Genomic DNA, 66640 nt, shown 5'->3' with positions numbered 1-66640 from the left:
AGATGTACTCATCATGTGATAAATAATCAGGTTAAATAAGTTAAACAAGAATTGTCTATCAAAGACTGCTAAATAAAAGATTGAATCCAAAATATTGATGGCTAGTTATATCATAGTAAGGGAGCTGTTTAGAGACACCAAATATAGAGTGGGGGTAAACGCACAGTTTTTTTGAATGGAGAAAAGTAGATTTTGGGTTCTCCCAGTGGTCAGAAGAACACAAGATTTTCAGACAAGATCAGGCACGTTCAGGGTGGTATGGCCATAGACAGAAGAACACAAGATTTTCAGAATATAATCTTTCTCCTCTGATGGAGCTAGCAAAAGATGCATTGGGGAAGTCATGGCACAGAAGGCACTGGTGTCATGTCAGCTGTTCATCACAAGTGAAGTAAGGAGTTCAAAACAGAAGAAAAATCTTGAAAAAATTTGTATGTTACAAAGTGTTCAATAAGCCTTTAAATGGAGAAATATAAAAGTGGTAAAATTAGGAAAAAATAGTGAAAACTATTGCTAATACTAGACATCCTAAAAATGATATTTGAAGTTCTACTAATAAAAATTGAAGAACAGAAAACTTTACATTAAAAGAAAAATTCTCCCAGAGCTAATTATACACAGACAAGATTATAGCCATAATCTATACAATCATAAAATTTTAGAGTTGGAGGAATGCAGAGGTTCACTGGTTATATTCAAAATGACCAGCCACATAAAAGGGAAATGAATAGATTTCAGATTTATTATAGCTGACTTTCTGAAAATGCTTGATTTTATGTTGCTGCAGCTGAAACAGTGCCAGGAATCATTAGGAATACCACAACTTGAAAGCCAAATAATAAACATAGTTCTATTCTTGGGCAAACCCTGCTTAAACAGATCAGGGGATGACAGAGCCAGGGAGAGAAGGAAAGCAGGATCTGCATTTAAGATTATAACTTTTCAGTCTGTGAAGAGGGATACTAAGAAAAGTTGGGACTCAAGTGATTAAAGTTTAAGACCAAGAAGAATCCCAGCTTGAGATATTTTTTAAAAAGGTTTTTATTTTGTTTTAGGGTATGTTTGCTCAGTTGCTCAGTTGTGTCTGACTCTGCAGCCCCATGGACTGTAGCCCACAAGCTCCTCTGCCCATGGAATTTTCTAGGCAAGGATACTGGAGTGGGGTGTCATTTCCTACTCTATTATTGGGGTAGAGCCTATGAACAATGTTGTGATAGTTTCAGGTGAACGGGGAAGGGGCTCAGCCATACATGTCCATGTATCCGTTCTCCTCCAAACTACCATCCAGGCTGCCACAAGATTGAGCAGAGTAAGTCTGGGGCATTTTTAAAATAACTTGAGAAAGAAAAAGGACCCCGAAGGAGGCAGTGTTACTTTAAATAGAAATGAGTCATTAAATAAGTCAATAGAGAGTCACAAGGAACTTTCTAGAATCCTCAGGGATTTTTCTCAGGATGGGGGACAGGCTGATGTATTCCTTCCTTTAATAGCCCCATGGTGCAGCCATCCAGCCTACTTTTCTTGTGCTGATTACTGTGTCTCTGATTACTATTATATATATATATATATAACTACCAAATATACTAGTATATCCCATGACCATTTTTTCCCAGGAAGTCTGGCTCCCAAATGGGTAAGATTAATGCAATTTCTCCGTTTCTTTCTACTCCAAGAGACAACAGTGAGCCTTCTAGTTTTTTATTTCCATGAGTTTATTCCTATTCATTACAAGGACCTATGGGAAAGTTACGAAGAATCCAGAATCTTACAAAGATCTTATAGTCATGACTTCTATGCTTTTTTATTTTATTCTTTTATAACAAAGTATAGGTATGTGGCAAACTGGTAGCAATGGGACAGTTAGGCAACAGGGACAATGCTTAATTTATAGGAATGTTGTAAGGATCCATATGAAAAGTGCATGTAAAGAATTTAATATAATCCTGGCCCCCAAATACTAACAATTGTAGTTTATATATAATAAGATCTACCTATGGGATTTCCCAGGCAAGAATACTAGTGTGGGTCATCATTTCCTTCTCCAGGAGATCTTCCCAACCCAGGGATCAAACCCATACCACCTGCACTGGCAAGTGGATTCTTTACCACTGACCCACCAGGAAAGCCCCATTACTCCATTATGGTTCCTTTTCTTGACACCTAGTCTTTTCTGCAGATGACTTTCAAACTTTTGCCTGGGATTCTCACTAAAAAAAGTTTTGCATCTTGTCCTAGTACAAATTATTTCATAAGACAAGATTTACTTTTGCTATTTTTGATTCACTCTGATAGTTTCTGTTTTATATATATATATATATATATATATATATATATATATATATATATATATATATACACACCCCACTCTAGTCTATTTCATTAAAACAGAAATGCTTGTAGTGACTCAATTAATTTCACAGGTTTTAATGAACTTTTCATTCTAGCTTGCAAAACATGGTTTTAGAGGAAATCTGGGAAGAGCAAACAAATATTTGCCCTCTGAATTCTTGCAGACTGGATGAGAAGCATGTGATAGCAATTGACTCATCCAGGCAACTCCTTTCATATTACCACTGAAAACAAAATATGTCTACATACCTAGTAGAATGGCCAAAATCTGGAACACTGATAGCACCAGGTGCTGGCCAGTATATGGAACAGGAGATATCCTCGTTCATTGCTGGTGGGAATGCAAAATGGCATAGCCACTTTGGAGGACAGTTTGGCAGTTCTTTTCAAAATTAGACATACTCTTACCCTATGATCCAGCAGCTGTGCTCCTTGAAATTTACCCAAAGGAGCTAAAAACATATGCCCACACAAAACCCTGCACACAGATCATTATGGCAGCTTTATTTGTAATTGCCAAAGCTTGAAAACAATAAAGATGTCCTTCAGTAGGTGAATGGATATGTAAACTGTGGTACATCCAGATGGTGGAATATTATATAGCATGAAAAAGAAATGGGTTATCAAGCCATGAAAAGACTTGGCTTAAATGCACATTGCTAAGTGAAGGAAGCCAATTTGGAAAGGTTACCTGCTGTGTGATTCCAATTATGTGACATTCTGAAAAGGCAAAATTAAGCAGACATTAAAAAGATCAGTGATTACTAGGGGTTGGAAGTGGGGGGAGGGAGGAATAGGCAAAGCACAAAAGAGTTTTAGAAAATACTCTGTATGATAACATAATGATGTATTCATGCCTCTATACATTTGTACAAATCCGTAGACTGTGTAACAACAGGAGTAACCCCAAGGTAAACTATGGACTTTGAGCTATAATGATGTGTCAGAGCAGTTTCATCAGTTGTAAGAAATCTATCACTCTTATGGGGGATGTTGATAATGGCTATGCATGTGTGGGGGGTAGTAGGTTATCAGAAATCACTTTACTTTTCTCTCAGTTTTGCTTTAAACCTAAAACCACTCTAAAAGAATAAAGTATTATAACACAAAAAGAAAAGTGTGTTGGGTTCACAGTTGGCATTTTTGAAAGAGAAGACTTGAATTCACAAGACTAGTTTGGGAGCCTCCTAGGTAGACAGTGTTTGTGTGATGAGAGCTATAAAAGGGGCACACACACGAGTCTACAGGAAAAGCAACTGTCCGTTAGCTGAGACTGAGGGGGTGAGAGGTGGTGGTGAGAGGCATTTCTGAATTAAACATTAGAATTGGTGGATGATTTGGAATTACCTGGAATGGGTCTGCCCATGTTGAGGGAGGGAGTGTGTTACTACAAGAAATTGGATGAAGACTCAACTAAAAGATACCAAGTATCTACTATGTGCAGAAATGTAAACACTTTATCTAATCTCCAACATAAACTCACATAAGATACTCCCTTCACAAATGAGGAACCTGAGGCTCAGAGATGTTAAATGACTTTCCCACAAGATGGAGAAGTTGGATTTTGACTCTTTAGACTTCCTTAGTTCTCTGTGTTTCTGTTTTTAAAAGTGATCTGTGCTGTGCTCAGTGGCTCAGTGGCGTTTGACTCTTTGTGACCCCGTTGGACTGTAGCCAGCCAGGCTCCTGGTCAGTGAGGATTCTCCAGGCAAGAACACTGGAGTGAGTTACCATGCCCTCCTCCAGGGAATCTTCCAAACCCAGGGATGCAACCCAGGTCTCCCGCATTGCAGGTGAATTCTTTACGAGTTGAGCTCCCAAGGAAGCCCAAAGGTGATATAGGGAAAGCTAATCAGATCTTGCTGCCTAATTTCTCTTAGTGTCATTACACAACATGGGCTGAAAAGCACATTAATGAATGCAGGGATATCCGGCCTTGCTCTGAATGCACAAACCACTTCAAGCATAGCAGTGGATAAGACAAAGGAGTCACTTCATCCACCTCTGGTCAAGACTGAATTCTTGAGTAGTTAAGAACCTGACTCTGGGCTCAAATCCCATCTGTGCTATCTCAAACTGTACAACTTTTAGCAAGTTACTCTGCACTTCTAACTGTACAAGGTGATTAAAAAAGAGTAACTAATTTATCAGGCTGTTGTGAAATTCAAAAGAGAAAAAAAAAAAAACACATAAAATGCTTACTGTAGTGATGGTGTGTAGAAACTGCTCAAGAAATATTTGCAGTTAAAGCATTAGGAAGAGGCTACTTCACTTCCCTAAACTGGTTTCACTCATTGCTTTGAACTTTGGTTGACATGTCACCTTCCCTAACGCCTACGCTGAATAAAACAGAAACTGACCAAAAGGGTTATGGCCAGAGCAGTCGTGGCAAAAGCACAAAAAGCTTTTTAAAAAATGCTCCTGGATAGTGCTCTGAATCCCTAGAATATTACAGGCACATTTACATTTGGAATGTGGGAGAATAACTGTCTCAGGAGCTGAAGTGCAAGGGAGGGATGAAATGATGGATAGGAAAGAGGAAGGGAGAAGGAAGTAGGAAAGGAAGGAGATGATTCTGCTGTGTGTGGGTGAAGATGCACAGCAGCCAGAAAGAGAGAAGGGGGGGAAGGTGGGGGAAGGAGAAAGATGGGGTGGGGGAGAAGGAAATGAGAATAATGGAAGATTCAAGAGATACTGGCAACATGTATTAAAAGAAATAACTGATGCCAGTTGTAGCGATGTGTCTGTTACATCATGCTTACTTTTCAAAGGCATCTGCTTTGTGAATTGTGAGTCAGGGAGGAACCATGAGAAAAGAATAGTTGCTCCTTTGAAGTCAAAGTCCAGAACTGTGAGAAAGCAGCCATTAACTCACTGTTGACCAGTGGATTGTTGCAGAAACTAATGTCTGCAATTTATGGATATTTATATTGTCCAGCCAAAAATTAATTCTGTTATTTCACTTCCCTAAATTCATTTCATTCATTGCTTTGAACCTTGGTTGACATGTCACCTTCCCTAAAGCACTTTGCAGGTTATTACATTCAATAGTTTTACCTGACATAACTGTAAAGTCATCTAATTTTTGTGAAATGTTTTCTTCAATCCACTCTTCTATAAAAGCAAGGAGCATTTTCCAGCACCATTTCATTTTCACTTTCTGTGTCAGAATTTATCACTAAGATTTTTCTTTTTTTGTCTTTTTGTTGGTCTGAATCAGACCAACATATTGTCTGAATCAGAACTATATTTTGAAGAACTATCACCTTCTGGGACACTAGTGTATATATCTCTCGAATGATCAAAGAAAGTATCTGCATAATATTCACTGAAAAATTCTTCTTCACTCAAAATTTCATGATGCATCATTTTCAAAAATTTTGTGTTTATAATATGCACAAGGTTGAAACAAAAGCCTAATGGAACAAAATATGAGTGATAATGACAACCATAAATTTCTTAATGAACCCTCAATCAATTTTAAGCTCTAACAACTCTCACGGTGATGTTAATTGCATCACTCTCTAAAAACGTGTTTGTATGTCTCCCAGTCAATAACGTTTGGGTAACAAAAGACATATTAATAGCTCTCTGGTCAATAGTATGTTTTAAGATATCTTCTGGTACTCTATGAGCCTTGTTCAATTTTACTGGTGGTTAATGACTTCTTAATATGTCTAAGCTATAAGCTTAGATATCCAGGCTAATTGAATCACAGACAATGAAAATTGAGGTCACAGGATTAGAATTTTGTCACAAAACCAAAGGACCTTGTAATTACAAGACCCCATGCTCACAAAAGTGTTCCCCGGTGGCTCAGACAGTAAAGAATCTGTCAGCAATGCTGGAGACTCAGGTTCAATCCCTAGGTCAGGAAGATCTCTTGGAGAAAGAAATGACTATCCACTTCAATATTCTTGCCTGGAGAATCCCATGGACAGATGAACACTTCTTATTCATTGACTATGCCAAGTCCTTTGACTGCGTGGATCAGAACAAACTGGAAAATTCTTAAAGAGATGGGAATACCAGACCACCTTTCCTGCCTCCTGAGAAACCTGTATGCAGGTCAAGAAGCAACAGATAGAACAGGGCATGGAACAATGGACTGATTTCAAATTGAGAAAGAAATACCTCAAGCCTGTCTGTATATTGTCACCCTATTTATTTAACTTCTATTCAGAGTACATCATGTGAAATGCTGGGCTGGATGAAGCACAAGATGGAATCAAGATTGCCAGGAGAAATATCAATAACCTCAGATATGCAGATGACACTACCCTTATGGCAGAAATAGAAGAGGAACAAAAGAGCCTCTTGATGAAGGTGAAAGAGGAGAGTGAAAAAGCTGGCTTAAAACTCAGCATTCAAAAAACAAGGGTCATAGCCTCCAGTCCCATCACTTCATGGCAAATAGATGGGGAAACAGTGGAAACAGCAACAGACTTTACTTTGGGGGACTCCAAAATCACTGAAGATGGTGACTGCAGCCATGAAATTAAAAGATGCTTGCTCCTTAGAAGAAAAGCTATGACCAACCTAGACAGCGTATTAAAAAGAAGAGACATTACTTTGCTGACTAAGGTCTGCCTAGTCAAAGCTATGATTTTTCCAATAGTCCTGTATGGATGTGAGTGAAATTTGCTCAGTCTTGTGTGACTCTTTGCGATCCCATGGACTATACAGCCCATGGAATTATCCAGGCCAGAATACTGGAGTGGGTAGTGTTCTGCCCGTAGTCCGAGTCCCCGGTCGGGAAAGAAGACTCCTCGAAACAATGCAACTCGCAATAGGGGAATTTATTACTGACTCGAGCCAGGGCCTCCCGCCCTCACCAGGTGTGTGAGGACGAAAGGCCCCAAGCCCCAGTTCTCTCGGGTATTTATTAGGTCAAAATAAGCAGCAGGTAGTTGGCGCAATCGGATTGGTTACACAGTGGGTAGTTGGCGCAAGCAGATTGGTTACACAGTTGCAAGGTAATTTTTGTTGGCCCAACGTGGGGCTTTCAGCTTTCCCCTGATAGGTTCCCTTTTCTCTGGCTAGGCATATGTTGATTGGCTGGCTCTAGGAGGCCTGATTATTATGTTACCCTGGGAAACCAGGCCTACTCCTAATCTAGGCTGCCTGCCATGGCGTTAGCCGTGACAGCCTCACAGGTAGACTTTCTCTTCTCCAGAGGATCTTCCCAACCCAGGGATTGAACCCAGGCCTCCCTCATTGCAGGCAGATTCTTTACCAGCTGAGCCACAAGGAAAGCCCAATGGATATGAGAGTTGGACCATAAAGAATGCTGAGTGCCAAAGAATTGATGCTTTTGAACTGTGATGTTGGAGAAGACTCTTGAGAGTCCCTTGGACTGCAAGGAGATCAAACCAGTCAATTCTAAAGGAACCCTGAATATTCACAGGAAGGACGAATGCTGAAGCTGAAGTTCCAATACTTTGGCCCCCTGATGCAAAGAACTGACTCATTGGAAAAGACCCAGATGCTGGGAAAGATTGAAATCAGGAGAAGGGGATGACAGAGGGTGAGATGGTTGGATGATATCACTGACTCAATGGACATGAGTTTGAGCAAGCTCTGGGAGATGGTGAAGGACAGGGACACCTGATGTGCTGCAGCCCATGGGATCACAAAGAGATGGACCTGACTGAGAGACTGGAAAACAAAATGCTCAAAATATCTTCAACATATTCAGTGTATTTGGCAGATGGCCAGCAAAGTCCAGTACGAACATCTTTATTGGCAGAATTCATCTAAAAAAAAAAAAACAAAAACAAAAACCCAAAACCCAGATTATTCTTAATTTATTAATATGCAGTTTTCAGTCCTCCAGCAAAAATAAAATCTAGACTGTATATTTATGGCAAAAGCAAATTCAAAATGACACTATCCTTATTGGATGATTTTAACAACTATGAAATTTGCTCATTCTTACATTGATCTAAATTTTTTCTTCTGGTAACTTTCATACACTGGACCTAATGCCACCCCCAAGGCAACTGAGAACTGAGTGAATTTTCATTTTCTTATGATAAATCTTTAAACATTGGCTAGAGATCCACAGTCCCCTAGATTGTTTTTCATTTTGATAATTTCAGACCCTTCCCATTTTGAATGACCTCTTCAGGACAAGATGCAATCGTAAAAACTCCTCTCTTGTCAGGGTGTGCCGGGGTCCAGCCTCGGCAGGATCCAGGGGGTACCCTCAGGATGAACGGCGTTGGTGAGAGAAGACACGTGAGACCAGCCTTGACAGGGCGAAGTCTGTATTTTACTTTTTGACAACAGTTTTTATACCCTCACTCAGAACGTTTCCAAGGTACAAGATGCTTACTCATGCTTCCACATGATTAGTATTACATCAGTTTGTTTTTTAGGAAGAGCAGGATGTTTTCTGCTTTCTAATTCTATAGTAAATCTTAGCACATTATCTTCTGGCCTTGGGGCCCATTAACATTTTATGCAGGTCAGGTGAATGTAAACCTATTTTCCGTTTCTGTGGTGACCTTAACTGAAAGGTAGCAGTCTCATAGGGCAACAGTACAGAGTAGAAGTATATCCTTGTTAACACAAAAGTTAATCCTTCTGCAGAAGTTGTCAGTTGAGTTTATCTAAGGAGTTTACCCCACACTTATTCTGCGACTTTGTTGAGGCAGCACCTGCCTAGCACTCCTGGCTAATAATTAACAACCATTTCATTGTTACCACACTAGGGCTAAGCTCTTATTTTTCTAGATCTTTAACTATATTAACAATGGTTTCTATAACACAACCTTAGCACATTGAAAGCAAAAACACAGCAAGCAAAACACAGCAAGCAAACATCAACCCAACAACCACCTTTAGAATAATTTTTCTTATGTTTTCTAATAGGACTCCTTCACCCCTCAAAAAGGCTCTATGTCTACTAGGGCTTTTATATAATCAGGTTCTTTATGTTATTTTATGATTAGGGTATTATAAGCAATCATGCATATTAGTACCAAGGGCATAAATGCATTTGCCAAACAAACTAAAATACCAGCAAAGGAGTTTAAATTAAAACACTCCTTTCACCCTGGATAATCTCATAAAATACAACCACCCCAGAAGCTTATTGATTAAAGTTCTAAATTGATTCTTATTTGGGAAGAGATCGAGGAAGGCCTTCTGCCTGTGTCACAGAAATTAGGGAGTAGTCTATTGAAGCAAGCATCAGAAAAACAGAGATCATCTTTAAGGTGAGCGCTGGGGGCAGCTTTTCGGAATCCCTGAAAACCTGATCCGCCTTGCCTTTCAGGCTTTCTCCCTCATGACCTTGTCACGGCTGGGATCTCGTGTGCTGGCTCCCAGCAAGCGTGCTCAGAGTAATATCAAACATCATAGTGGGCCATTTCTGGTAACAAGGCAGAGTAAAGTAAGAGACTGCTCACTCATCTCAACATACTTCAAAGACTTTAAATGCTGAGTGAAATGTAACCTAAAGATTATAGACTATGTAGTCAAGCTCAAGCCTGCCTGTAACAAAGAGAAATGTTAAATCCGTAATAGTAAGAGTGAAGTGACAGGGTGGCAGCTCATCTGTGTCCTGGCCATGGCAAATAGATGGGGAAACAGTGGAAACAGTGAGAGACTTTATTTTGGGTGGCTTCAAAATCACTGCAGATGGTGATTGCAGCCATGAAATTAAAAGACGCTTACTCCTTGGAAGGAAAGTTACGACCAACCTAGTTAGCATATTAAAAAGCAGAGACATTACTTTGCCAACAAAGGTCCGTCTAGTCAAGGCTATGATTTTTCCAGTGGTCATGTATGGATGTGAGAGTTGGACTATAAAGAAAGCTGAGCACCGAAGAATTGATGCTTTTGAACTGTGGTGTTGGAGAAGGCTCCTGAGAGTCCCTTGGACTGCAAGAAAATCCAACCAGTCCATCCAAAGGATATCGGTCCTGAGTGTTCATTGGTGGGACTGATGTTGAAGCTGAAACTCCAATCCTTTGGCCAGTTGATGCAAAGAGCTGACTCACTTGAAAAGACCCTGATGCTGGGAAAGATTGAGGGCAGGAAGAGAAGGGAACGACAGAGGATGAGATGGATGGATGGCATCACCGACTTAATGGACATGAGTTTGGGTGGGCTCTGGGACAGGGAGGCCTGGCGTGCTGCAGTTCATGGGGTTGCAAAGAGTTGGACACGACTGAGCAATTTAACTGAACTGCTTATTCCTAGGTGCTGGGGGCTGGGTTTCTTTTGCCCGTATGGGGATCAAACACTTTGCCTTTGGACCAGTGGGAGGTGGGGCTCTGCAAAAGAGGTCCCGTGAATAAAGCTGTATCCTTTAACAGATGAAAAGCTTATGACTAATGGGCAAGAAAACCCTGCCCACTGGTCCTGAGAAGTGATGAAAAAACTTACTAGGTCTGTGGATATAATAAGAAAAAAAAAAAAATATCCTGGAGAAATTAAAACCCCAAGCTTGTGTTATGCACTGGTTTGAGGCCTTGATATTTTGTTGTTTGCATAGAGTGTGAACTATATGCTAAGAATTAACACAAGAACTGACCTGGGACCATTAACATTCCTGGGACCTTGACAGAGCAAATGCAAAATAGTTCTATATGGATTTTTTCCTTTAATCTAGGTCAGATAGAACTTCTGTGGGGAAAAATATATAAAACATTACTTTAAAAAAACCCTCCATGGCAATGAGGACACAATAAATACAAATCACATTAGTAAAAGAATCAGTAGACATAAAAGAAAACTCACATCCCAATAATTAAAGATAATAAAATAATGTACAAGATAATAAAATAAGTATGCTCAAAATGTTTAATAAGCTAAAAGAAGGAACAGAAACCATAATAAAAAGAAGATAGCACAATGAAAAGAACAGGATTAAAATAAATCAAGTAAATCTCTGAGAACTGAGAAATTAGTCTCCAATATTAACAAGTCAATGTACAAATTAAATAGCAGAACAGAGATGATTGAAGGTAAAGTTAGTGAAATAGAAGGTAGCTCTAAAGAAATTACCCAGAATGCACTAAGAGAAATTAAAAGGGAGAAAAGCATAAAAATGAGCCATAGAGATATAGAGGTGAGAATAAGAAACTCCAACACATAGCCATTTGAAAGTCTAGAAGAAAACAGCAAGATAATGGAGAAGGATCCATCAAAAAGATTATTCCAAAATAAAGAAAAATGTAAAGGTTCCATCTAAAGAAGTACATCCACTCTGTGTCAATACTTTAACACATTTTCAGTTTGGGGTCATTACAAAGGGCTTCCCAGGTGGTGCAGTGGTAAAGAATCCGCCTGCCAAGCAGGAGACCGGGGTTCGATCCCATGGTAGGGAAGATCCTTTGGAGAAGGAAATGGCAACCGGCTCTAATATTCTTGCCTGGAGAATCTCATGGACAGAGGAGCCTGGCAGGCTATGGTCCATGTAAAGAAGTGTAAATGCACTTGAGTTGTTCAACGAACACATTTTCAGTTTGGGATCATTACAAACAATACTGCTATTGTTGCAGGAAGGGGGACCCCTTCCAGGGCCCAAAACTGGGCTCTTGTCTAACACTCGGAAATGAATTGTCTGAGGAGACACATGTGCTGACAAAGCAAGAGATTTTATTGAGAAAGGGTGCCCGGGTGGAGAACAGGAGGGTAAGAGAACCAGGAGAACTGCTCTGTCACATGGCTCTCAGTCTTGGGTTTTATGGTGATGGGATTAGTTTTCAGGTTGTCTTTAGTCAATCATTCTGACTCAGAGTCCTTCCTGGTGGTGCAGGCCTTGTTCAGCCAAGATGGATGCCAGAGAGAAGGATTCTGGGAGGTGGTCGGACAGGTGGTGTCTCCTTTTGACCTTTCCCGAACTCTTCTGGTTGGTGGAGGCTTATTAGTTCCCTGTTCCTTACCAGGACCTCCCGTGGTAAAACAACTCATGCAAATGGTTACTATGGCGCCTGGCCAAGGGTGGGCGGTTTCAATCAGCGTGCTTCCCCTAACAGCTTCCCCCTGAGAGACTTCATACTCAAGATACTTTTTGGGAATTGGGGCGGAGGTCTCTTTCTTCTGTAACTTCTTCCTGCTGTGCATGGGCTTAGGCGTGCCTGGCAGAGCAGAAGTCTCTCTCTACCTGATCTAAGTCAAGGTATTTTTTTTTGCCTGAAATCAGCATTCACCCTTGTAATAACAGCAATTTAGTTTGAAACTGTTGGCTCCTTTCAGAGATGAAATAGAAAGGGGCCAAACAGGAAACCTAACAGGATGGTCATCACTGGTTCCCAGAAACAGGAGGCAACATTTGGGGTGAGGGCTGCAGGGTTTGTGACTTTTTTTTTTGATTGGTTGGTGGTGAAGCAACAGAGCTGTGCTCCAGGAATCTTGTGTTTAGTCTGAAGTTACCATCCTCCACCTGTGTGGGGGCTCCAGTTCTGTAGAACTCAAAGACATTGTTATGCATATTTCTTTGAGTAGGAACTAGGACCCTATCTCAAGGCTGTACCACCATTTTATTGTTTCTCCTCTGTTTCTGTATCCCCTCCCTTCCCTGATTAGCATTTGTTTGAATCCACCCTTTGGAACTCAGGGAAGGTCAAGGAGGCTGAATGAAGCCTATATCCTACAGATAAAAAATGGAGAACACACAACAGATTGGTACTCCAGGCCCCACAGAGTCCTGCTCAGTTTTAATTTAAGGAACAAGGCAACTATGACTGTGATAACTTCCAGTCAAAATGGGGCAAAGGACTGACTCAGCTTTGAGAATAGACACTGAATTGGAAGTATTCCTGAGTTCCAAGTCCTAGCTCTGAGCCTTGTATGATTAAAATCTCAATCTCTTGGTCTGCCATTTTGTTGTAACAGACCCAATTAGTAGCTGGAGGAGGGATAACTGAAATTTTAATAGACAAAATAAATCTCATTTCTTTTTAGAAGGATAGGCCTGAAACCCAGTCTGGACCTGGCAATTCGGGGAGACTTTTAGCCAGGTAGTCAGTTGACTAGTTTTATAAAAAGTAAGATTGCAGTTACTAGCTTCCAGCAGACATTGTTTTGAGAATGGTGGCATTTAAACCTGACACGACTCAGAAAACTCAAGTGTTTAGCAATATAACGTCTACTCTGAAATTACACCCATAGTATCACCTAGTTATTTCCCAGGATGTCTGAATCATAGTTACTCTATTTTGACATTTAATTGTAAAATTTTCCTTAATAGCCAAAGCAGATGTCACCATTAATGACGTCAGTGTTTTTCTAGATATGAGAAGATGCAAGAATTGGAACTCATAAAATCTTCTCCTGAAAAGATCTAACTGTCTGAAGGCCTGTTCTGCCAGTTTTGCCCAGAGCATAGACTGCCTCATTCCTGATTTTCACCCTGAACTCCTTTCAGGGGCGTTGAAAGTCAGCAATTGCAGTGGTCATGATTTAATCTCTGTAGATGTAGATGGCAAGTGTCAGTCTTCAGTTGCCAGAGCCCGTTTTTGCTCATAAACTTGACCATGATTTTGAGGGGGGCATTTCATGACCACTTCATCCCATGGTGCTGAGGATATCCATTCTCAGGTTTGGCAAAGATTTTGTTGACAGGCCACTCAATGTGCTATTACTGGACTAGGCCATAAAACAATATCCAAAATTCACTGGACCACCTGTCTTACTAGCCTCTTGGTCCAGGAAAGTATTCCCTCTTGTTGCTTCTTCCCATATCTGGAGTTACACTGTTACCATCATTGATCTCTATTAGAGGCCTCAGACACACATTTGGCAGTGTAAGAAACAGCAGTTTTGTAAAACAGGTGAAATACAAATGACATAGCCAGCAGTATTAGTAAAGTCACAAGTAAGACTTAAGAGCTTCCATTAGATGTAGCCCAGTATATCTCAGGTCATCTGACTTAGTCTACATCTGTAGAATCTTTATCTTCCAGGGAAATTATACATTGGCACTACCATCTATAAGGCACATAGCCCAGTTTTCTAGTGTTACTAGACTGATTATCCTTAGTATGATTTAATTGTTTCCAACACAGAGGAGACTTTAAACCTAAATTACCACAGCCTGGTGTTATCTATATAAATCCATCCCATAATTGTGGGAGATTTTTTTCTCCTTTGCTGAAACTTTCCTTGTTGCTCTGATTGAGCTTGAGTAATAGAAAAAGGCTCAAATTTATGGGCAGAGTCAGAGCAGGCATTATTAATTGGCCTGGTGAGGGGATCCCATATAGTAATACCACAATGACCTGAATATGACTATATATATATATATATTTTTTTTTTTTTTTGAAGTAAATTTTCTCAGGGCCAACCAGTTAGAGTCTTGTAGTAGAGAAATTTACCAAGGTAACCCAGAGCTAGACACAGGTAATTGGCCACAAATCCAACAATTTGAATCAGTTCTAATGAGATGGATGAAACTGGAGCCCATTATACAGCGTGAAGTAAGCCAAAAAGATAAACACCAATACAGTATACTAATGCATATATATGGAATTAAAAAAGATAGCAATGATAACCCTATACACAAAACAGAAAAAGAGACACAGATGTATAGAACAAACTTTTGGACTCTGTGGGAGAAGGCGAGGGTGGGATGTCATGAGAGAATAGCATTGAAACAAGTATACTATCAAGGGTGAAACAGATCGCCAGCCCAGGTTGGATGGATTGATTTCTAAACCTAGCATAGGATCAGGCCTATGATAGAAAAACATTTGATTTATATGCAAAGATCCAAGAAGTCAAGAAAACATAAATGATCATACAAATCAGGTCCAGCATCTTGGGCAAGCTGTCTACCTCTGATGTCATTGTCTTCTCATCCTGGTGTAGTGTAGTTTCTCCTGTTTGAGCATCATTTTAAGGTGAGATCAGGTCATCTGTCTTCTGTATAGACCAGTCCAGTGTAGGGGCCTTTGGAAGTGGGGATTATCTAAGAGTTAATTTCCCTTCAGTTTCATTGTGCATGAGCTAGTTAAGAGTACCTGATAAAAAAGTCCTTCCATCCAGGCTGGAGACAGTCCCTTAAATTATGTCTTTTTCCAGTCCTGGTTGCAGGTCATGAGGCATCTGATCTTTATCCAAAGATAGATTACTGAGATAAGCTTCAGAAACAAACTTAGGGTGTTCTTTAAGAATTCAATTAAATTTTACATTAATATCACATAACAGCAAAGAACTATCCAAGAAATGAGTCTTACTACCTCCATTGGTAGACCTCCACTAACAAACAGGGATTTAACATTTATTGAAACATCTTTTCCTTCCTAAAATTACTCTCATTTTTATCAAATATAACCTAATTAAGGCTAGCTTGTTTGCAAAATAGGTCTGTTCTCACTAATTTTGGTCTGATGATTTATATAACCATAATTGATCATAGATTTTTTTATTTTGCTGAAACATTTATAGACTCTCAGACTGAACTTTTAAAATAAAACAGGGCTGGGAAACTCACACCAAAGGCTTATCACAGATTTTGCCTAAAAAATCTAGGTGAATTCTCCCCTTTTTAAAGTCTCAAAAATCCCTTGAGATTTTTGTACCTGTTAGTGAGATAACCTTCCTAGCTTATGTGAAAAACTTACTGGAAACCTAAGAGTTGAAAATTTCTGGAGGAGTCAGATAGAAAATAAAATTGTTTTGTTTATAAGGTATAATTTTATCAAATTATTTTCATAATTAGTTTGAGAGGAAGGTTTTCCCTACTCCCAGAAAACACAAGATTCAAACCTATAATTTTTCATATAGAAACTGTTAGGTAGTTAGAATAGGGAAAAGGAGTCCAAAATGGCGGTGGCTAAAAGACAGAAAGGGAAAAGCCCGCGAAAATAGAACAGAGGAAGGACAAAGGAAGGCCCGAGGACCGGAGTGAGGACTTCAGGTAGAACAGCGCTCCTGCCTAAGCCCAATTTGCATAGGATAGGCCCAGGGGGAAGAAAAAAAAACATATAAAAAGAGGAGCCAAAGGGCTCTCTCTCTCTCTCCCACACGATGGGGTGCTCTTCTCTTTGTGTGTTTTGATCGACGTGACCTCACGGCTCCAAGATGGATTTTCCTGCTATCTTCTAAATAAAGTAGAGCTGTAACAGTGAGCTGTAACACTGATTTCTCTAAAAGCTATAACACGGTCCGTTCGAGACCTGAGAGCTATAACACGATCTGCCCAAGACCCGAGAGCTGTGACCTGCCGAAGGGGTTTTAATGTTCATCACTACCAATCTTTGTTGTGACGAGACAAAGAACCAAGGAGCATACACTCGCCTGACATCTATGGTGCCGTGACTCGGATTTAACCTGGCTGAAACAACCTCCACACAGAAGAGGCGAAGCGCAGCAGGAGCCCAACTCAGCAAAGCTCCTGCAGTAGAAGCGGAACGTGAAGAAAACCCAGTGCAGGGGAAGGCCCATCGTGCTGGAAATCAGGACACTGAAAAATGAACTCAGCAGAAAGCTCACGCGGCTCAGCCACAGATTCCAGAAGACCTCCGGTTAAGGTAGGAGGTCCTCACTCTTATGGCGGGAGGGACATGCCTACCAAAATCTTAATTCCTTTACAGTCTCTCATTTCTTGTTTCCTTGAACCCCCCCGCAAACAGGCAGGTGGCAGTGGGCGCAACTGAGGGACTCTGGAGAGGCTACCCTTTGGTATGTCCCAAAGGCACTATGGGCTGGGCCCCAGTAGCGGTTACCCAAGCCGGTGGGGGTTCTTCTGTCCTTACTCTTCTCTGTGCCAAGAATCAGGCCAATGAAAACTGTGAGCACAGGTCAGGAATTTAGCAAGTTTTCTGGCAGACTATGAAGGGGATTCCTTGGCACCTTTTTACCACTGCTTTTTCCTCCTGTCCTTCAGCTGTATCCCAGGACTCAAGCCTGGCCAAAAAGTAAGGTGGATTTGTTAGGATACAGAGAGAAGCCTTGCTTCAGAGTGTGGGCCTTTGCCGAGGGCAAGGGCTCGGGCCATGGAATGTGGCCTGACTAAGTTTTGCCAGGGGGTTAATTCATATGTTAATGAGTGAGAGGATCATCCCAGCCATTGGGGAACCACCCACTCCTCTATTTTTTGACAGTGCCTTAAGAGCTGTTCTGCCACCTCTGGGTGTGTCTTTTGGCTTACAGATTGGGGATTAAGGTTTACTTGAATTTGACTGGTCATGTTGGACCCAATTGATTTTAATCGGTTTATGTTATGCCCTTGTGCTATGTCATTCTTTCAAAGGTTGTGCTCTTGCCCCCCCTTCCTTCCTGTTTCATGCTCCTTTCCTCAGCCCCATCTGGGCCCACAATGTTGCCTCTACAATCTTCTAGAGGGACAACCAGAAAATAGCTGGCCTTGGGAGGGAAGTACTGTATAATATCCAACCTCTTAATCCTACCTAGCACTGGTCACACTGGAGATCTTGGGGACGCCCAAACTCCAGGCCGGGGTTCCCAGGAGGTCATCACGCCTTGACCTGCCTGGGGATCTGGTCCTCGAAAGGTTGTCATGCCTCAACCTGCTCGGGGATCCGCTAGTCCCAAGGATCCCAGGAGGTTGTCATGCCTCGACCTGCCCAGGGGCCCAATTCTCGGGAGGCCGTCATGCCTCGACCTGCCCAGGGATTCGATCTCAGGAGGCTGTCACGCCTCAGCCTGCCTGGGGATCTGCACCCTGACCCGTGGATGCCTGGCTCTCAGGTTGCTACAGTTCTGGGTAGAATAAGCTTCAGAAAGACTCACCCCTAAGGAAGTCCACCCATGGAAACAGAAGGAAGCCTATGATTTGTGGGACTGTGCCCAGTCTCAGCAATAACTCAGGAGCCTAATGAGAACCCCATTGCCTTTCTGGAAAGGCTAAAAGAGGCCCTCCAAAAGTTTACCAATCTGGACTTAGGCTCTTATGAGGGACAGGTGATTTTAAAGGACAAATTCCTGTCCCAATGTGCATCAGATATCAGAATTAAGTTTCAACAGCTACTGCAGCAGGACCCTGTTGCTTTTTTAGATGAGATGATCCAGAAAGCCACCAAACAGGAGAAGGAGGCCAAGGCCCAGGAGAGAGAGAGAAAGAAAGAGACAAGGCATGTCCAGATGCTGTGTGCCCTCCAGGGAAGCCCCATGGCACACCCTGATTCCTTGAATGACAAGGCACGAGGCAAATATCTAATCTGTAGACAGGCGGGGCATTGGGCCAAAGAGTGTCCTAACCGTGACAAGTCTCCTAGAATGGCTTGCCACAAATGCCATCAACTGGGACATTGGGCGGCACTCTGCCCTTGGGACCCGAGAGCCTCAAGGTCAAGTGCCAAGACTTGCCTCACGATGGTTCAAGAGGACTGAAGCGGCCTGCTCCAGCCAGCCCGCCTGTCACAGATAACCATCACGGGGCTGGAGTCAAGGGTGAAACTGGATGTGGCAGGTAGGTCCGAGAATTTCTTGGTTGACACAGGGGCTACCTACTCTGTCTTGATCTCCTACTCCGGAGCCTTCTCTTCCCAAACCTGTACCATTTTGGGTGCTACAGGAAAAGCAACTACTAGAAGATTCACCCAAGCACTTCTTTGTTGCTGGGATGGACAAATATTTTCCCACCAGTTCCTGGTGATCTCTGAGTGTCCTACTCCCTTAATGGGAAGAGACAAACTCACTAAACTGGGGACCACCCTTGTGATGGGAAGCTTTTCAGCCCCTAGAGCTCTACAGCTCCTGGTTACTACTGAAGAACCCATTACACCTTCTCCAATAGAGAGGGACCAAACACTATGGGAAGACCAAATTAACTCCCAGGTGTGGGACCAGGGAATTCCTGGACGAGCCCACCAAGCTGAACCGGTCATCATTTTCCTCCGAGATCCCACTCGGTTTCCTAACTGGAAACAATATCCCCTCAGAAGAGAGGCTCAGGAGGGACTACAGCCTTTAATAAATAAATTCCTTGCTTGTGGGCTACTGGTCCCCACCAGTTCACCATGTAACACCCCAATCCTCTCAGTAAAGAAAAAGGACGGAACCTGGCGAATGGTTCAAGATCTCCGGATCATAAATGAAGCTGTAGTCCCTCTCTATCCCACAGTACCCAATCTCTATGTAATCTTGGGAGAAATCCCACCCAGTGCGAAGTGGTTTACAGTATTGGATCTCAAAGATGCATTTTTTTGCGTACCACTGGCTAAGGAATCCTAATATCTTTTTGCCTTTGAGTGGGAGGCCGCAGGAGAAAAACACCAACAGATGACTTGGACAGTATTACCTCAGGGGTTCAGAGATAGCCCCCACTTGTTTGGACAGGCCCTTAGCCGGGATCTCCTAGATCTGGACCTGGGACCTAATGGGAAAATATTACAATATGTAGATGACCTACTAATCTGTTCTCCAGATGAGGAAAATGCCCAACAACATGCAATTCAGGTTCTAAACTTTTTGGCAGAAAGGGGATATAAGGTCTCCCGTGCTAAGGCACAGATGGTCGAGACAAAAGTCACTTACCTGGGAGTTCAGATTACACACAGGTCTAGGAGGCTGTCTTCTGATCGGGTACAAGGAATCCTCCAGTTGCCCTCCCCCACGACTCGAAAACAATTGTGAGCTTTCCTGGGGCTAACTGGGTATTGTAGAATCTGTATAACCAACTATGGTCTAATTGCCCAGCCCTTATATGAAAGCTTAAAGGGATGAGATGATTCAATCCCACTGACGTGGGGGAACTCCTCAAAAGAAGGCAGAGGCTACACTAAAACAGGCCTTAGCTCAGGTACCTGCCTTGAGGCTGCCAGACCCAGAAAAAGCATTCCAATTTTATGTCCATGAAAGAGAGGGAATAGCCGTGGGAGTGTTAACTCAAAGGTTGGGATCTGAGCCCCAGCCTGTAGTTTACTTATCCAAGAGACTCGGTTCAACCACCCAAGGCTGCCCGCCCCTTGCCTTCGAAATCTTGCAGCTATTGCAATCATGATAGAAGATGCTTTAAAACTCTTCTTTGGGGGCAAACTAACTATTTTTACCAGCCACCAAGTAAAACAACTCCTAAATGGGAAAGGCCATTTATGGATGTCTGATCAAAGAATCCTCAGATATCAAGTGATGCTGATGGAAAATCCAGGCCTCACTATATCCCCTTGTGAGGTTCTTAACCCAGCCACCCTCCTGCCTACTCCCAAGGGCTCTCTCCCCTTTCACTCTGGTCTAGAAACCTTGGACCACTGGACAAAACCCCGAGAGGAACTGTCAGAAGATCCTCTGACCAACCCTGAGGAAATCTGGTACACTGATGGAAGCAGCTTTCTTCTTGGAAAAAGAAGAGCTGGATATGCAGTAGTCTCCAATTTTGAGACCATAGAGGCTAAGCCTCTGTCACTAGGTACTTCAGCCCAATTAGCTGAGGTCACAGCCCTGACTCAAGCTTTAGAGCTGGGAAAAGGAAAAAGAATAGCCATTTACACTGACTCCAAGTATGCCTTTCTGGTGCTACATGCACAAGCAGTTATTTGGAAAGAAAGGGGCCACTTGACTACCCGAGAGTCCCCAATCAAATATGGTGATCAAATCCTTAGACTCCTAGAGGCAGTCCATCTGCCCACTGAGGTTTCAGTCTCCCACTGTAAAGGACACCAAAAAGGGAGCACTGAAGTGGCATGAGGGAACCAAGCAGTTGATCAGGCAGCTAAGAGAGAAGCATTACAGAACCATGACCTAATAGGGGTTGCCACCCTAGTTACACAGACTAATTTGCCAGAAACTCCGTCATATACTGAAGGTGAGACTCTTAAAACTAAGAGTGAGAGCTTTCAAGAAGATCATATGGAGTGGTTCCAAAAGGAGGGACTCCTTTTTCTGCCTGGGAACCTCCAATGGAAGTTGGTTAACTCCATACATGCCACCACTCATTTAGGAGAAAAGGCCCTCCAAAAGTCACTACAAAGATTCTTCAGAGTAACAGGCCTTCCAACAACTATAAGACAAGTGGTCTCCTCTTGTCCCACTTGTCAGTTAAACAACCCCCAAGGAGCTCGAAGACCCCAGCTGGCCCAGCGCATCCAATGACGTGGGACCTATCCAGGAGAGGACTGGCAGATGGACTTCACCCAGATGCCAATTTCTCAAGGGTATAAATATCTATTAGTCATGATAGATACATTCACAGGATGGATTGAAGGCTTTCCCACCCAGACTGAGAAGGCTGAGGAGGCAGTAAAAAAACTATTCCATGAAATCATTCCAAGATTTGGTCTGCCCAGGTCATTACAAAGTGACAATGGGACATCATTTACTTCTAAGGTCACCCAAAGGGTCTCTAAAGCATTGGGCATTACTTATTATCTTCATTGTGCCTGGAGGCCTCAGTCTTCAGAAAAAGTAGAAAGAGCCAACCAATTCTTAAAATCAGCAATAAAAAAAATAACCCAGGAGACCTCCCTGGGATGGAAGGAGGCTTTACCAATAGCTTTCCTCCGCACCCATATTGCCCCTAAGGAACAGGTTGGTTTTAGTCCTTATGAGATGCTACTATATGGGAGACCTTTTGTTTATGTCAATGACCTCTTCTTAGATCCAGAGGTTCAGACCCTTCAGTCTTATACCATGGCCATTGGGCAATTCCAACAGGATATACACTTGTGGGGTATGAACCAGGGCCCAAAAGACTCTAAGGACTCACCACTATATGCTCCAGGGACTCAAGTCCTAGTTAAAGTCTGGAAAGATGGGTCCTCAAAGGGTCAACTCCAGCCCACATGGAAGGGCCCCTACCCTGTAATACTTTCTACTCCCACAGCAGTCAAGGTACCAGGACATGACTCCTGGATTCACTACTCATGAATCCAGCCATGGAAGAAAACAGAAGAGGACACTCAATACACCTGTGAGCCCCTGGGAGCTCTCAGATACCTATTCAGAACTACAAATGAGTGCCATTCTAATGAACACTCCCAAAATCTGGTTTTGGGGGATAAGATTTCTCAGAATAGCTCTGAAGAGCCAACACAGGTTGACAGAGATTGTACTCCAAAACAGACAGGAGATAGATCTTCTGATCCCTGAACAAGGAGGGACTTGAGCCATCCTGGCAATGTGAATTTAGAATTGGCTAATGCCCCTACTAGTCCTTGTTACACCATACTGATGCTGTTTATGATTGTTTCATGCATTATCAATTGTCTAACCTGTTTTGTCTCTGCTCAGGTCAACAAGCTACAACATGCAGTGCCAGTTCAACAAAGATACAAAACTACAGCCGACTATGGAAAATATCACTCACCCTTAAAATGGACACCGCTATGAGAACTCTGAGGCCTGAGACTAGCAAGAGGGGGAGGCCCAATACCCCTCACATCCCAGTTCAGCAGGAAGTAGCCAGAAAGACCTCGATGCCCCTATCCCCAAAGAATTGGGCCTCCCATCTCTTGAGGGGGGAATGCTAGGTAGTTAGAATAGGGAAAAGGAGTCCAAAATGGCGGAGGCTAAAAGACAAGGAAGGGAAAAGCCTGTGAAAATAGAACAGAGGAAGGTCAAAGGAAGGTCCGAGAACCAAAGTGAGGACTTCAGGTAGAACAGCGCTCCTGCCTAAGCCCAATTTGCATAGGACAGGCCCAGGGGGAAGAAAAAAACATAAAAAGAGGAGCCAAAGGGCTCTCTCTCTCTCTCCCGCATGATGGGGTGCTCTTGTCTTCATGTCTTTGGACCGACGTGCCCTCACGGTTCGAAGATGGATTTTCCTGCTATCTTCTAAATAAAGTAGAGCTGTAACAGTGAGCTGTAACACTGATTTCTCTAAGAGTTATAACATGGTCCGTTGGAGACCTGAGAGCTATAACATGGTCTGTCCAAGACCTGAGAGCTGTGACCTGCCGAAGGGGCTTTAATGTTCGTCACTCCCAATCTTTGTTGTGATGAGACAAAGAACCGAGGAGCATACACTCGCCTGACAGAAACCATAAAAGTTATAGGCATATTCGCTGGTTTATGCAGTCCTTTGTTAACTTTTGTGAAGTCATCAGGTTTTTCATTAGAATACCAGGAGATATGAAAATGTTAGAACTCTATATAATTTCTAGGATATCTGTATTAGTAATTTTACCATACATTATAACATGAGTGAATTTATTACTCATTTGGTAATATTTTTCATCCAATTTAATGAACCAAATAAACGCAGTTTAATATGTCTCTTTGGGGATGTTTCAGGGGTCCTCTCAAGCATCCCATAGTTAGCTAGAGGTCAAAGGAACTTCAAAAGAATTTGATTTAGGAAGTTTTATCAAAAAGATCAATTAAAAGTGTTTAGAACATTTTGTCAGATTTAGTCAATGTTGATGGGTATCATTTAGCTTGGTGATATGTCACAATGGGTGTAAATACCAAGGATCAAGGTCTAGTGAAAGTCAGCTCTGCCATCTTGGACCTAGTTGGCTCTAACGAGTTTTCTTGTGGCTGTGTCATTCCTAACAAAATCCATTTATCTAACTAATTGTAATCCAATTTTATAAAATCCTGATCATGCATAACTCTTTTTAGTATTTTTTCATACTTTTTTTTTTTACTGAAAGCACACTTCCTACTTTCCTTTAGCAACCAAGAGCTAACTTTTATATTAGCATTTTATAGATTGGTGAGCATAAATACCAGTGATAATCTCTAAAACCCTTGCTTTCTTAAAACATTTTAGAATGGCACCAAACATTATTCATTTATAGTCCCAAATCTCTTTAGTTTCTCTGTAAAAGGAAATTAGTGTTTAGCAGTAAATGTTGCAAAATTTTATTTTATTTGGAAGTGACCTAACTATTCAATAGACTTCCAACACTTAGCACCACCCTTAGAAATTCAAGTTACACCAATCTGGAGAGACTATTTTAGACAGATATTTCTAAAGAATAATTATTCTTAATAGAGTTCATATAAAAGCTCATATCTCATTTACATTTTTTTAGAAGTTTCTTCACTCGAGGTAATTTCCTTGTTGACAAACTTGTAACAGATATATTTAACTTATATTAAACCTAGGTACAATGAAAATATTCTACTTAATGTTAATTACTCTAAGACATGTCTATATTAGATAAGTCAACAAACAAACATTAATATCAGGTATTTAATACTGAATATTTTCCAGTTCACCTGAACCTGGAATTTATTGTTAATTTAGAATTATTTGATCTGTAAGTGCTTACCTTTCTTTAAGCCAATTAAATAGAGCTCATTTACAAATTAACCTCAAAAATATTACCCAGAGACAAAGACACACCAAGACATATTTAGACAGACACAGTGCAAGATCTAGCTTCATTTTCTAAGTTTAGTCATGAATTAAATATTACAATATAAAATTTACTGGTTTATTAAAAAATGTTAAAATAAATAAAAAATTTAAAGCCTTTTTCCCCTTTTCCCTCAGTCTCAGGAGTTAGAGATGGTCTGGATAAGTGTTCCTGAAAGCCCTGGTCTCAAGGCACAGGGAAAGAAAATCAAATGGCAGCAGGTATAAACCAAATGGTGACCAGACAAAGCAAAATGGTCATCAAAAATCACAACACAGAACACAGAGTTAAAACACACATAAAAACCTGGCAGTCCTCATCAGACACTCCCTTAAATACAAGAATGTAGTCTCTCAGAAAGCCTTCTTTAGAGACACAGAACTTCAGATCCAAGTACTAACAGAGTAAATGAAAATATCTCAGGTCTTCAAAGATTTCAAAGGGAGGAAAGGAAGCCAAGTTAAAAGAAGAAGGGGGAGGAGGCAGGAGGGGGGCAAAAGGGATGGCCTTACAGACGTCTCCTGCCACCTGCAGATACCCAGGTGTTATGGGACTTTACCCTGGGCCTCCAGAGAAGGGAGGACTGGAACTCGGCCCAGAATTCAAGTTCTCTGCCAAGAGGAGGTGATCAGTCTCCAATCCTCAGCTCAGGCTGGGCCCTTAGATCAGATTCCTGCGTCCAGGACTGGGGGGCTAGAAAAAATGGGGAAGGATACAAAGGGTTAAGTGAAAGGTCGGGGCATGCCCCCGGGAAAGTGCTGCAAGGCAAATTCCGGAAGCTGGCTAAACTTCCAGGGGCTGGCCCCCTGCAGCCTTGTCCAATCAGGTACCAACATAGAGCCCTCGGACACTGAGCACTGCTGTAGCCTGCGCTTTCTTCCTTATATGAAAAGACCTGGCCTGGATGCCGGCCCGGACTATAAAACCCCTCCCCACCCCTCATACCTTGCAGACTCCCTTTGTCTCCTCACTCACCAGCCCCCGGGAGTTCTGCTCGAGAGCGACGCTTAATAAAAGGCCTTTACCACCGGTCCTTAGAGGTGGCTTTTTTCCTCCCGCGGCGTTTTTCCTAACATTAAGGAGAGGAAAGAGAGAGGGAAGGGGAGAGAAGTTAGTAAAGTCTCTTGTTCCTTATCCGGTCTGGGCACTTTGGTCAGTTGTCCGCGTCAGGAGGAGACCAGGGACAAAAGGATCCCAGTTGCGGCTGCTGGGTCTGGTCCGTTGGCAGGCAAGCTGGCCCCTGAGTACCTCGAGTGGTCAGGATGTCAGTCTCAGCGAAGAAGAGTCCTCACCAGGGTCTCCATTTGTTGCAGGAAAGGGGACCCCTTCCAGGGCCCAAAACTGGGCTCTTGTCTAACACTCGGAAATGAATTGTCTGAGGAGACATATGCGCTGACAAAGCAAGAGATTTTATTGGGAAAGGGCGCCTGGGTGGAGAGCAGGAGGGTAAGAGAACCCAGGAGAACTGCTCTGCCACATGGGTTTTATGGTGATGGGATTAGTTTCCAGGTTGTCCTTAGTCAATCATTCTGACTCAGAGTCCTTCCTGGTGGTGCAGGCCTTGTTCAGCCAAGATGGATGCCAGAGAGAAGGATTCTGGGAGGTGGTCGGACAGGTGGTGTCTCCTTTTGACCTTTCCGGAACTCTTCTGGTTGGTGGTGGCTTATTAGTTCCCTGTTCCTTACCAGGACCTCCTGTCATAAAACAACTCATGCAAATGGTTACTATGGTGCCTGGCCAAGGGTGGGCGGTTTCACTCAGCGTGCTTCCCCTAACACTATGATCATGTCTCATGGTATACCCAGGTGAGGCAGGAGGTAGATGAGCTCCAGTCTTGGCATTCACATCTAGCCTCCTATTTACATTTCCTGAGTAAGGAGGAAAATGGTCTCTAGGCTAGATATTTACAATCAACCTCCTCTTCCAACTTTGGGATGAAAATAACAATAGGAGCTTGGCATTGTTTTCTGTGGACACTTAAGATAGCAAACAGCATGGCAGAGACAGAGAAGGGCTAAACTTTGTTGAGTAAAAGATCAGTAAGTCACAAGTATTTCCCATCCTTGAGGCAAAGGAGACACTGCATACCCTTTCTCTCCAGCTGTGTATCTCTGCCTTGGCTTCTGTCTTAAATTGCTTCTCTGTGTGCTCTTCCACTTGTTGTACTGTGCCTCTAATAATAAACTACGAACCTGTTTTTACAGTTTTTGTCTCCTTGAGAAATTCATTTTTCAATGGGGGCAAGAGCCAGGGGAACTCTGATTCTAGCCTCCAGCCCCTGGTAGACTAGTGGTTAGGATTTCCGGTTTTCACCCAGGCTGCTCAGGTCTAATTCCTGGGCAGAGGATTAAGATTTTGTTTCAAGTCCGTGCTCTCTGCTGCTTTTCTGAGATCACAGGCATGCATTTATATAGGGACTCAGGAGAGGAATTGCTAGGTCAGACCTAGATCTGGATTGCTGTCTGATATACATGATGCTTATTTCAGTCTAACGCTCTCCTAACGGAGCTGTTCCGGCTAGCTGCATGATGCTTATTTCAATTTACTGTGCAAGTAGGATCCTGTGCATGGTATCTACGCGCTGTCGATTTACAGACCTGGCATGGAAATCTTTGAATCTCATTTTTAGATTCTTTGACTCTGCAACATGACCATAACATATAGTGCACAATTCTTCTCTATGAACACAGAGTATATCCAACTTGGGAATGTCTGCAACTCCCAAGGCTTCTACCTTCTCTAGTGATGCTTGCTGGATACACTGCTGCTATGTTAGCCCGAATATTATGTAATGGACGATGCAGTTTCATTCTTACATTCCATTCCATTCTCCCTCACAGTATTCTCTATCCCTGTGTCTCTGTCTTTCTTTCTTTCACCTACACATAGTGCACAATCACCCTCAAACTGCAACAAAAAAAGTCTGCTTTTCCAGCAAACAACAATATTGCCTGCCATTGAGCCATCGATTATTGCAGACCCTCCCCCCCATCCCCCAGTGGTGCACCCTCAGGGGAATTCAGGATGAAAAAGACCAGAATCCTGGCCCCACATAGTTAAGATGCGTATCTAATGAATAATTTCAGAGTGTCTAGATTCCTGCATCTTCCCACACATGGGAAGCACTAAAATCACTAGCTCTAGATGTCTGTTTTTTGTAATTAGCAGTTATCTTTGATGTTTGATTAATTATTTTTGAGCAAAACTCCTATATATCCTGACTTCTTACCTCTTCCGAGCAGTTCCTCAGAGCTATTTGAGAGGCTGTCTCCTGGGCTATAGTTCTCACTAAAGTCCATAAAACATGTGTTAGGTTGTGCGTTTTTCTTCAGTCAGTAATACTCTATCTACATATACTTTAGGTTGATTCTCTCTTGAGAGCACGTTTCCCAAGTATCTTTAGTCCTGAAGCTCCTGGTTCTCCCTCACTCTAGATTACTTTTTCCACCTTAACCACTCTCCCACCCCCAGCATACTCAGATGATTCCTGGGGGCAATATGAAGGAAGATAAATAGCACAGTGCAAAGAACATGACATTTGGGAAGACATTTAAGTTAGACTCATACAGTCAATATTTACAAGCTGATGAGAAGCTATTTAAAATCTCTGTGCTTCCAACAAAGGAAACGATAAGCAAGGTGAAAAAACAGCCCTCAAAATGGGAGAAAATAATAGCAAACGAAGCAACAGACAAAGGATTAATCTCAAAAATATACAAGAAACTCCTGCAGCTCAATCCCAGAAAAATAAATGACCCAATCAAAAAATGGGCCAAAGAACTAAACAGACATTTCTCCAAAGAAGACATACAGATGGCTAACAAACACATGAAAAAGTGCTCAACATCACTCATTATCAGAGAAATGCAAATCAAAACCACAATGAGGTACCATTTCACGCCAATCAGGATGGCTGCTATCCAAAAGTCTACAAGCAATAAATGCTGGAGAGGGTGCAGAGAAAAGGGAACCCTCTTACACTGTTGGTGGGAATGCAAACTAGTACAGCCACTATGGAGAACAGTGTGCAGATTCCTTAAAAACTGGAAATAGAACTGCCATATGACCCAGCAATCCCACTCCTGGGCATACACACCAAGGAAACTAGATCTGAAAGAGACACATGCACCCCAATGTTCATCACAGCACTGTTTATAATTGCCAGGACATGGAAGCAACCTAGATGCCCATCAGCAGACGAATGGATAAGGAAGCTATGGTACATATACACCATGTAATATTACTCAGCCATTAAAAAGAATTCATTTGAATCAGTTCTAATGAGATGGATGAAACTGGAGCCCATTATACAGAGTGAAGTAAGCCAGAAAGATAAAGACCAATACAGTATACTAATGCATATATATGGAATTTAAAAAGATGGTAACGATAACCCAATATACAAAACAGAAAAAGAGACACAGATGTACAGAACAGACTTTGGGACTCTGTGGGAGAAGGCGGGGATGGGATGTTCTGAGCGAATAGCATCGAAACAAGTATACTATCAAGGGTGAAACAGATCGCCAGCCCAGGTTGGATGCATGAGACAGGTGCTCAGGGCTGGTGCACTGGGAAGACCCAGAGGGATGGGATGGGGAGGGAGGTGGGAGGGAGATCGGGATGGGGAACACATGTAAATCCATAGCTGATTCATGTCAATGTATGGCAAAACCCACTACAATATTGTAAAATAATTAGCCTCCAACTAATAAAAATAAATAAATAAATAAAAGAAACATGCCTAAAATGAAAAAAAAAAATTCAATTTTCCCCCAGAAATAAAATGTGGATTAATACTACTTACCTTCATTTTTTTTGGAAAAAAACTTGAGTGCTTAAAAACTGTCCCAGGGACTATTCTAGGTGAATGAAACCAGTAAGATATCTTGTGGATATCTGTGGAAAACTGTCCCAAGGCTTTTCTAGGTGAATGAAACCAGTAAGATATCTTGTGGATACCAGGATTAAGTAAGATAATGACTGTAAAGTACCTAGAATAGCTGTAGACCTAGAAAATGTGCTTGGCAATTCTTTTTTTTTAACTTAACAGATATTTATTGAGTATCTACAGTGTTCTAGTCTGCGGTGTACCCAGTGGGGATACAGTACTGAGAAAGACAGGGGAAACAGATCCTGAAAACAAACAAGCAAAATAAATGAGTCAGTTTCAGATCATGACATGTGCATGTGATTCACATAAATCAGTAAGAGTAAATGAAAGTACTATTGAGATCAGTGGGGAAATATTATTCAGAAACTTGAACCAAGCCAGCCTACTGAACAGTAATGCTAAGAGTAAAAAGAGAATAAAAAACTACTTTCAGGAGTAAAAAGAGGAATAAGGAAATCAACATGTGGTGATCAGAACCAATCAGGATACATCAGAGAAAGAGAGCTGACCTTGAAGGAAACAGTGTGGTAAAATCAACAGCAGGCAGGAAGTTCCTATTATATATCTCACTGGGAAGGGGTTGGGGTGGGGAGGTGAAGGAAGGATCTCACAAAGCCTTCATGATACTTGGGCTTCTGATTACTTAATCCATAACTAATTATATTTGTAACTATTTTCAGTCAAATCATCTTTGATTCTTGAATTCTAGGGCAACCTCACTTCCATCCAAGAAATCCCTATTCCATTCTCTAGCTGTGATGACCTTGGATCACAGACTCCCTCTCTCTCTCTTTTTTTTTTTTTTCATTTATTTTTATTAGTTGGAGGCTAATTACTTTACAATATTGTAGTGGGTTTTGTCACACATTGACATGAATCAGCCATGGATTTACATGTATTCCCCATCCTGATCCCCCCTCCCACCTCCCTCTCTACCTGATCCCTCTGGGTCTTCCCAGTGCACCAGGCCTGAGCACTTGTCTCATGCATCCAACCTGGGCTGGTGATCTGTTTCACAGACTCTCTTAGCAGAAACCACATCCGTCATATCACTTAACCATATCCTTAGAATAGGAGATGCAACCTCAGAAAGCAACCATAAGAGACAAAGAACCAGGAGTTAGAAGACTGAGTTCTAGGGCAGACTCTGAATCATTATTGTGTGTTGCATCATTCTCTCTTTGACTTGCTTTCTTCATTGACAAAATAAGAATAGTGATCCCTGTTTCTCACAGTTGTTACTGGGATTAAACAAAATGGTATACATGAAAGTTCTTAGGGAGCCAGAAACACTCTAGAAATCAGAGACATGACTAATTTAGGTGCATGGATTGCAGCCAGTTCCTGGGCAACATGAAAGGTACTATGGCTGACTTCTCCCTACCATGGGCTGATTTTGAGGACCCGAGTAAATCACCACCTCGCTATGCTCTGGTTTTCTGACCTCTAGTATGTGAGGGTAAGTCTTGCCCCCAAAATGTTCTTCCATGATTCCATGAGTCTCTTCCCAGAGGAAAGCACTGAAACCTGGAATAGCTAAAAACTACCTGACTCAACTGACTTTTGGAAAAATATATTTATTTCCAATCCTAACTACTGAATGCCATGCTGTCTGCTTTTGTTGTTGTTGTTGATAAAAAAGAGTTCTTATATTTATGTCTGAAAGTATTATAGCACTTGCAAATTTTAAGATACAGATAAACTAAATAGAACTGCGCAAATTCTAAAAGGGAGGTTGGAAATTTCAAGAATGCAAAGTTGGATATTGTTTCATGATTCATATATAACCATTTTTCCTTTCACTTCCAGCTTCATAGTTTCCCTCCCCTCCAGGCTTCTATCCACTATTTGGACAATTTTGTACCCAGATTTAATCACTTGGCCTCTTACTTCAAATAACAGAAATAATTTTTCCACTTTATTGCAAACAGTTTTGGGACAACATTAAGCATCATAAGAGAGGCTGGGAAAGGCTAGCTCCAAGATGCCAGCAGAAGTAGGAGCAGGAGTCTGTTCTCTCTAGGGTTCTTACTATGGCAGAGTGAGGGAAGATGGAAATGTTAAGGTTGGCAGAATGGGAAGAAAACACGATCTTTGAATTCTGGCCACTCTCTAGTGGATTAAGGAAAAAGTGGATCAAGAGACAGACATGTGAACACTTCTATAATTACAAGCTCTGGTCTGTACTGGGAGGAAAGGTTTACAAAGCTAGCTGGTGCACGAGGAGTGCGGGCAGGGCCACCCTGGTTCCTCTGCCTTTGTTCACAGCCTGGGAGGCCTGGAGAACTCCCCTGAGAAGAAAACCTTCCAGCTGAGATTTGAGCAGGAAGGAAAGAACTAGGCATTGTAAAGGGGTGTGGGGAGAAGGGGGCTAAGAGCCTTCCAAGCAGAGAGAACTATTTGTGCAAAGACCTTGGGCAGGAAGAGGTTTTGCGTATTAGAGGAACTGAAAGCATGTCAGCTGGGTTAAGGTCAAAATTAGTGAGACGACAGTGAGAGAGGACGCTGAAAGGCAGACCAAGGTCAGACTGCATACAATCTTGTATCCTGAGGAAGCTATTTCAGAAGATGAGGCAAAAGAATGGATGGTGGTGGAGGTGGAAATGTAGACAAGTGGGCACATGCAAGGGATATTTCAAAAGAGGTAAAAGAGAGGAGAGTTGTGATGGACTGGATAAAAGAAGGGGGCAGGAAGTGCAGGTGCTGTCCTGGTTCTGACTCACCAAAGAGGGGACTCTCTTTTTCACTGTGATCTGAAGTTCTGAACCGCTAAGTCTCATTGCTCTTATTTTCAGCATGATAACTGGAGAGCTGGCTGCTCAGGAACACATCATAATCTTGTCTCTGTTCTTTAGAACAGAAGCTCATATTTGGAGAGTGAATAAGTGAAGAGGCAGAGGAGAAAATAAGCAGGCAGAGACCAGGTGGGAGATGGGATGGGAGGAAGAGAGTCTCCGAGAAGGAGGCAGGGAAGACGGAGAGATTGGAGGAGTGGATTCAGGGACCATGACAGGAGGAAAGAGAGGTTGGGGATGGGGACGGTGAGATGGAAAGATCTTGGGATATTAAAGCTTGAAAATTTTTAGTCAACCCAGTCCAATCTTGTCAATATAGAGCTGAGAAAATCTGGGCTTATGTTAATATTTTATTTATTTATTTGGCCCTGTGCATCGGATCCTACTTGCAGCACACTGGGTCTTTGTTGTGATGTGGGATCTTTCACTGCAGTGCAAGGATTCTCTAGTTGCCTCTTGTGGGCTCCAGAGCTTGTGTGATTCATTCAGCAGTTGTGGCATGAGGGTTTGTCCCCCTGTGGGAGGGGGTAGATGACCTCCCCCTGCCTTCCAGGGTAAAGCGATTGGAGATTCATTCCTTGTGAATTGAAACTCCAAGACAAGAATAGCAGGTGTTTTGCCAAAAGTTTTCACTTTCATCTCAGGTTCAAAGAATTTGTTAGCAAAATCAGCCACTCTTTATATACAAATAAGTAATACAAATATTTATCAGAGAATTATCTAGCTTACTTTCAATATACTAAAATTAAGAGAAAAGAGAAATAGAAACAGCAGAGGATACATCACCAAACTGGGTTTTGACCAACATCCAGACTCAAACAGCACTGGGAAGTCCCATGACACAGCACATCTGGAGTCCCAATTGGGAAAAGGTCCCAGGCAAAGAGTTCCCTCCATGGGTGAGACTTCAAAGATTGCAGTTCAGGGTTCCTGCTTATAATCCCAGGACACAAACTGATATCATCATCAATCTGTAAGCAAAGTGCAGCTCTGGTTTCATGTTAATGCTGTTTGTTCTGTCACGTAAAACTTGGAATTGTTGTTAAGCCTGGGGCTTGATTGGCCAGGCCCCCTCAGGAGCTCAACAATCTCAAGATTACTCCCCCATCTTATCTACCCTGCTGCAAGACTTGCACTCACTGCAGGCACTTCCAGGCACTTCCAGACACCCGTAGTTAGGGTAGTGTCCAGGCAGGTTAGAAGCAAGGTCAGAGGCCTGCTCTGCTTTGTCTTTGAAGCCTGACTCAGTTCAGTTCAGTCGGTCAGTTGTGTCCGACTCTTCGGAACTGCGTGGACTGCAGCACGCCAGGCCTCCGTGTCCAACATCAGCTCCTGGAGTTTACTCAAACTCATGTCCATCGAGTCGGTGATGTCATCCAACCATCTCATCCTCTGTTGTCCCCTTCTCCTCCCACCTTCAATCTTTCCCAGCATCAGGGTCTTTTCAAATGAGTCAGTTCTTCGCATCAGGTGGCCAAAGTGTGGGAGTTTCACCTTCAGCATCAGTCCTTCCAGTGAATATTCAGGACTGATTTCCTTTAGGATGGACTGGTTGGATCTCCTTGCAGTCCAAGGGACTCTCAAGACTCTTCTCCAACACCACAGTGCAAAATCATCAATTCTTCGGCCCTCAGCTTTCTTTATAGTCCGACTCTCATATCCATACATCGCTACAGGAAAAACCATAGCTTTAACTAGATGGACCTTTGTTGGCAAAGTAATGTCTCTGCTTTTTAATATGCTGTCTAGGTTGGTCATAGCTTTTCTTCCAAGGAAAAATTAATTTCATGACTGCAGTCACCATCTGCTGATTTTGGAGCTCCCCAAAATAAAGTCTGTCACTGTTTCCTTTGTTTCCCCATCTATTTGCTCTGAAGTGATGGGATCAGTTACCATGATCTTAGTTTTCTGAGTGTTGAAGCCAATGTTTCACTCTCCTCTTTCACTTGCATCAAGAGGTTCTTCAGTTCTTCTTCACTGTCTGGCAGAAGTGTGGTGTCACATGCATATATGAGGTTATTGATATTTCTCTTGGCAATCTTGATCCCAGCTTGTGCTCTATCCAGTCCAGCATTTCTCATGATGTACTCTGCACATAAGGTAAATAACCCGGGTGACAATATACCACCTAACTAAGATAATTTATTTAATTTCCCTATCAGCAGGTCAATTAAGAGAGGATGCTGGGCCCTGCCCAGAGCACGTATTTCTCAAAGTCAGGAGACCTCCCAGACCATACATGTGCAGAAAAGGCTCCTTGGAGGCCAAAGGAGAGTTATGTCAAGGGATGTTCTACCCAGATGCCTTTTCAGTAAAATCCATCTTGGCTAAGAAATGCATGCACACACATGGGAGGATCTTGAAATATACCAAATATGGACTGTGAAAGAGGCAAATTAAATTGATCAGCTGAAGGAAAACTGGAAGAAATGCCCTTTACTATCAAAGTAATTCAAACTGCCAGGAGGGTGGGACTCAGAGGCTCCCTCTCCTTGAGTCATCCTCTCCCTCTTGTACTGTCCTGTTTTCCTCTCAATAAATACCTTACTTGCTCCACTACTTTCTTTCTTTGTGGGAATTCTTTCCTGCAAAGCTGAAGGCCAGGGCCCTTGTCCCTGACCACTGGTCTACTGGCTAGGCTCTGGTGTTCTCACCACTGCAACCCAACCTCAGTCTCTGGCTGGGAACCCCAGCCCTTCTGGGAGCTGTTGCAGGCTGAGATCCCTGAGATCACCCTGACCAGGGATCCAACCAACACCCCTGCATTGCAAGGTGGATTCTTAACCACTGGACCACCAGAGAAGTCCCTTATTATTTTATCATTAAGGTGATGTCTGCACTCCTAGACATTTTGGAAAACCAAAAATGTAAAAGAAAATCTTCCATAATCTCTTTGCCTAGAGACATCCATTGGTTGCCTCCCACTCAAAAACTTTGTTTTAAAAAACATGGTAGATGTCATACCACAGATACAACTTTATGTCCTGTTTTTAAAACTTAAATAGCAGTTGTAAAGTGTTTTCCACATACTATCTGTAACTCTACCTTGGAAAAAGCCGGTTGTGAGAAACATGATACTTAAGTGAGTGGCTGTGACCAGGGCTCTTTGCAGCTCAGATATTTAATGAGAGGGACCATCTGGCAGATGAAAAAGGGATCCCTGGACAGGAGGAGGTTGGAAGCAAGTCCCCAGAGAGCCAGAACCAGAGTCCTGCCTGCCTCCAGGCTTAAGAATTGGCCAGCCACAGGGTCAAGTTCAGGCTTTCCGCAGAAAGCCTGGTTTCCCGGAAACCAGGGGTGTGTGGGCGGGCGTTGGGGAAGGACCAGGACCGGGCGGGGGTGGGGGCGGAGATTCGAGGTCCCAGAGCAGAGCTAGGACGCGGGGTGCTTGCTGTTTCTGTTCTTCTGGGGGCTTCCCCAGATTTGGAGGAGTTTTGAGGATGAATGGCACCGGGGCTCCTGGGCAGAGGGCGGCGAGAGGGAGGCGAGCGGGGAAAGCGGCCGACGCTCGCGGCGGGCGGGCGCAGACTGATACACCTCGGGAAGCCGGGAGCTTGACCCACCAGCCCGAGAACCTGCTACCCCCTGCCTCCAGCTGCTTGGCCCCTGGAGACCGAGCTCGATTCAGAGCCAGCAGACATCACCCTTTCTTCCCAAACCTAGCTGTTTGTTTGTTTCTGTTGCTCTTCCTTCTCCCTTCTGTGCTCTCCCTCCCGTGCCCCCGGTTCCTCCGATCTGTATTGTCTCCGGAGCCGCAAACGTCTTACTCCTTCCGCGGCCTCCAGATCTCCTCCTTTGCCAACCGCAGCTGGACGCGCACGGACTTCCTCGCGTGGCTGGGGGAGCTGCAGCTCTATACTTGGCGCAATGAGTCGGACACCGTCGGCCTCCTGAAGCCTTGGTCTCAGGGCACATTCAGCGACCAACAGTGGGAGCAGCTGCAGCATACGTTTCAGGTTTATCGCAGCAGCTTCACCAGGGACGTCTGGGAATTCGTCAAAATGCTGCACCGCGACTGTGAGCCTAGGGATGGGATCGTGGACAGCTGCCCAGGGGGAGACAGTGGATGCTGAAGCCCAACCGGGAGGTTCTGGCCCCCCGTGATTGTCTCCTCTCTCCCTTTTGAGTCCCACTTCTGCCTGAGAGGTCCCAGCTTGAGTCCTCAAAATACCCCTTGTTCATTCTGCTGCAGGTCTCCCATTCCCATTTACATGAACTTTGGGGTCCCCAGTATAACCCTCACACCAATTTCTTCAACTCCTTTCAGTCTTCTAAGCTCTTCATTGATCTCTTTCTATTCCTCTCTTCAGATCCTCTTGAGATCCAGGGATCTGCAGGATGTAATTTGCTCCCGAGGAACACCTCAGAAACCTTCTTACATGCTGCATTTCAAGGAAAGGATGTCCTGAGTTTCCAAGGAATGTCTTGGGTGCCAGCCCCAGATGCCCCCCCTTGGATCGAGGACCTCTGCAAGGTGATAAATGGGGACCAAGGGACCAAGGAAACAGTGCACTGGCTCCTCCATGACATCTGCCCCGAGTTGCTCAGAGGCCTCTTGCAGATGGGGAAGTCCGAGCTGGAGAAGCAAGGTCAGCCTACTTTTGTCACCTTCTGCCCTCCACTCCACTCTGGGGCTCCATCTGGGGTTTTCATTCCAGGGGTTCACACCCCTTTAAGCATCACGGGAAGAGGAGGAGATGGATCAGGTGTGAGGGTATTTAAGCATTCCACAGACATTAACTAGGTACCTTTTGGGGTCCATGAATAGAATTAAAGAAACCCTGGGGATCAATCAGGATCTGTACTTGAGGAGGGAGAGGAGAGAAGGCAGATGAACAGTTAAAGCAGTGTCCTGGTGGCTCAGATGGTCTGCCCGCAATGCAGGGGACCGGGTTTGACCCCTGGGTTTTGAAGATGCCCTGCAGGAGGAAATGCCAACACCCTCCAGTATTCTTGCCTGAAAAATATATGAACAGAGGAGCCTGGTGGGCTACAGTCCATGGGGTTGCAGAGTTGGGCATGACTGATTGACTACCACTTAGAAACATGCTATATATGTTACAGCTGAACACAGGGTGCTCTGGGATTACAGAGTAGGGGTATTTACAGGAGAATGGATCAGGGAAGGGAATGAGGATCGGGGAAGGCTTTCCTGGAGAAGCTAATACAAACGGATTGAAATGGTGGGAGTTCATCTCCAGAAGTAGAAATGTAGGACTGATGAGCCTGCTGTAAAGTCCAGAGCCTCTGAGGCGGAGTCTCACTTTAAGATCCCTTATTCTCGTGTTGAATACAGTGAAGCCGGAGGCCTGGCTGTCCAGTGGCCCCCCTCCCCGGCCTGGCCACCTGCGGCTGGTCTGCCACGTCTCAGGATTCTACCCAAAACCCGTGCGGGTGACGTGGGTGAGGGGCGAGCAGGAGGAGCCTGGCACTCAGCAAGGAGACGTCATGCCCAACGCCGACTCGACTTGGTATCTGCGAGTAACCCTGGATGTGGAGGCTGCGGAGGCGGCTGGCCTGAGCTGCCGAGTGAAGCACAGCAGCCTGGGAGACCAGGACATCATCCTGAACTGGGGTGAGGAGGATGTGGGAACGGGAGGAGGTGGTCCTCAAGCCCAGAGGGAGGTCCTGCGGAAGGGGAGGCAAATGACACCCCAGCCAGGAGTGATAGAAGGAGGGGATTCTCCAAGTGGAGGAATAAAGATCTGAACTCAAAAAGGATTGAGACAAGGTGTTCCATATAAAAGAAAGAAGAGGCTAAAATCACCACAGATCCCGAAGTAGGTGGCAAGTACAGAATCCCAGGAAGATTTGTTCCCCAGAAGAGGGAACTGCGGACTTTGAAAGGCAGGGTACCAAAGATAGGTGTGGTTTATAGAGTGCTTTCTCGGTGTGAGCTGAACACTCTGCATACCGCAGAGTATGTGTGAACAATCATCCCCACTCTCCTTTGAGCAGGTGCTGTTGTTTTCATGTTACAGATGAGAATTGAGGCTAAGCTCGGTCAAACTGCCCTGAGTCTCATCATTAGAAAGCGGAAGAGCTGGATTTGGACTCAGGTTTGGACTAGCTGTGACACTAGTGCCTGCCTCCATATGTGTACGAGCATATGCTGACGTGAACGGAATTATAGATGCCCAGACCCCAAGAAAAGATGGGGTGTCTATTAACTTCACAGGAATACAAGTGGGCACATTAGATAGGACAAGAAATAAGCATCTGGCATGCTCACACGTGCTTACAGTAGGGGACCTGATGCAGATTCCCAGACTGAGACACACCCTGTGTTCCCCCACACAGATGGGAACCGTGTCTCCAGGGGCTTGATTGTCGTCCTGGTAATACTGGTGGTGTTTGTCCTTCTGGTTGTTGGAGGTTTCGTCTTCTGGTTTAGGAAGTACCGGTAAGTCTCTCCTTTCCATCTCCTCCCAACCTCAACCCCTCTACCCACATTTTCTCCTCTTCCCTTTTCCTTAATGGTGTCTGCTTTCTCTCACAGCCGCTATCAGGATATCCCATGACTCTCCTCCCCACACCTATCTGTCTGGACTTCAGGATCTCTGGGCTTTAGCCCTCAGAATTTGAAGGTGAAAGAGAGCTACCTTGAAGAAGCAGAGAGAGAAACCTTTGCAATATTTGGGGTGTTGTTCAGTTGCTCAGTCGTGTCTGACTCTTCGTGACCCCATCATTTCAGTTCAGCTGCTCAGCATACCAGGCTTCCCTATCCTTCTCCATCTTCTGGAGCTTACTCAAACTCATGTCCATTGAGTCAGTGATGCCATCCAACCATCTCCTGCTCTGTCATCCCCTTCTCCTGCCTTCAATCTTTCCTCTCATCAGGGATTTTTCTAATGAGTCAGCCAAATACTGGAGCTTCAGCTTCAGCATCAGTTCTTCCAATGAATATTTTGGGTTGATTTCCTTTAGGAATGACTGGTTTGATCTCTTTGCAGTCCAAGGGACTCTCAAGAGTCTTCTCCACCACCACCGTTCAAAAACATCAATTCTCTGGCACTTACCCTTCTTTATGGTCCAACTGTCACATCCATACATGACTCCTGGAGAAACCATAGCTTTAACTAGACGAACCTCTGTTGGCCAAGTACCGTCTTTACTTTTTAATATGCTGTCTAGGTTTGTCATAGCTTTCCTTCCAAAGAGCCAGCATCTTGATTTCATGGCTGCAGTCACCACCTGCAGTGGTTTTGTGTGGGAACCATGTTTTACTGATTTCTCAGAAATACCTCCTGGAATTTAATACTCATTCTCTCTTCCTTGCTTGCTCTCCCCCACCCTTAATTTAGACATTCTGACTGGCATGTCAGCATTAGCTGGATGCTGTTCTGTGCACAGAACAAACCCCCTTATCTTCAAAGACCTTTCCTACATGTCTTATATGATTACCTCCAGACCTCCAGGAGGAAACCTCCTTGATCCCTGAATTCTAGTCTCTGTCTTGCTTTCCTGCTCATACTTAAAGATTACAAGATAAGTTACCAATAAAATATGTGCTCAGCACGTTCTTGGGGAGTTGCTTGTCTGAACGCTCTTCCTGTGCTGTCTGTCATAATACTGTGTGTTTGTATTATTCAGTGCGAAGCCACCACAGTTTTGGAGCCCAAGAGAATAAAGTCTGTCGCTGTTTCCATTGTTTCCTCATCTATTTGTGATGAAGTAATGGGACTGGATGCCATGATCTTAGTTTTTTGAATGTTGAGTTTTCAATCAGCGTTTTTTTGGGATGTGGGATAGTCCAAATACACCTCTGCTGGATGGCCCTAGGCCTCCCAGTTTGTGTCTGTGATGTAGAAAATTTGTCCTGAATGATACACTGAGAATTTCAGAACCTACTCTGGTCGTTCAGGTGGTAAGGAGTCTTCCTACAATGCAGGAAACCTGGGTTTGATCCCTGAGTCAGGAAGATCCCCTGGAGAATGGGATGGCAGCTCACTCCAGTATTCTTGCCTGGAGAACCCCATGGACAAAGGCGACAATCCATGGAATGGCATAGAGTTGGTCATGACTGAGCAAGTAATGCTTTCACATTCACTTTCAGAACCTAGTTTCTATTTTGAACCTGAATTTACCAAGAGAGACATTTTAAAAGATAGTTAGGTTGTAGGAAACAGAGGTATGTCAAGTTTTTTTACTTCATGTAACTTGATTAAAAAAGGAGACATCATAGTGTGGGTATATAATGTTGAAAAGGCTACTTTTTTATAGTGATATTTCTCTCACATGGCCAGTTATTTTTTTCAGAGTGGACAGAGACAGATTCTCCCACTTACAGCTATTAAATGAGACTATACATAAGCTGGGCTGAATCCATTTGGGCAGGCATGAGCGCTGGCGGATGGCCCAGCTGCCTGCTCTATTCTCAGCCGAGATATAAGAAGCAGGAAAGGCAGAGGACCAGCAGCCCTTCCCAATGTGAAGAAATTTGAAGGTCAAGATAAAATCCTCTGTTAGCTACCAGGGAAGTAGTCGAGTGGCACTCAAGGCCCTTGAACATCCCGAAAAAAAGACTAAGCTTTTGAAGTCTTTGCTGGAGAAAATGAAGATTTGGCATCTTCTGTGTTGGACTTGCAGATAAAACCTAGAATGTGTGTGGAAATGTAGCTAGTTTCTAAATCCATGGTTTCCAAACTGGTTTCCTAATCTGTAAGTCATATCACCTGGAAAGTTGTAAATTATGTTGGGCACCCCCTGCCAATGAGTCCTACTAAATGAGAAATCATAGGAGTGGGGCCCAGTCATCTGTGTTTTACAAGCCCTCAGGTGATTCTGGGAGCTTCACAGGTGGTGAGTGGTAAAGAATCTGCCTGCCAATGCAGGAGGTACAAGAGACGTGGGTTCGATCCCTGGGTCAGGAAGATCGCCTGGAGAAGGAAATGGCAACCAGCTCCAGTATTCTTGCCTTATATCTGATGGGCTACCGTCCATGGGATATGAAACAGTCATACATGACTGAAAGACTTGGCACATGCACACACACACATACAGGTAATTCTGATGTTCAGTTTAAGTTAGAGAATCCCTGTTTATACGTACTGTACATTGCTATGCAACAGATTCCTCAGAATGCTAAATGAAATGTTGGTTTGCGGTTAGTTAGGGAAGGCCTCCAAGAGGGAGGGGAAATGGAAGCTGGAAGTAGAGACCCACTGAGGTGAACCCACAAGGGCACTGATCAGGAGACAAGGATCTCCTCTGAGTCACTTCATTCCTGTGCCAAAAGGGGACTCTAAGGTCTGTTGTGATCACGCTGCAGATTGAGTGTCTGTGTCCTCTGTCCTCTGTTGAAAACCGAATACCCAAGGTGATGGCTTTAGATGGTGAGTTCTTTGGGAGGAGATTAAACCATGAGGTCTGAGCTCTCATGAATGGGATTATAAAAGTGTCCTTGTCTATATATAGCACAGGGAACTCTACTCAATACACTGTTGTCATATGTATGGGAAAAGATCTCAAAAAGAATAATATGTATATGTATACCTAAATCACTTTGCTGTACCCCTGAAACTAACGCAACATTGTCAATCGGCTATACTCCAGTATAAATCATTAAAAAGGTGTTTGTCTCCTCCACCACTTGAGAAGCAAGACACAGCAAGAATATGCTGTCTACGAACCAGGAAGTGGACTCAGTTGATCTGGTAGTTCTCAGCCTCAATTATAGAAAAAAAATTTCTCTTGTTTCTAAGCCACCCAATCTATGGTATTTTGTTACAGTAGCCAAGTGGACAAAGATAGATAATCTTAGAAATGCCATGGGAAGCAATGTGTACAAATGTGTGACAGTCCACAATGCTTGTAAAAATGTAACGCCTGTAAACAGTTTATGGTACCATGCTGACCTCAGGGGATGCTCTTCCACTTAGCTTCCTTGAGCAGTGTCTAGATTTTGAACAATCCCATTGGTCTTCTATAGTTTTCAGGCATGTGTGTTAATGTCCTTTCTGAAATCTTTTCCAGAATGCTTCAGCATGAATTTACCATAACTCTGGTTCATTGTTTTAAGTAAATAAATTAATTAATTAATTTGCTTTTTGGCCGCACTGGGTCTTCTCTGCTGTGTGCAGGCTCTCTCCAGCTGTGCGGAGCAGGATCTCCTCTTCAATGTGGTTCGGAGGTTCCTCATTGCGCTGGCTTCTCTTCTTGGGGACCACGGGCTCTAGGTGCTTGGGCTTGTAGTTTGGGGCATGGGCTTAGTTGCTCCATGGCTAGTGGAATCTTCCTGGAATGAACCTCTGATCCTCACATTCACAGGCAGATTCTTTACCACTGGACCACCCTGGACGTCCTGCTCTGGTTCATTTTTAAGCAACTTTGGTTTGTTTTGGAAGTAAATGTTTATTTCTCCAGGAAATTTTGTCTCCTTCCTTTAAATACTCAGTTCAAGACATCTCAGAAAATCCTTTGAATTCATTTCATAATGTTTATTCTCTTTATGGATATTGTGTTCCTTATTAAGGGCTGTGCTGAAAGTCAATTTATTGACCTTTAAGTCACACTTCATTTTAGACTCTGACAATCGGTGAAATTCCTCTAATCATTTCTTCAGAGTGAGCACCATGTTAAACACGTTTTCAGTAGAGGACCCTGGAGAGGCAGTGTTGGCGGGAGGCCCTCTCCTGTAGCTTCCAGCTGCAGCGGGTCAGGTCAGTGGAGTGGGTGAGAAGGCAGCCTGTGGGTGCTGCCCTAGCCACATGCCCAGAGCTCATGGATACTCGGCAACCTTGCAGCTTCGGCCTGGCAGTTAACTTCCCATGGATACCAGCACTCTGAAGGCTTCTACCCCTCCCAGTGCCCCATCCTCTCCTTGGATACTCACAAGGCTGGTGCTAAGTTCATCTCGTGCCCAGAGCTTTCTGCTGAGTCTCACTCTGTCTGCGTGCCCTCACCTGGGGTCTGGAGAAAGGCTTTCAGCTTGTCTGGTGAGTGCAGACCAGCTGTGCCCTGAGCAAACCTCTGAACTCCTGTGTTACCCAAGGGGCTGAACTGTACCTTCTCCAAGGAGATCTATACTCTAGCCTGTTGTTCTTGTTCATTCTCTTAGTCATGTCTGACTCTTTTGGGACCTCATGGACTGCAGCACAGCAGACCCTCACTATATCCCGGAGTTTGTCCAAGTTCATGTCCATTGAGTCAGTGATGCCATCCAACCATCTCAACCTCTGCTGCCCCCTTCTCCTTTTGCCTTCCATCTTTCCCAGCATCAGGGTCTTTTGCAATGAGTACTCCAGCCTTGGGGAGGGATAATCCTTCCAACTATATTCCGCCTTAGACTTTCTCCTTCAGCCCTAGAGTTCCATGTGGAGTTTTCTTAATCTTTCCCATTTTGTTTCATAATTCTATTAAATTAAAGTTCATCTATTAAATTCTAAGTTCATCTATTTAATTGTATTAAAGTACATCTGTTTAGCTCACTGTGTAATTTCTATTTCCTAATTGAACTCAGGTCATACATATGCCTACTCTTGACCATACACAGGAAATCTGAACTTTCCTGAGCTATTTCTCGACTTTTCTTTTGCTCATAAGTCTATGGCATGGAGTTGACCCACTTTGCTGTGTGGTTTAGCTCTTCCTCCAAGAGCTCCAATTTCATGTTCTCTGCAAAACCATCCCCAGGAGTCATTAGCTGCCCCACTTTTAGTGCACCTGCTCGTCTCATTCACAGGGACTTGTAGTTGAGAGGGGTGTGGTGAATAGTTTGACCAGGACAGGTGTTAACTGTCCTGTGTTCTGGCTCAAACTTTCTGTTGATTTATTATTTTCTATCTGTGCTGTGCAGTTTCTCAAACTACCACACAGTTGCACTCATCTCACATGCTATTAAAGTATGCTCAAAATTCTCCAAGCCAGACTTCAGCAATATGTGAACCTTGAACTTCCAGATGTTCAAGCTGGATTTAGAAAAGGCAGAGGAACCAGAGATCAAATTGCCTACATCCACTGGATCATTGAAAGAGCAAGAGAGTTCCAGAAAAACATCTGCTTCCACATTATTGAATATGCCAAAGCCCTTGACTGTATGGATCACAATAAACTGTGGAAAATTCTTGAAGATATGGGAATACCAGACCATCTGACTTGCTTCTTGAGAAATCTGTAGGCATGTCAGGAAGCAACAGTTAGAACTGGACATGGAACAACAGACTGGTTCCAAAGAGGAAAAGGAGTATGTCAAGGCTGTATATTGTCAACCTGCCTATTTAACTTATATGCAGAGTGCATCATGTGATGCCAGGCTGGATGAAGCACAAGCTGTAATCAAGACTTCCGGGAGAAATATCAATAACCTCAGATATGCCGATGACACCACCCTTATGGCAGAAATTGAAGAGGAACTGAATAGACTCTTGATGGAAGTGAAGAGGAGAGTGAAAAAGTTGGCTCAAAGCTAAACATTCAGAAAACTAAGATCATGCCATCTGGTTCCATGACTTCATGGCAAATAGTTGGGGAATCAGTGGAAACAGTGGTTGACTTTATTTTTCTGGGCTCCAAAATCACTGCAGATGGTGATTGCAGCCATGAAATTAAAAGATGCTTACTCCTTGGAAGGAAAGTTATGACCAACCTAGACAGCATATTAAAAAGCAGAGACATTACTTTGCCAACAAAGGTCCATCTAGTCAAGGCTATGGTTTTTCCATTGTTCATGTATGGATGTGAGAGTTGGACTATCAAGAGAGCTGAGTGCAGAAGAATTGATGCTTTAGAACTGTGGTGTTGGAGAAGACACTTGAAAGTTCCTTGGACTGCAAGGAGATCCAACCAGTCCATCCTAAAGGAGGTCAGCCCTGGGTGTTCACTGGAAGGACTGATGTTGAAGCTGAAACTCCAATAGTTTGGCCACCTGATGCAAAGTGTTGACTCATTGGAAAAGACCCTGATGCTGGGAAAGATTGAAGGCAGGAGGAGAAGGGGATGACAGAGGATGAGATGGCTGGATGGCATCACCAACTCGATGGACATGAGCTAGAGTAAACTCCGGGAGTTGGTGATGGACAGGGAGGCCTGGCGTGCTGCAGTTCTTGGGATAGCAAAGAGTCGGACACGACTGAGTGATCAAACTGAACTGATCTGAGTGGTTCAACCCTGGCTCTTCCGGTCTTCTTCCTGGGACCGGCCTCTACCTTCAGGTTACAGAAATCTTCCCACTCCCATCGCCCACTCCTGTATTCTCTTGTCCCTCTGATCTTCCTTTGCCTTCTGTGTTCATTATCGTACCTCATTTTCAGCTGAGATACAGTGATGGGGAAGTGTTTATTCTCTGAAACATCTTTTACTTCCTCTGGCTGAATCTTCACAAGACTTTCCTACTTCTTTTACTGACGTTATTGCATCATCTCTGTGGCAGTGTTCCCCCATGTTTGTTCCTGCTTTTCACCCTGCAGAACCATCTTTCCTCTTTTCTTGTGAAAATCAGGATTATTCAGTCACAACTCCCTTGTCTTCGCTCTCCAGTTTATACATGACCTTTGTACACCTTTCCATCTTCCCAAAACACATAGAAACATTCCAGCCCTCCAAAAATCCTTCTTGTCGCTTTGTTAACAGTACCTCAGACCCTTGGTCTCATGCAACCACTGCTCTGCTTTCTGTCTCTAGAGATTTGTTTCACCAACCTGAGAAATTCATATAAATGGAATTGTGCTTATTGTTTTGAGAATGATTCCTATCATTGCTTGTATCAGTAGTAAATTCCTTTTCAGTTTTATGTAGTACAGTATTTTCTTGTCTGAACATACCATGACCATCCATTGACCTACTGATGAAAATTTTGGGATTCTTAGGAATAAGACTGCTGTGATCCGATGTGTATATCTTTTTGTGGACTTAGGTTTTTATTTATTTTGGGTAAATACATAAGAATGGACTTGCTGAGTTGAATGGTAAGCGTATTTAACTTTTTGACCCATTGGTTATTTAAAAGTGTGTTGTTTAATTTCCAAATATTTGGAGGTTTTCCATGTGCCTTTTAGTTATTATTTTTTCATTTGATTCCCTTTGGTCTGAAAACACACTCCACGTGATGTCAATCCTTTCAAGTCAGCTGAGACTTTTTTTAGGCCCAGTATGTGTCAATCTTGGTGAATGTTCTATGTGCATCTGGGAAGAATGTGTAGTCTGCTGTTGTTGCATGGACTGTTCTATAAATGTCAGTTAGGTTGTTAGTTGATATTGTTCTTCAAATCTTCTAGATTTATTTTTTTTTTAACTTTCTATCTGATCTGTTACTGAGATTGTTGTTGTTCAGTCGCTCAGTTTTGTCTGACTCTTTGCAACCTCATAGACTGCAGCACACCAGGCTTCCCTGTCCTTCACCATTTCCCAGAGCTTGCTCAAACTCATGTCCATTGAGTCAGTTATACCATCCAGCCATCTCACTCTCTGTCATCCTCTTCTCCTCCTGCCTTCTATGTTTCCCAGGGTCTTTTCCAGTGAGTCACCTCTTCACATCACATGGCCAAAGTCTTGGAGTTTCAGCTTCAGCATCTGTTCTTCCAATGAATATTCAGGATTGATTGGTTTGACCTCCTTGTAGTCGAACGGACTCTCAAGAGTCTTCTCTAATACCACAGTTCAAAAGCATCAATTCTTTGACACCCAGCCTTCTTTATGGTCCAACTCTCATATTCATACATAACTACAGGAAGAAACATAGCTTTGACTCTATGGACCTTTGTTGGCCAAGTAAAGTCTCTGCTTTTTCAATTGCTGTCTAGGTTGGTCATAGCTTTTTTTCCAAGGAGCAAGCGTCTTTTAATTTCATGGCTGTGGTCACCATCTGCAGTGAAATCTCCAACTATAATTAGGGATTTATCTATTTCCCCTGCATTTCTGTACACTTTTGATTATGGATTTTGAAATTCTATTATTAGGTGCAGACACATTTAAGATTGTTTTCTTGATGAGTTGACTTTTTTTTTTTTTTTTTGGCCAAGCAGCTTGCAGGATCTTAGTTCTCTGACCAGGGATTGAATCCAAACCTTAGCTGTGACAGCACTGGGTCTTAACTGCTAGATCTCTAGGGAATTTTTCATGATTGACACTTTTACCATTATTAAATACCTCTTTTATTTCTGATATTCCTTATCCTGAATTCTACTTTGTCTGACATTAAAATAGTCACTCTTACTTTCTTATTACTAGAGTTTACTTGGTATGTCTTCTTCCAGTTTCTGTTTTCAACCTACATGTGTCTTTATTCTTACAGTGAGTTTTCTGTGTCTAGCAAATGGTTGGGTTTTGTTTTTTAATTCATTATGACAATTCCTGCCTGTTGACTAGAGTGTTTTGACTATTTAAAGGTAATGATTAAATTTTTGAAATGGATTATGTCTAGTTTCTTACCATTTGTTTTCTATTTGTCCCATCTGTGGTTGTTATTCATTCACTATGTCATGTCCAGCTCTTTGAGACCCCGTGGACTGTGGCATGCCAGACTTCCCTGGCTTTCACTGTCTCCCAGAAGTTGCTCAAACTCATGTCCATTGAATCAGCTGATGGTATCCTACTGTCTCATCCTCTGTTGCCTCTTTCTCCTCCTGACCTCAATCTTTCCCAGCATCAGTCTTCTCAAATATGTCAGCTCTTCACATCAGGTGGCCAGAGTACTGGGGCTTTAGTTTCAGCATCAGATCTTCTGATACGGTTTAGTTCAGGATTAACTTCCTTCAGGTTTGATTGATTTGATCTCCTTGGACTCCAAAGGACTCTCAACAGTCTTCTCCAGCACCGCAATTCCAAAGCATCAATTCTTTGGCACTCAGCCTTCTTTATGGTTCAACTCTTACATCCATACATGATTTCTGGGAAAACCGTAGCTTTGACTAGGCAGACCTTTGTTGACAACATGATATCTCTGCTTTTTAGCATGCTGTTTAGGTTTGTCACAGCTTTTCTTCCAAGAAGCAAGTGTCTTTTAATTTTGTGGCTACAGTCACCATCCACAGTGATTTTGGAGCCCAAGAAAATAAAATCTGCCACTGTTTCCACTTTTCCCCCTTCTATTTGCCATGAACTGATGGGACCGGATGCCATGATCCTCGTTTTTTGAATCTTGAGTTTTAAGCCAGCTTTTTAACTCTCGTCTTTCACTCTCATCAACAGGCTCTTGAGTGTCTTTATGTTTTCTGCCATTAGAGTGCTATCTTCTGCATGTCTGAGGTTGTTGATATTTCTCTCAGCAGTCTTGATTCCAGCTTGTGATTCATCCAGCTCAGCATTTCCCATGTGCTTTGCATAGATGTTAAATAAGTAGGGTGACAACGTACAGCCTTGATGTACTCCTTTCCCAATTTGGAACAAGTCCATTGTTTCATGTCCAGTTCTAACTGTTGCTTCTTGACCCTCATACATGTTTTTCACGAGGCAGGTTAAGTGGTCTGGTATTACCACCTCTTTCAGAAATTTCCACAGTTTACTGTGATCCACACAGTCAAAGTCTTTATCATAGTCAGTGAAGAAGTTTTTTTTTGGAATTCCCTTGGTCTCTCTATGATTCAATGAATGTTGGCCATTTGATCTCTGGTTCCTCTGACTTTTCGAAATCTAGCTTAAACATCTGGAAGTTCTCAGTTTTTGTGCTGTTGAAACCTAGCTTGAAGGGTTTTGAGCATGACCTAATAGCATGTGAAATGAAAGCAGTTGTACAGTAGTTTGAACATTCTCTGTCATTGCCCTTCTTTGGGATTGGGATGAAAACTGACCTTTTCCAGTCCTGTGAGCACTACTGAGTTTTCCAAATTGGCTGACATATTGAGTGCAACACTTTAACAGTGTCATCTTTTAGGATTTGAAATAGCTCAGCTGGAATTCTTTCACCTCCACTGGTTTTGTTCATAGTAATGGTTCCTAAGGCCCAGTTGACTTCACACTCCAGGATATCTGACTCTAGGTGAGTGAGCACACCATCATCATTATCTGGGTCATTAAGAAACATTTTTGTGTAGTTCTTCTGTGTGTTCTTGCCACCTCTTCTGACTCCCTTCTGCTTCTGTTAGGTCCTTACCATTTCTTTGCTGTATCACGCCCATCCTTGCATGAAATGTTCCTTTGATATCTCCAAGTTTCTTGAAGAAATTGTTAGTCTTACCCCTTCTATTGTTCTCCTCTATTTCTTTGCATTGTTCACTCAGGAAGACTTTCTTACCTCTCCTTGCTATCCTTGGAACTCTGCATTTAGTTGGGCATAACTTTCCCTTTCTCCTTTGCCTTTCACTTGTTGCATCTGTAGATTTTTCTTTTTAGGATTCTGTATTTTATCCACTAGTGCCTTACAGGGATGCCTCTTTTTAAAACTTTTTAAAGGTATTTCCCTAGGATTTTCAATTGTTTTCAATGTATTGCTGGGTACCTTTAAGTAATATTATGTTACTTCCCTTACGCAGTTCCCAGGTGGCTCAGTGGTAAAGAATCTGTTCTCAATGCAGGAGATGTGGGAGATATGGGTTCCATCCCTCGGTTGAGAAGATTCCCTGGAGTAAGAAATGGCAGCCCACTCCAGTATTCTTGCCTGGGAAATTCCATGAGAAGAGGAGTCTTGTGGGCTATAATGCATAGGGTCGCAAAGTTGGACACGACTGAGCATGCATGTGTGCCCTTCATATATGTTTTAAGGACTATGTACAAGATATTTTCACTTCTCCCTTCCTGTTCTTTGTTGTCCTAACATTTAATTATTTTTTGGCCTCGGTGCATGGCATTTGGAATTCTAGTCCATGACATCTGGTCCAGAGAATCAAACCTGAGCCCCTTGAATTTGAAGCACTGAGTCTTAACCACTGGACCGCCATGGAAGTCCCAAAGTTTATTTTTTTCTTTTTGAAGAAACATAAACCTATTATCGTTATTTTTTGACATTTAGTATTTTAAGTTTATTTTAAAAAATTTATTACAGTATAGTTGTTTTACAATGCTTTGCTGGTCTTTAATGTACAGTGAAGTGAATCAGCTATAGATACACACATATCCCCCCTTTTTTGGATTTCTTTCCTATTTAGTTCACCAAATTTCAGTTCAGTTCAGTTCAGTTGCTCAGTCATGTCCAACTCTTTGCAACCCCATGAACCGCAGCATGCCAGGTCTCCCAATCCATCACCAACTCCTGGCATCTGCCCAAACCCATGTCCATTGAGTTGGTGATGCCATCCAACCATTTCATCCTATGTTGTCTCCGTCTCCTCCCACCTTCAATCTTTCCCAGCATCAGGGGCTTTTCACATGAGTCAGTTCTTCGCATTAGGTGGCCAAAGGATTGGAGTTTCACCTTCAGCATCAATCCTTCCAAAAAATATTCAGGACTGATTTCCTTTAGGATGGATTGGTTCATTCTCCTTGCAGTCCAAGGGATTCTCAAGAGTCTACTCCAACCCCAGAGTGCAAAAGCACCAATTCTTGGGCTGTCAGCTTTCATTATAGTCCAACTCTCACATCCATACATGATCACTGGATAAACCATAGGTTTGACTAGACAGACCTTTGTTGGCAAAGTAATGTCTCTGCTTTTTAATATGCTGTCTAGGTTGGTCATAGCTTTTCTTCCAAGGAAAAATTAATTTCATGACTGCAGTCACCATGTGCAATGATTTTGGAGCTCCCCAAAATAAAGTCTGTCACTGTTTCCTTTGTTTCCCCATCTATTTGCTCTGAAGTGATGGGATCAGTTACCATGATCTTAGTTTTCTGAGTGTTGAAGCCAACGTTTCACTCTCCTCTTTCACTTGCATCGAGGTTCTTCAGTTCTTCTTCAATTTCTGGCAGAAGTGTGGTATCACCTGCATATCTGAGGTTATTGATATTTCTCTTGGCAATCTTGATCCCAGCTTGTGCTCTATCCAGTCCAGCATTTCTCATGATGTACTCTGCACATAAGGTAAATAACCCGGGTGACAATATACCACCTAACTAAGATAATTTATTTAATTTCCCTATCAGCAGGTCAATTAAGAGAGGATGCTGGGCCCTGCCCAGAGCACATATTTCTCAAAGTCAGGAGACCTCCCAGACCATACATGTGCAGAAAAGGCTCCTTGGAGGCCAAAGAAGAGTTATGTCAAGGGATGTTCTACCCAGATGCCTTTTCAGTAAAATCCATCTTGGCTAAGTGATGCATGCACACACATGGGAGGATCTTGAAATATACCAAATATGGACTGTGAAAGAGGCAAATTAAATTGATTGGCCAAAGGAAAACTGGAAGAAATGCCCTTTACTATCAAAGTAATTCAAACTGCCAGGAGGGTGCGACTCAGAGTCTCCCTCTCACTGAGTCATCCTCTCCCTCTTGTACTGTCCTGCTTTCCTCTCAATAAATACCTTACTCGCTCCACTACTTTCTTTCTTTGTGGGAATTCTTTCCTGCAAAGCTGAAGGCCAGGGCCCTTGTCCCTGACCACTGGTCTACTGGCTAGGCTCTGGTGTTCTCACCACTGCAACCCAACCTCAGTCTCTGGCTGGGAACCCCAGCCCTTCTGGGAGCTGTTGCAGGCTGAGATCCCTGAGATCACCCTGACCAGGGATCCAACCAACACCCCTGCATTGCAAGGTGGATTCTTAACCACTGGACCACCAGAGAAGTCCCTTATTATTTTATCATTAAGGTGATGTCTGCACTCCTAGACATTTTGGAAAATAAAAAGTGTAAAAGAAATTAAAATCTTCCATAATCTCTTTGCCTAGAGACATCCATTCCTTGCTTCCCACTCAAAAACTTTGTTTCAAAAACATGGTAAACGTCGTACCATAGATAAAAATTTATATCTTGTTTTTAAAACTTAAATAGCAGTTGTAAAGTGTTTTCCACATACTATCTGTAACTCTAAGTTGGAAAAAGAGATTTAGAGAAGCCGGTTGTGAGAAACATACTTAAGTGAGTGGCTGTGACCAGGGCTCTTTGCAGCTCAGATATCTAATGAGAGGGACCATCTGGCAGATGAAAAAGGGATCCCTGGACAGGAGGAGGTTGGAAGCAAGTCCCCTGAGAGCCAGAACCAGAGTCCTGCCTGCCTCCAGGCTTAAGAATTGGCCAGCCACAGGGTCAAGTTCAGGCTTTTGGCAGCCCCGGAAACCAGGGGTGTGTGGGCGGGCGTTGGGGATAGACGGGGAGGGGGTGGGGACGGAGATTCGAGCTCCCAGAGCAGAGCTAGACGCGGGGTGCTTGCTGTCTCTGTTCTTCTGGGGGCTTCCCCAGATTTGGAGGAGTTTTGAGGATGAGTGGAACCGGGGCTCCCGGGCAGAGGGCGGCGAGAGGGAGGCGAGCGGGGAAAGCGGCCGACGCTCGCGGCGGGCGGGGGCAGACTGATACACCTCGGGAAGCCGGGAGCTTGATCCACCAGCCCGAGAACCTGCTACCCCCTGCCTCCAGCTGCTTGGCCCCTGGAGACCGAGCTCGATTCAGAGCCAGCAGACATCACCCTTTCTTCCCAAACCTAGCTGTTTGTTTGTTTCTGTTGCTCTTCCTTCTCCCTCCTGTGCTCTCCCTCCCGTGCCCCCGGTTCCTCCGATCTGTATTGTCTCCAGAGCCGCAAACGTCTTACTCCTTCCGCTGCCTCCAGATCTCCTCCTTTGCCAACCGCAGCTGGACTCGCACGGACTTCCTCGCGTGGCTGGGGGAGCTGCAGCTCTATACTTGGCGCAATGAGTCGGACACCGTCGGCCTCCTGAAGCCTTGGTCTCAGGGCACATTCAGCGAGCAGCAGTGGGAGCAGCTGCAGCATACGTTTCAGGTTTATCGCAGGAGCTTCACCAGGGACATCTGGGAATTCGTCGAAATGCTGCACCGCGACTGTGAGCTGAGGGATGGGATCGTGGACACCTGCCCAGGGGGAGACAGTGGATGCTGAAGCCCAACCGGGAGGTTCTGGCCCCCCGTGATTGTCTCCTCTCTCCCTTTTGAGTCCCACTTCTGCCTGAGAGGTCCCAACTTGAGTCCTCAAAATACCTTGTTCATCCCACTGCAGGTCACCCATTCCCATTTACATGAACTTTGGGGTCCCCAGTATAACCCTCACACCAATTTCTTTAATTCCTTTCAGTCTTCTAAGCTCTTCATTGATCTCTTTCCATTCCTCTCCTCAGATCCTCTTGAGATCCAGATATCTTTAGGATGTGAGTTACTTCCGAGGAACACCTCTGAAAGCTACTTTCGTGCAGCATCTCAAGGAAAGGATGTCCTGAGTTTCCAAGGAATGTCTTGGGTGCCAGCCCCAGATGCCCCCCCTTGGAGCCAGGATCTCTGCAAGGTGCTCAATCGGGACCAAGGGACCAAGGAAACAGTGCACTGGCTCCTCCATGACGTCTGGCCCGAATTGGTCAGAGGCCTCTTGCAGATGGGGAAGTCCGAGCTGGAGAGGCAAGGTCAGCCTGCTTTTGTCACCTCTTGCCCTCCACTCCACTCTGGGGCTCCATCTGGGGTTTTCATTCCAGGGTTCACACCCCTTTAAGCATCACGGGAAGAGGAGGGGATGGATAAGGTGTGAGGGTATTTAAGCATTCCACAGACATTAACTAGGTACTTTTTGGGTTCCATGAATTGAATTAAGGAAACCCTGGGGATCAATCAGGATCTGTACTTGAGGAGGGAGAGGAGAAGGCAGCTGAACAGTTAAAGCCGTGTCCTGTTGGCTCAGATGGCACAGTTTGCCTACAGTGCAGGAGATCTGCATTAGGTTTGATCCCTGGGTTGTGACGATGCCCTGGAGAAGGAAATGGCAACCCCCTCCAGCACTCTTGCCTGAAAAATCCCGTAGACAGAGGAGCCTGGTGGGCTCTAGTCCATGGGGTTGCAAAGAGTCGGGCATGACTGAGTGACTACCACTTAGAAACATGCTACATATGTTACAGCTGAACACAGGGTGCTTTGCGAGTACAGAGTAGGGGCATTTACAGGAGAATGGATCAGGGAACAGAATCGGGATCCGGGAAGTCTTTCCCAGAGAAGCTAATACAAACGGATTGAAATGGTGGGAGTTCAACTCCAAAAGTAGAAATGTAGGACTGATGAGCCTGCTTTGAAGTCCAGAGCCTCTGATGCGGAGTCTCACTTTAAGATCCCTCATTCTCGTGTTGAATACAGTGAAGCCAGAGGCCTGGCTGTCCAGTGGCCCCCCTCCCCGGGCTGGCCGCCTGCGGCTGGTCTGCCACGTCTCAGGATTCTACCCAAAACCCGTGTGGGTGACGTGGGTGAGGGGCGAGCAGGAGGAGCCTGGCACTCAGCAAGGAGACGTCATGCCCAACGCCGACTCGACTTGGTATCTGCGAGTAACCCTGGATGTGGAGGCTGCGGAGGCGGCTGGCCTGAGCTGCCGAGTGAAGCACAGCAGCCTGGGAGACCAGGACATCATCCTGTACTGGGGTGAGAAGGATGTGGGAACGGGAGGAGGTGGTCCTCAAGCCCAGAGGGAGGTCCTGCGGAAGGGGAGGCAAATGACACCCCAGCCAGGAGTGATAGAAGGAGGGGATTCTCCAAGTGGAGGAATAAAGATCTGAACTCAAAAAGGATTGAGACAAGGTGTTCCACATACAAGAAAGAAGAGGCTAAAATCCCCACAGATCCCGAAGTAGGTGGCAAGTACAGAATCCCAGGAAGATTTGTTCCCCAGAAGAGGGAACTGGGGACTTTGAAAGGCAGGGTACCAAAGATAGGTGTGGTTTATAGAGTGCTTTCTCAGTGTGAGCTGAATACTCCGCATACCGCAGAGTATGTGTGAACAATCATCCCCACTCTCCTTTGAGCAGGTGCTGTTGTTTTATGTTACAGATGAGAATTGAGGCTAAGCTAGGTCAAACTGCCCTGAGTCTCATCATTAGAAAGCGGAAGAGCTGGATTTGGACTCAGGTTTGGACTAGCTGTGACACTAGTGCCTGCCTCCATATGTGTACGAGCATATGCTGAACTGAATGGAATTATAGATGCCCAGACCCCAAGAAAAGATGGGGTGTCGATTAACTTCACAAGAATACAAGTGGGCACATTAGATAGGACAAGAAATAAGCATCTGGCATGCTCACACGTGCTTACAGTAGGGGACCTGATGCAGATTCCCAGACTGAGACACACCCTGTGTTCCCCCACACAGATGGGAACCGTGTCTCCAGGGGCTTGACTGTCGTCCTGGTAATCCTGGTGGTGTTTGTCCTTCTGGTTGTTGGAGGCTTAGTCTTCTGGTTTAGGAAGCACCGGTAAGTCTCTCCTTTCCATCTCCTCCCAACCTCAACCCCTCTACCCACATTTTCTCCTCTTCCCTTTTCCTTAATGGTGTCTGCTTTCTCTCACAGCCGCTATCAGGATATCTCGTGACTCTCCTCCCCACATCTATCTGTCTGGACTTCAGGATCTCTGGGCTTTAGCCCTCAGAATTTGAAGGTGAAAGAGAGCTACCTTGAAGAAGCAGAGAGAGAAACCTTTGCAATATTTGGGGTGTTGTTCAGTTGCTCAGTTGTGTCTGATTCTTTGTGACCCCATCAGTTCAGTTCAGTTGCTCAGCATACCAGGCTTCCCTATCCTTCTCCATCTTCTGGAGCTTACTCAAACTCATGTCCATTGAGTCAGTGATGCCATCCAACCATTTCCTGCTCTGTCGTCCCCGTCTTCTGCCTTCAATCTTTCCTCGCATCAGGGTTTTTTTCTAATGAGTCAGGCAAATACTGGAGCTTCGGCTTCAGCATCAGTTCTTCCAATGAATATTTTGGGTTGATTTCCTTTAGGATTGACTGGTTTGATTTCTTTGCAGTCCAAGGGACTCTCAAGAGTGTTTTCCAACACCACCGTTCAAAATCATCAATTCTTTGGCACTTGCCGTTCTTTATGGTCCAACTCTCACATCCATACATGACTACTGGAAAAACCATAGCTTTGACTAGACGGACCTCTGCTGGCCAAATACTGTTTACTTTTTTTTTTTTTTCAATTTTATTTTATTTATTTATTTATTTTGTTTTTATTTTTTTAAATTAGTTGGAGGCTAATTACTTCACAACATTTCAGTGGGTTTTGTCATTCATTGATATGAATCAGCCATAGAGTTACACGTATTCCCCATCCCGATCCCCCCTCCCACCTCCCTCTCCACATGGAATATTACTCAGCCATTAAAAAGAATTCATTTGAATCAGTTCTAATGAGATGGATGAAACTGGAGCCCATTATACAGAGTGAAGTAAGCCAGAAAGATAAAGAACATTACAGCATACTAACACATATATATGGAATTTAGAAAGATGGTAACGATAACCCTATATGCAAAACAGAAAAAGAGACACAGAAGTACAGAACAGACTTTTGAACTCTGTGGGAGAAGGTGAGGGTGGGATGTTTCGAAAGAACAGCATGTATATTATCTATGGTGAAACAGATCACCAGCCCAGGTGGGATGCATGAGACAAGTGCTCAGGCCTGGTGCACTGGGAAGACCCGTCTTTACTTTTTAATACACTGTCTAGGTTTGTCATAGCTTTCCTTCCAAAGAGCAAGCATCTTGATTTCATGGCTGCAGTCACCATCTGCAGTGATTTTGTGTGGGAACCATGTTTTACTGATTTCTCAGAAATACCTCCTGGAATTTAATACTCATTTTCTCTTCCTTGCTTGCTCTCCCCCACCCTTAATTTAGACATTCTGACTGACATGTCAGCATTAGCTAGGTGCCGTTCTGTACACAGAACAAACCCCCTTATCTTCAAAGACCTTTCCTACGACTCTTATATGATTACCCCCAGACCTCCAGGAGGAAGCCTCCTTGATCCCTGAATTCTAGTCTCTGTCTTGCTTTCCTGCTCATACTTAAAGATTACAAGATAAGTTACCAATAAAATATGTGCTCAGCACGTTCTTGGGGAGTTGCTTGTCTGAACGCTCTTCCTGTGCTGTCTGTCATAATACTGTGTGTTTGTATTATTCAGTGTGAGGCCACCACAGTTTTGGAGCCCAAGAGAATAAAGTCTGTTGCTGTTTCCATTGTTTCCTCATCTATTTGTGATGAAGTAATGGGACTGGATGCCATGATCTTAGTTTTTTGAATGTTGAGTTTTCAATCAGCATTTTTTGGGGATGTGGGATAGTCCAAATACACCTCTGCTGGATGGCCCTAGGCCTCCCAGTTTGTGTCTGTGATGTAGAAAATTTGTCCTGAATGATACACTGAGAATTTCAGAACCTTCTCTGGTCGTTTAGATGGTAAGGAGTCTTCCTACAATGCAGGAGACCTGGGTTTGATCCCTGGGTCAGGAAGATCCCCTGGAGAAGGGGATGGCAGCTCACTCCAGTATTCTTGCCTGGAGAACCCCATGGACAAAGGCGACAATCCATGGAATGGCATAGAGTTGGTCATGACTGAGCAAGTAATGCTTTCACGTTCACTTTCAGAACCTAGTTTCTATTTTGAACCTGAATTTACCAAGAGAGACATTTTAAAAGAAAGTTCGGTTGTAGAAAACAGAGGTGTCTCAAATTTTTTACTTCATGTAACTTGATTAAAGAAGGAGACATCATAGTGTGGGTATATAATGTTGAAAAGGCTACTTTTTCATAGTGATATTTCTCTCACATGGCCAGTTATTTTTTTCAGAGTGGACAGAGACAGATTCTCCCACTTACAGCCATTAAATGAGACTATACATGAGCTGGGCTGAATCCATTTGGGCAGGCATGAGTGCTAGCGGATGGCCTAGCTATCTGCTCTATTCTCAGCCGAGATATAAGAAGCAGGAAAGGCAGAGGAACAGCAGCCCTTCTCAATGTGAGGAAATTTGAAGGTCAAGATTAAATCATCTGTTAGCTACCAGGGAAGTAGTCGAGTAGCACTCAAGGCCCTTGAACATCCAGGAAAAAACGACTAAGCTTCTGAAGTCTTTGCTGGAGAAAATGAAGATTTGGCATCTTCTGTGTTGGACTTGCAGATAAAACCTAGGATGTGTGTGGAAATGCAGCAATTTTCTAAATCCATGGTTTCCAAACTGGTTTCCTACCCTGTAAGTGACATTACCTGGAAAGTTGCAAATTATGTTGGGCCACCCCCTGCCAATGAGTCCTACTAAATGAGAAATCATAGGAGTGGGGCCCAGTCATCTGTGTTTTACAAGCCCTCAGGTGATTCTGGGGGCTTCACAGGTGGTCAGTGGTAAAGAATCTGCCTGCCAATGCATGAGGTACAAGAGACGTGGGTTCGATCCCTGAGTCAGGAAGATTCCTTGGAATAGGAAATGGCAACCTGCTCCAGTATTCTTGCCTGGAAAATTCATTGGCTAGAAAATCCTGGTGGGCTACAGTCCATGGGGTCAGAAACAGTCGTGCGTGACTAAAAGTGTTGGCTCACACACACAGGTATTTCTGATGTTCAGTTAAAGTTAGAGAATCACTGTTTGTAAATACTGTACATTGCTATGCAACAGATTCCCCAGAATGCTAAATGAAATGTTGGCTTGAGGTTAGTTAGGGAAGGCCTCCTAGAGGGAGGGGAAATGGAAACAGGAAGTAGAGATCCACTGAGGGGAACCCACAAGGAGACAAGGATCTCCTCTGACTCACTTCATTCCTGTGCCAAAAGGAGACACTAATGTCTGTTGTGATCATGCTGCCGATTGAATGTGTATGTCCTCTATCCTCTGTTGAAAACTGAATACCCACGGTGATGGTTTTACATGGTGAGTTCTTTTGGAGGAGATTAAACCATGAGGTCTGAGCTCTCATGAATGGGATTTGTGACCTTATAAAAAGGGTCCTTATCTATATATAGCACAGGGAACTCTACTCAGTACACTGTTGTAATCTATATGGGAAAAGATCTCAAAAAGAATAATATGTATATGTATAACTAAATCACTTTGCTGTACCCCTGAAACTAATGCAACATTGTAAATCGGCTATCAGTTCAGTTCAGTCACTCAGTCGTGTCCGACTCTTTGCGACCCCACGAATCGCAGCACGCCAGGCCTCCCTGTCCATCACAAACTCCCGGAGTTTACTCAAACTCATACCCATTGAGTCGGTGATGCCATCCAGCCATCTCATCCTCTGTCGACCCCTTCTCCTCCTGCCCCCAATCCCTCCCAGCATCAGGGTCTTTTCCAATGAGTCAACTCTTTGCATGAGGTGACTAAAGTACTAGAGTTTCAGCCTCAGCATCAGTCCTTCCAATCAATACCCAGGACTGATCTCCTTTAGGATGGGCTGGTTGGATTTCCTTGCAGTCCAAGGGACTCTCAAGAGTCTTCTACAACACCACAGTTCAAAAGCATCAATTTTTCGGCACTCAGCTTTCTTCACAGTCCAACTCTTACATCCATACATGACCACTGGAAAAACCATAGCCTTGACCATACGGACTTTTGTTGGCAAAGTAATGCGTCTGCTTTTTAATATGCTATCCAGGTTGGTCATAACTTTCCTTCCAAGGAGTAAGCATCTTTTAATTTCATGGCTGCAGTTGGCATCTGCCTTGATTTTGGAACCTAAAAAAATAAAACATGACACTGTTTCCACTGTCTCCCCATCTATTTCCCATGAGGTGATGGGACCAGATGCCATGGTCTTAGTTTTCTGAGTGTTGAGCTTTAAGCCGACGGTTTCACTCTGCTCTTTCACTTTCATCAAGAGGCTTTTTAGTTCCTCTTCACTCTCTGCCATAAGGGTGGTGTCATCTGCATATCTGAGGTTATTGATATTTCTCCCGGCAATCTTGACTCCAACTTGTGCTTTTGCAGACCAGCGTATCTCATGATGTACTCTGCACATAAATTAAAAAAGCAGGGTGACTCCAAGTACAAATCATTCAAAAGGTGTTTGTCTCCTCCACCACTTGAGAAGCAAGACACAGCAAGAATATGCTGTCTACAGAACCAGGATGTGGACTCAGTTGATCTGGTAGTTCTCAGCCTCCAGAAAAATGTTCTACTGTTTTTAAGCCACCCAGTTTATGATATTTTGTTATAGTAGCCAAGTGGACAAAGATAGATAATTTTATAAATGCTGTGGGAAGCAATATGTACAAATGTCCACAGTGCTTGTAAAAATGTAGCACCTGTGAACAGCTTTTGGTACTATGCTGACCTCAGGGGATGGTCTTCCGCTTTACTTCCTTGAGCAGTGTCTAGCTTCTGAACAATCCCATTGGTCTTCTACAGATTTCAGGCATGTGTGTTAATGTCCTTTCTGAAATCTTTTCCAGAATGATTCAGCATGAATTTACCATAACTCTGGTTCATTGCTTTAAATAAATAAAGAATTAATTAATTAAGTTTGCTTTTTGGCCGCACTGGGTCTTCTCTGCTGTGTGCAGGCTGTCTCCAGCTGTGCGTCAGGAGCTCCTCTTCAATGTGGTGTGGTGGTTCCTCATTGCGCTGGCTTCTCTTCTTGGGGATCATGGGCTCTAGGTGCTCGGGCTTGTAGTTTGGGGCACGGGCTTAGTTGCTCATGGCATGTGGAATGTTCTGGAATGAACCTCTGACCCTCGCATTCACAGGCAGATTCTTTACCACTGGACCACCCTGGACGTCCTGCTCTGGTTCATTTTTAAGCAACTTTGGTTTGTTTTGGAAGTAAATATTTATTTCTCCAGGAAAATTTGTCTCCTTCCTTTAGATACTCAGTTCAAGATATGTCAGAAAATCCTTCGAATTCATTTCAGAATGTTTATTCTCTTTATGGATATTGTGCTCCTTATGGAGAGCTGTGCTGAAAGTCAATTTATTGACCCTTAAGTCACGCTGCATCTTAGACTGTGACAATTAGTCCAATTCCTCTAATCATTTCTTCTTCAGAGTGAGCACCATGTTAAACACGTTTTCAGTAGAGGACCCTGGAGAGGTAATGTTGGCGGGAGGCGCTCTCCTGTAGCTTCCAGCTGCAGCGGGTCAGGTCAGTGGAGTGGGTGAGAAGGCAGCCTGTGGGTGCTGCCCTAGCCACATGCCCAGAGCTCATGGATACTCGGCAACCTTGCAGCTTTGGCCTGGCAGTCACCTTCCCATGGAAACCAGCACTCTGAAGGCTTCTGCCCCTCCCAGTGCCCCATCCTCTCTTCAGATACTCACATGGCCGGTGCTAAGTTCATCTCCTGCCCAGAGTTTTCTGCTGAGTCCCACTCTCTCTGCGTGCCCTCACCTGAGCTCTGGAGAAAGGCTTTCAGCTTGTCTGGTGAGTGCAGACCAGCTGTACCCTGAACAAACCTGTGAACTCCTGTGTTACCCATGGGGCTGAACTGTACCTTTTCCAAGGAGATCTATACTCTAGCCTGTTGTTCTTGTTCATTCTCTTAGTCATGTCTGACTCTTTTGGGACCTCATGGACTGCAGCACAGCAGACCCTCACTATATCCCGGAGTTTGTCCAAGTTCATGTCCATTGAGTCAGTGATGCCATCCAACCATCTCAACCTCTGCTGCCCCCTTCTCATTTCGCCTTCCATTTTTCCCAGCATCAGGGTCTCTTGCAATGAGTACTCCAGCCTTGGGGAGGGGTAATCCTTCCAACTTTATTCTGCCTTAGATATTCTCCTTCAGCCCTAGAGTTCCATGTGGAGTTTTCTTAATCTTTCCCATTATTGTTTCATGATTCTATTAAAGTTCATCTGTTTAGCTCACTGTGTAATTTCTATTTCCTAATTGAACTCAGGTCATACATATGCCTACTCTTGACCATACACAGGAAATCTGAACTTTCCTAAGCTATTTCTTGACTTTTCTTTAGCTCATAAGTCTATGGCATGGAGTTGACCCACTTTGCTGTGTGGTTTAGCTCTTCCTCCAAGAGCTCCAATTTCATGTTCTCTGCAAAACCATCCCCAGGAGTCATTAGCTGCCCCACTTTTAGTGCACCTGCTCGTCTCATTCACAGGGACTTGTAGTTGAGAGGGGTGTGGTGAATAGTTTGACCAGGACAGGTGTTAACTGTCCCATGTTCTGGCTCAAACTTTCTGTTGATTTATTATTTTCTATCTGTGCTGTGCAGTTACTCAGACTATGTCACAATTGCACTCATCTCACGTGCTATTAAAGTATGCTCAAAATCCTCCAAGCCAGACTTCAGCAATATGTGAACCTTGAGCTTCCAGATGTTCAAGCTGGATTTAGAAAAGGCAGGGGAACCAGAGATCAAATTGCCAACATCTGCTGGATCATCAAAACAGCAAGAGAGTTCCAGAAAAACATGTTTCCACCTTATTGAATGTGCCAAAGCCTTTGACTGTGTGGATCACAATAACCTGTGGAAAATTCTGAAAGAGATGGGAATACTAGACCACCTGTCCTGCCTCCTGAGAAATCTGTAGCCATGTCAGAAAGCAACTGTTAGAACTGGACATGGAACAACAGACTGGTTCTAAATAGGAGAAGGAGTATGTCAAGGCTGTATCTTGTCACCCTGCCTATTTAACTTGTATGCAGAGTACATCATGTGAAATGCCAGGCTGGATGAAGCACAAGCTGGAATTAAGATTTCCGGGAGAAATATCAATAACTTCAGATGTACTGATGACAGCACTCTTATGGCAGAAAGTGAAGAAGAACTGAATAGACTCTTGATGAAAGTGAAAGAGGAGAGTGAAAAAGTTGGCTTAAAGCTTAACATTCAGAAAACTAAGATCATGCCATCTGGTCCCATGACTTCATGGCAAATAGACTGGGAAACAGTGGAAACAGTGGCTGACTTTATTTTTCTGAGCTCCAAAATCACTGCAGATGGTGTATGCAGCCATGAAATTAAAAGATGCTTACTCCTTGGAAGGAAAGTTATGACCAACCTAGACAGCATATTAAAAAGCAGAGACATTACTTTGCCAACAAAGGTCCATCTAGTCAAGGCTATGGTTTTTCCATTGTTCATGTATGGATGTGAGAGTTGGACTATCAAGAGAGCTGAGTGCAGAAGAATTGATGCTTTAGAACTGTGGTGTTGGAGAAGGCACTTGAAAGTTCCTTGGACTGCAAAGAGATCCAACCAGTCCATCCTAAAGGAGGTCAGCCCTGGGTGTTCATTGGAAGGACTGATGTTGAAGCTGAAACTCCAATACTTTGGCCACCTGATGGGAAGAGTTGGCTCATTGGAAAAGACCCTGATGCTGGGAAAGATTGAAGGCAGGAGAAGGGGATGACAGAGGATGAGATGAGTGGATGGCATCACCAACTCGATGGATGTGAGTTTGAGTAAACTCCGGGAGTTGGTGATGGACAGGGAGGCCTGGCATGCTGCGGTTCTTGGGATGGTAAAGAGTCGGACATGACTGAGTGACTGAACTGAACTGAACTGAGTGGTTCAACCCTGGCTCTTCCGGTCTTCTTCCTGGAACCGGCCTCTACCTTCAGGTTACATAAATCTTCCCACTCCCATCGCCCACTCCTGTATTCTCTTGTCCCTCTGATCTTCCTTTGCCTTCTGTGTTCATTATCGTACCTCATTTTCAGCTGAGATACAGTGATGGGGAAGTGTTTATTCTCTGAAACATCTTTTACTTCCTCTGGCTGAATCTTCACAAGACTTGCCTACTTCTTTTACTGACGTTATTGCATCATCTCTGTGGCAGTGTTCCCCCATGTTGGTTCCTGCTTTTCACCCTGCAGAACCATCTTTCCTCTTTTCTTGTGAAAATCAGGATTATTCAGTCACACTTCCCTTGTCTTCCCTCTCCGGTTTACACATGGCCTTTGTACAGCTTTCCATCTTTCCCCAAAACATAGAAACTTTCCAGCCCTCCAAAAATCCTTCTTGTCTCTTTGTTAACAGTACCTCAGACCCTTGGTCTCATGCAACCACTGCTCTGCTTTCTGTCTCTAGAGATTTGTTTCACCAACCTGAGAAATTCATATAAATGGAATTGTGCTTATTGTTTTGAGAATGATTCCTATCATTGCTTGTATCAGTAGTAAATTCCTTTTCAGTTTTATGTAGTACAGTATTTTCTTGTCTGAACATACCATGACCATCCATTGACCTACTGATGAAAATTTTGGGATTCTTAAGAATAAGACTGCTGTGATCCGATGTGTATGTCTTTTTGTGGACTTAGGTTTTTATTTATTTTGGGTAAATACATAAGAATGGACTTGCTGAGTTGAATGGTAAGCGTATTTAACTTTTTGACCCATTGGTTATTTAAAAGTGTGTTGTTTAATTTCCAAATATTTGGAGGTTTTCCATGTGCCTTTTAGTTATTAATTTTTTCATTTGATTCCCTTTGGTCAGAAAACACACTCCACGTGATGTCAATCCTTTCAAGTCAGCTGAGACTTTTTTTAGGCCCAGTATGTGTCGATCTTGGTGAATGTTCTATGTGCATTTGAGAAGAATGTGTAGTCTGCTGTTGTTGCATGGACTGTTCTATAAATATCAGTTAGGTTGTTAGTTGATATTGTTATTCAAATCTTCTAGATTTTTTTTTTAACTTTCTATCTGATCTGTTACTGAGATTGTTGTTGTTCAGTCGCTCAGTTTTGTCTGACTCTTTGCAACCTCATGGACTGCAGCACGCCAGGCTTCCCAGTCTTTCACCATTTCCCAGAGCTTGCTCAAACTCATGTCCATTGAGTCAGTGATACCATCCAGCCATCTCACTCTCTGTCATCCTCTTCTCCTCCTGCCTTCTATGTTTCCCAGGGTCTTTTCCAGTGAGTCACCTCTTCACATCATGTGGCCAAAGTCTTGGAGTTTCAGCTTCAGCATCTGTTCTTCCAATGAATATTCAGGATTGATTGCTTTGACCTCCTTGTAGTCTAAGGGACTCTCAAGAGTCTTCTCTAATACCACAGTTCAAAAGCATCAATTCTTTGGCACCCAGCCTTCTTTATGGTCCAACTCTCATATTCATACATAAGTACTGAAGAAACATAGCTTTGACTATATGGACCTTTGTTGGCCAAGTAATGTCTCTGCTTTTTCAATTGCTGTCTAGGTTGGTCATAGCTTTTTTTCCAAGGAGCAAGCGTCTTTTAATTTCATGGCTGTGGTCACCATCTGCAGTGAAATCTCCAACTATAATTAGGAATTTATCTCTTTCCCCTGCATTTCTGTACACTTTTGATTATGGATTTTGAAATTCTATTATTAGGTGCAGACACATTTAAGATTGTTTTCTTGATGAGTTGACTTTTGTTTTCTTTTTTTTGGGTGGGAGGGCAAGCAGTTTGCAGGATCTTAGTTTTCTGACCAGTGATTGAATCCAAACCTTAGCAGTGACAGCACTGGGTCTTAACTGCTAGATCTCCAGGGAATTCTCATGTTTGACATTTTTACCAATATTAAATGCCCTCTTTTATTTCTGATATTCCTTATCCTGAATTCTACTTTGTCTGACATTAAAATAGTCACTCTTACTTTTTTATTACTAGAGTTTACTTGGTATGTCTTCTTCATGTTTCTGTTTTTAACCTGTATGTGTCTTTATTCTTAAAGTATGTTTTCTGTGTGTAGCAAATAGTTGGGTTTTGCATTTTAATTCATTATGATTGATTCTAGCTTGTGCTTCATCCAGTCCAAAATTTTGCATGATGTACTCTGCTATATGAGTTAAATAAGCTGGGTGGCAATATACAGCCTAACTAAGACTCTATTTAATTTCCCTACCAGCAGGACAAAAAGAGAAGATGCTGGGCTCTGCCCAGAGCACGTATTTCTCAAAGTCAGGAGACCTCCCAGACCATACTTGTGCAGAAAAGGCTCCGTGGAGGCCAAAGGAGAGTTATGTCAAGGGATGTTCTACCCAGATGCCTTTTCAGTAAAATCCATCTTGGCTAAGCAATGCATGCGCATACATGGGAGGATGTTGAAGTATACCAAATATGAACTGTGAAACAGGCAAATTAAATTGATCAGCTGAAGGAAAACTGGAAGAAATGTCTTTTACTATCAAAGTAATTCAAACTGCCAGGAGGGTGCGACTCAGAGGCTCCCTCTCCTTGAGTCATCCTCTCCCTCTTGTACTGTCCTGTTTTCCTCTCAATAAATACCTTACTTGCTCCACTACTTTCTTTCTTTGTGGGAATTCTTTCCTGCAAAGCTGAAGGCCAGGGCCCTTGTCCCTGACCACTGGTCTACTGGCTAGGCTCTGGTGTTCTCACCACTGCAACCCAACCTCAGTCTCTGGCTGGGAACCCCAGCCCTTCTGGGAGCTGTTGCAGGCTGAGATCCCTGAGATCACCCTGACCAGGGATCCAACCAACACCCCTGCATTGCAAGGTGGATTCTTAACCACTGGACCACCAGAGAAGTCCCTTATTATTTTATCATTAAGGTGATGTCTGCACTCCTAGACATTTTGGAAAACCAAAAATGTAAAACAAAATCTTCCATAATCTCTTTGCCTAGAGACATCCATTGCTTGCCTCCCACTCAAAAACTTTGTTTTAAAACACATTGTAGACGTTATACCACAGATACAACTT

The 66640-nt window shown here is 43.5% G+C and overlaps 2 protein-coding genes across 2 annotated transcripts; both read left to right on the top strand.

Annotated features, from left to right (window-relative positions):
- Window positions 1-35596: 35596 nt before the first annotated feature.
- LOC122676624 (antigen-presenting glycoprotein CD1d-like) lies at window positions 35597-38968 on the top strand. The gene is made up of 5 exons (XM_043876075.1): window positions 35597-36278; window positions 36572-36850; window positions 37558-37836; window positions 38562-38664; window positions 38761-38968. The coding sequence occupies exons 1-5, from the start codon at window positions 35702-35704 to the stop codon at window positions 38780-38782; spliced, it is 1260 nt and encodes a 419-aa protein (XP_043732010.1). The 5' UTR covers window positions 35597-35701; the 3' UTR covers window positions 38783-38968.
- A 13415-nt stretch (window positions 38969-52383) lies between these two features.
- LOC122676615 (antigen-presenting glycoprotein CD1d-like) lies at window positions 52384-55760 on the top strand. Its single transcript, XM_043876065.1, has 5 exons — window positions 52384-53063; window positions 53355-53633; window positions 54352-54630; window positions 55355-55457; window positions 55554-55760. Exons 1-5 carry the CDS (start codon window positions 52487-52489, stop codon window positions 55573-55575), a joined length of 1260 nt encoding a protein of 419 aa, XP_043732000.1. The 5' UTR covers window positions 52384-52486; the 3' UTR covers window positions 55576-55760.
- The last annotated feature ends 10880 nt before the right edge of the window (window positions 55761-66640 follow it).

This window comes from Cervus elaphus, chromosome 20 (assembly GCF_910594005.1).
Source record: "Cervus elaphus chromosome 20, mCerEla1.1, whole genome shotgun sequence".
In the NCBI taxonomy this organism is placed as follows: Eukaryota; Metazoa; Chordata; class Mammalia; order Artiodactyla; family Cervidae; genus Cervus; species Cervus elaphus.
This window is presented reverse-complemented; position numbering and strand designations above follow the sequence as displayed.

What these genes read in the sequence shown, in the direction of transcription:
- LOC122676624 (XM_043876075.1), top strand. Translation starts at nt 35,702, where the DNA reads ATGAATGGCACCGGGGCTCCTGGGCAGAGGGCGGCGAGAGGGAGGCGA. An exon ending in CAAAATGCTGCACCGCGACT is followed by an intron (nt 36,279 to 36,571) that starts GTGAGCCTAGGG and finishes TCCTCTCTTCAG; the next exon opens with ATCCTCTTGAGATCCAGGGA. An exon ending in GGACATCATCCTGAACTGGG is followed by an intron (nt 37,837 to 38,561) that starts GTGAGGAGGATG and finishes TCCCCCACACAG; the next exon opens with ATGGGAACCGTGTCTCCAGG.
- LOC122676615 (XM_043876065.1), top strand. Translation starts at nt 52,487, where the DNA reads ATGAGTGGAACCGGGGCTCCCGGGCAGAGGGCGGCGAGAGGGAGGCGA. An exon ending in GGACATCATCCTGTACTGGG is followed by an intron (nt 54,631 to 55,354) that starts GTGAGAAGGATG and finishes TCCCCCACACAG; the next exon opens with ATGGGAACCGTGTCTCCAGG. An exon ending in TTCTGGTTTAGGAAGCACCG is followed by an intron (nt 55,458 to 55,553) that starts GTAAGTCTCTCC and finishes TTTCTCTCACAG; the next exon opens with CCGCTATCAGGATATCTCGT.